This window comes from Zingiber officinale, chromosome 11B (assembly GCF_018446385.1).
Source record: "Zingiber officinale cultivar Zhangliang chromosome 11B, Zo_v1.1, whole genome shotgun sequence".
Taxonomy (NCBI): domain Eukaryota; kingdom Viridiplantae; phylum Streptophyta; class Magnoliopsida; order Zingiberales; family Zingiberaceae; genus Zingiber; species Zingiber officinale.
Genome location: NC_056007.1, coordinates 83,501,931 through 83,566,135, shown reverse-complemented (window position 1 = coordinate 83,566,135; position 64,205 = coordinate 83,501,931). Strand labels below are relative to the sequence as shown.

At 39.6% G+C, this 64,205-nt stretch overlaps 5 protein-coding genes across 17 annotated transcripts; 2 read left to right on the top strand and 3 right to left on the bottom strand.

Annotated features, from left to right (window-relative positions):
- The first annotated feature begins 21,257 nt into the window (after positions 1 to 21,257).
- LOC122034106 (protein ALTERED XYLOGLUCAN 4-like) lies at positions 21,258 to 22,644 on the top strand. The gene is made up of 3 exons (XM_042593234.1): positions 21,258 to 21,414; positions 21,493 to 21,770; positions 21,880 to 22,644. Exons 1-3 carry the CDS (start codon positions 21,258 to 21,260, stop codon positions 22,642 to 22,644), a joined length of 1,200 nt encoding a protein of 399 aa, XP_042449168.1.
- A 997-nt stretch (positions 22,645 to 23,641) lies between these two features.
- Positions 23,642 to 26,094, top strand: LOC122035379. Of its 3 annotated transcripts, none has more exons than XM_042594789.1 (3): positions 23,642 to 23,980; positions 24,141 to 24,696; positions 25,471 to 26,094. In XM_042594789.1, the coding sequence occupies exons 2-3, from the start codon at positions 24,255 to 24,257 to the stop codon at positions 25,545 to 25,547; spliced, it is 519 nt and encodes a 172-aa protein (XP_042450723.1). In that variant the 5' UTR covers positions 23,642 to 23,980; positions 24,141 to 24,254; the 3' UTR covers positions 25,548 to 26,094. The 3 variants fall into 3 exon arrangements, with proteins under 3 accessions (XP_042450723.1, XP_042450724.1, XP_042450722.1); XM_042594790.1 differs by having other exon boundaries at positions 24,062 to 24,696; positions 25,485 to 26,094; XM_042594788.1 differs by having other exon boundaries at positions 24,062 to 24,696.
- Positions 26,095 to 26,133: 39 nt separating this feature from the next.
- On the bottom strand, positions 26,134 to 29,188 carry LOC122035378 (homeobox-leucine zipper protein HOX16-like). Its single transcript, XM_042594786.1, has 4 exons — positions 28,577 to 29,188; positions 28,359 to 28,480; positions 27,700 to 27,939; positions 26,134 to 26,734 (listed from the first exon to the last, which is right to left on the bottom strand). Exons 1-4 carry the CDS (start codon positions 28,686 to 28,688, stop codon positions 26,327 to 26,329), a joined length of 882 nt encoding a protein of 293 aa, XP_042450720.1. The 5' UTR covers positions 28,689 to 29,188; the 3' UTR covers positions 26,134 to 26,326.
- Positions 29,189 to 31,536: 2,348 nt separating this feature from the next.
- LOC122034357 (RNA-binding protein 25-like) lies at positions 31,537 to 39,835 on the bottom strand. Of its 11 annotated transcripts, none has more exons than XM_042593573.1 (10): positions 39,261 to 39,793; positions 38,527 to 38,848; positions 38,293 to 38,371; positions 38,191 to 38,227; positions 37,773 to 38,026; positions 37,495 to 37,647; positions 33,684 to 34,089; positions 32,906 to 33,598; positions 32,219 to 32,817; positions 31,537 to 31,975 (listed from the first exon to the last, which is right to left on the bottom strand). In XM_042593573.1, exons 3-10 carry the CDS (start codon positions 38,299 to 38,301, stop codon positions 31,724 to 31,726), a joined length of 2,403 nt encoding a protein of 800 aa, XP_042449507.1. In that variant the 5' UTR covers positions 38,302 to 38,371; positions 38,527 to 38,848; positions 39,261 to 39,793; the 3' UTR covers positions 31,537 to 31,723. The 11 variants fall into 11 exon arrangements, with proteins under 11 accessions (XP_042449507.1, XP_042449506.1, XP_042449510.1 ...); XM_042593572.1 differs by having other exon boundaries at positions 38,191 to 38,371; positions 38,527 to 38,572; positions 38,771 to 38,848; positions 39,261 to 39,400; XM_042593576.1 differs by lacking the exon at positions 39,261 to 39,793 and having other exon boundaries at positions 38,527 to 38,572; positions 38,771 to 39,246.
- Positions 39,836 to 43,420: 3,585 nt separating this feature from the next.
- On the bottom strand, positions 43,421 to 44,563 carry LOC122034105 (probable 2-oxoglutarate-dependent dioxygenase AOP1). Its single transcript, XM_042593233.1, has 3 exons — positions 44,181 to 44,563; positions 43,780 to 44,101; positions 43,421 to 43,696 (listed from the first exon to the last, which is right to left on the bottom strand). Exons 1-3 carry the CDS (start codon positions 44,561 to 44,563, stop codon positions 43,421 to 43,423), a joined length of 981 nt encoding a protein of 326 aa, XP_042449167.1.
- Positions 44,564 to 64,205: the final 19,642 nt, after the last annotated feature.

Here is a 64,205-nt window from a genome sequence, read left to right as displayed (position 1 = left end):
ACTTCGCCGGAGGTATGCATTCTACGATATTTGGAGCCACTTCTTTGTTGTCGAGCTTTGCCTGACTTGAGCGTCGGAGGGTCGTCGCCGGGAACCCTTTCCCGGCCCGACTTCCTTGCAGGTTCGTCAGAGGTTCGTACGACCGGTCGGAGATCTACGTCAACGACTCGGAGAGTGCCACGTGCCCAGCGTCCGTTGATTCAGCTTTCGGACAGGATCAGTAATGTCACCTTACGCTATAAAAATCATTATCAACAGGAATGCAATAGCAAGACAAGTATGAAATTAAACTAACCTAACTAATGCATATTGAATTGAACAGAGCTAAACATAACAGAATCAAAATAAGAACAAAACCAGAGCAAAACAGACTTAACTCCTCTTGATACCAAGAACGTGTAATAAAATCCAACCATTTGTCATATGGAAGGAGATCTATCCAGGTTCGTGAATATGAATGCCATAAAAACTAATAATACTAAACAAGAACAAAATCTAATCAGATTCAATCAATTACTGAAACAAGAAATTCGAATCCAGATAAACACACACTAGCAAATAGCTCAAGAACCAAGCACAAACATCAGATTCAGATCTCTACCCAAGGAATTAGCAAATATTTAGATAAATTGAAGACAAGGGAAAACATATCTAAACTTCATCTAACCCTACCAATTCGAGTCTATGTAACTGAATAGGCAAAAAAACAGAAACTAAGCTGAAAATTGGAAAAGCAAAAATGTATAAATGAAATCTGGGAGAAGTGATAAAGCAAGGTGAGCTGGAGGAAACCCCAAGCACTCACAGAATTGGACGAAGATGTTCGGACCTTACAAATGATGAAAAACTGATCAAATTAGATGATCTAATCCAATGACACAACTGAAGCTAGAAATCGATGCAGAAATCAAAAGGATTAGAAGCAAACACTTCTAATCGTTCAAATGGGTGCAGAGCTCAAGGAAGAAGAACGTCGGCTAAAAGACAAAGAAACCAGATCAAATTTGCTTGCTTCTCCTCTTCTCTGCTTCTTCTTCTTCGCATGAAGTCGCGGCAAAGTTGGCGATCAATGATGAATCAAAAGGTTGAAGTGGCGTCGCCATCTAGTGATAGGTGGATGATGATCGGAGGAAGGGAAGCGACCTTGACCTCCGTTCACCGCTGACGATGGAAGGTGGATCGGAATCACCAGAGCAGGATCACACCCACCTCCTCTGTTCTGACACGATTACGGTAAAAATTGACGAAGCCACGAAAGTAGTATTGTAGCTTCTCATTTGAACACATCTCAAATCTAAACGGACGGTGGAGATTCTCCAGATCTAGATCAACAATTGGATCATTTCCGATCTGGATCAAAATCTTCATATCTTTATCTATGGTAATGATCTACTCTTTCTTAAGCTTGGATGGATCAAATCATGATAGATGACTCAGATCTCAACATATTTTTGGATAAACGGTTCAGATGGCTTCAGAGCTATATTCAAGCTCAATCTAGGTTGATGAAACTCAAGTCCTTCCCCTTTGATGTCTATAAGATCATATTCGAATATTAGCATCAAGTGTCGCGATAATGAGATAGTTTGTAATTAAGTCCAAGAATAAATGTAATCCATGAAATGTCATGTAAATATGAGTTTAACATATGAGAACATCGTAAAAACATACATTTATGAATCAAAATATTGTAGTAAAATCATGGTTATCAGCGGGTCGGGTGCTCTGCTCTACCAGGAAGACTGATTGGTTAGATCCGGCCTAAAAGACTGGCGGGTCAGATGATCTGTTTGCCAGGAAGACTGGCTGACTTGACCCGGCCTGGAAGACTGACGGGTCAAGTACTCTGCTCTGTCAGGAAGACTGGCTGACTAGACCCGACTTAAAACACTGATGGATCGGATGCTCTACTCTGTCAAGAAGACTGATTAGCTAAAGACTAGATCAATCAGCTCACTCAGGAAAAGATGATGATTTCTCTTGAGTTTAATCCAACTTAACCGTTTTGAGTTTTTTTTTTCCCTTGCCCTCGTGGCAGCTCCACTGCTCGCCGTATCGGCTCCAAATTTGCCTGTCGAAAAGAAGAAGAATAGCCATTCAGCTCCAGGGATGAAGACACTATTTGGTAACTCAACATTAAAGGCATGTTTACTCAAGCCAAAATAACATTAGAAGCATGTTTCTCTCCTCCCGTGGCTTATGCCTATCTCTTTTGTATGCCTACTACAATAACTAGCACATTCATTCAAAACATAAATGATTTTAAACTATATAATTTGAATAGATTACTAAGGAAGGAAGGAAAAGAAGATCATGAATCCTGCAGAAATTTGCACAACTCTCCGGCTGCCAACAAGTGTCAAAGCTAGCAAATCGGCATTTTCGATGCAGAGACATTAATGATGTCTTAAATCCAATGATAAGACAATTTTTGACTCTCATGAAAAAGCTGAAGTGGAATGACTGCATGAGCAAAATCATACACTGATACTGATGAACCAATATGTAATCCATCCAAAAAGATACAAATTCCCTAGAATAGAAAAATCAGTGCTTGTGATTTCCTAAAAGTCAAAGGAAACTTTGTATGAAATGAAACAGCAATGTCTGGACTACTCTAGCTTTGTCATCCTAAAAGAAAGGTACAATTCAAATGTATAGAATATAAAGTGAAAAATGATCATTGGCTTGATACTTAGCCAAGCAAAACTGTTTCGGTTGAGCAGAAGATTTGTCTGTGATAATGAGGAACAAGTGCAGTGGGGATGATAACTGTGGCTCCTAGCTAGCTAGCATCACCAGGTTTAGGTTAGCTTAAGATTCTTTCATCGCGTCAAGTTGGTCAGGGAAAGAAACGGGAAGAACATTAGCAAATAGCAAAACAACATCACTGCATGAACAAATTCAAGAACCCTGTTCTATCTTTTGAGTCACGATTGAAAGAAAAAGGGAAACCAAAGGTTTAGGAGCAATTTCTGTGAAAACTTTGATAAACCAAAGAGAACCAACCTACTTAGAGGAGTTGGAACAATGATTCCCGGGAAATAGAACTAAAGGTGAATGACAAATGAGTGGAAGGAAGAACAGTAATGAAATAACTAACTCCAATTGAAGGGCGACTGATGATGCACAAGGATAGTCCTTCGCTGATGTGGCACCAACTCGTCCTGCTTCTCCTTTTCCATTTTTTTTTCTCTTATTTTTTTCTCTCTTTATACGTGTTTTATAACCCAAAAGAAAATAGTATCGCATCCAATTTGATAATAGGAAGAGTTTAATATTATCACTTTTGTTTCTAAATGAAAAAATATTCTAACACCTAATGTGACATTGGGGGAGATTTAATGGTATCACTTATATCCTAAATATAAAATAATCTCACACATTGTAATACGGAGTAGAGTTACCTGTCAAAATTAAAGAACCCAAAGTTCCATGTGTCTTTATTAGTATTGTAAATGTTCTTTTGAGAAAGGGTTGACTCCGGACGTCCCACACAGGCAGTCTCATAGTTATCTATATAGAAAAACAAATCAAAAAATTAAGTAAATTATCATGTGGAAGGATATTTCTCCCAACTTTGGTGGTATTGTAGATGTTTATGCTTAAAATCATCAAAAGATAAGTCATCGATGAACTATCTTCTATGTTGATGGAGTCATTGAATCTTCAAGGAGAAGGAAGGAGGGAGCCAGATCAACTGGGGCACCTGCCATGCTTGAGAGGGAAAGAGAGAATTAGAATGAAGGCTGAATGTGTCTTGGCTCGTCTACTCTAACGCTGAAGTCAGTCTTCTTCGGTTGGAGAGGTGGAGAAGATGAACATTAAAAATATGTTGGTGGTTTGTGAATGGTTATATGTACGTACCTTGGTCTTTAAGAGCGGACTCCTTTTATAATACTGTTGGAAAGGGAAAAAAACTTTTTTCCTCATTAATTGTACATCATATTATAAGAGGAAAAATGTCGCATCGTATCGTCATCGTGTCATACTGTCATGTCACTTGCGTTCTATATTTATAGAAGATCATGTGAGATCACGTTTTTATAGAAGATCATGTCCCACATATTCTGACAACTCATGCGTTATTCCATGTACTACATCAACCTACTTGTTAGGCCAACCCACATCATACTGTGATAGTTGGACAGGAATGACCTGTTACGCAAAGGGGTGTCGGATTGAGAGGGGCATCAAATTAGTGGGGCTAAGAGGATCGTCGGTTGGGATAGTTAATTAAGCCAACCGAGCAGGGTGCTCGGATCGGTGGACTTGAGCTAGCTGAATGGGGCACTCAGATAGAGGAAGTTGAGCCGACCGAGGAGGGGAGCCGCTCGGATCAATGGAGTTGAGCTTACTTTAACCTATCTTGACTTTGACCTATCTTTTTTGACCCCACTTCAATCAGGCCATTATCTTCTTGGTACACATGGAGGTCTCTAATAACATCCATATCAATAGAGAACAGTGAATTATTGCTGAAGAGTTTTATAAATTCTAGAAATCATATATTAACTTTTGACGAGTTTATTAATTATATGCTAACATTATGTATTAATCAAAACACAATCATAGTTTCATATTTTCCAAAGTACAGTGACTAAAATATATATATACCTCTTCCTTAACCCTTCTCTTGAGCCACATGCATGCATGTCAAACTAGTCATCGCCCTAACCACATGAAAAAGTCGAAGCATGAGACCCATCAAGGTGTCTTGCATCTTAATCTACCTACATTTTTGTTGGAACCCCTCAGCCTCCCTCAACTTTCGCACCCTAATCAAAAACATCTTAATGACTAAAAAGACCTTCAATTAATGTAATACGGGCAACATTCCATCTCTATTCGTTCATAGTCTTTTTTAATCAATGATTTTATGTCTTTTTTAGTTGTTAAGGTGTTTTGGCCCAAATACCTTAATGCATCAATTTGTTTTTAACTAAAATGTCTTAATAGTTAAAGGGGCTCAAAATTATGTTATCATTGTATTTCTACTAGTCTCTTAAACAAACGTATTTCTTATCTTTCTACATGATTTTGTATACTTTGAGTGTATCACGATGTTTCTGATGGCTTAAAAAAACTATTGATAGTGTTTCTAGAATTTATCTATGATTTTGAGTCTTTTTTAACTATAAGGGTGCGTTTGATTGGGGTTATCCTTGATAACCTTGGTTATCCATCCAAGGTTATCAACAAAAATCATATTCCATGTCCGACACGTCAGCAAAAAGGGCATGCAACTAGAAATCGGAAAACCTCGAAAAACTGAGGTTTTTCTTGATTCCGGGGTTATCAATTTTTTTTATCCAAAATACCCTCGAATAAAAGAAAAATGTGAAAAAAAGTAAAATGTAAAGAAAAAAAGAAAAATATAAAAAAATGAAAAAAAATAAAAAATCATTAAAAAAACAAAATAAAAAATGGTAAAAAAACTTTAAAAAAAAAAAAATAGAAAAAACATTAAAAATACACAAAAAAAAAACACAAAAAAACATTAAAAAAATAGAAAGCACATTAAAAAATACAAAAAAATAGAAAAAAAAAACGTAAAAAAATTTAAAAAGTAAAAAATAATAAAAAATGTTAAAAAACATTAAAAAAAAATTAAAAAATAGAAAAATGTAAAAAATCCTAAAAAAATAAAAAAATTTAAAAACATTAAAAAACAAAATAAAAAATATATAAAAATAAAAAAAACGTGAAATATAGTAAAATAGAATAGAGTTTAAATAATAATAATAATAATAATATTATTATTATTATTATTATTATTATTATTATTATTATGTATAGTTGGTTTTGTAACTAAGGGTAATCTAATAAAATATTAAACTAGGTTATTCATTAAAATCTTCAAACAAACATGTTTTTGTTGCATTACCTAGATTGAACCAAATAACATTTGGTTATATTTTATTCCCCATAATCTTGGTTATGTGATTACCTAGTAATCATATAACCAAGGTTATACATCATTGCAAAAGGTATTTCGCAATGATAAAAAAAACTTAAAATCATGTCATATATGTTGGTGCAACCTTAGGTCAAGGTTGACCTGGTTGACCCGACTTGAGTTGACCTGACTCGAGTTGTATTTTGATGTTTGACGAGAACATGATGGGAGATTGTTGGTGCAACCTTAGGTCAAGGTTGACCTGGTTGACCAGACTCGAGTTGACTTGACTCGAGTTGTATTTTGATGTTTGACGAGAACAAGCTTGGGAGATTGTGGGTGCAACCCGTGGTCAAAGTTGACCTGGTTGACCCGAGGTGAGTTGACCTGACTCGGAAAAGTCCAAGCAGGGAGCTTGGCACGGGAAAAGTCCAAGCAGGGAGTTTGGCATGGTGAAAAGTCCAAGCAGGGAGCTTGGCACGAGAAAAGTCCAAGTATGGAGACTTGGCACGGAGAAGTCCAAGTATGGAAGCTTGGCACATGGGAAGTCGGAGAGGGCTCGGTAGCTCGTTCTCCGGACTGTGGTCAGAGAGGGCTCAAGAGCTCGTTCTCTGGACCGGATGGAAGTCGGAGAGGGCTCGGTAGCTCGTTCTCCGGACTGTGGTCAGAGAGGGATCGGGAGCTCGTTCTCTGGACCGGATGGAAGTCGGAGAGGGCTCGGTAGCTCGTTCTCCGAACTGTGGTCAGAGAGGGCTCGGTAACTCGTTCTCTGGACCGGATGTGGAAAGTCCTGGTGAGTGAAGCCAGACAGACGGATAAGTCCTGGTGAGTGAAGCCAGGCAGTGGGAAAGTCCTGGTGAGTGAAGCTAGGCAGTTGGAAAGTCCTGGTTAGTGAAGCCGGGCAGATTAGAAATCCTGGTGAGTGAAGCCAGGTGAAAACCCTAGTGAGTGAAGCTAGGTGAAAGTCCTGGTGAGTGAAGCCGGGCAAGGGAAAATCCAGATGGATCAAGGGTGATCGGACATCTGGTGTTGAGAAGGTCAAGTAGGTCAAGGGAGTGACCGGATACTTGACACGAAGAGAAAAGTCCAAGTGGGTCAAAGGGATTGACCGGACACTTGGTGGGGAGTCTTAGCAGGTCAAGGGAGTGACCGGATGCTAAGCATGATGTACCAACAGGTCAAGGTTGACCGGATGTTGGTTTGGAAGGTTTGGGACTTGGTTTGGGCAAAAACCAAGCTCTGGATCGATCTGGGGACCGATCTGGTGACCGATCAGTAATCAAACAGAATGCTTCTGTGGATTATCTGATCGGTCTGAAGACCGATCAGGAAGCAAACAGAAGAGAAGAAGGAGAAAGGCTGATCAGTCCAAGGGACCGATCAGACTCCTCCTGGACCGATCAGGACATAGCCTGATCGGTCCCCAAGACCGATCAGGGACAGTGTGGACCGATCAGGATGGAGCCTGATCGGTCCAGGACTAGCCGTTGTGAGTGACAACGGCTAGGTTATTTCGGGCTTCTGTGTTCTGTTCTTTTTGCTTGCAGGTTCGCAGGTTGGCTCAGGATATCAGAGGTTATAAGAAGAGATCGAGGGCTGCTGACTACCACTCTTCTTCTTCCTTCTCGAGCTGCTGTTCTTCTTCACTGCTGTGATCTGAGCTTTGCTGAGCTCGCTTCTGCTTGAAGCTTCGTGTGAGCTTCATCGGCTGGGTTCCTGCTGTTGTAGGCATCGTTTGAAGCTGCTGCTTCATCCAGTCGACAAGAAGGCAAGATAGGGTTATTACATTTTTGTATTGTACTTAGTTTCTTGCTGTATTCTTGTACTCCTGTTTATCTTGCTGTTGCAAGACATTGTGGCGAGGTTTCTCCACCCAGAAGGAGTGATTATTAGCCGGGTTTCCGGGGACTCATCCACCGACGGATTGATAGGCTTCGTCCACCTTACGGACACGCCGAGGAGTAGGAGTTTCATCTCCGAACCTCGTTACATCCATCGAGTTTGAGGTTTGTCTTTTTCCTTTACGTTTCTATTTAGTTATTTCCGCTGCGCTAACCCTAATCGTAGGAAGAAACGAAGAATTTGGGGCGTCTATTCACACCCCCCCTCTCTAGCCGCGATCATCGATCCTAACAAGTGGTATCAGAGCGAGGTTGCTCTTCGCCGGATTAACACCCGAGGGAGCACAAGATAGAGAATGGATCTATTTGGAGAAGATGTCACGATTCCACCCTTCCACGATCGCGACGACTTCGCGTTTTGGAAGGTAAGAATGAAGTACTTTCTTATGACTAACCTTGAAAATTGGAGTTGTGTTCAATTAGGTTTCAAGCCTCCGATGGACAAGAAAGGAGAAACCCTAGAGAAGAAGGAGTGGACCAAGGAACAAGTCCACCAATCCCTAGTCAACGATGAGGTATTGAAAATTTTTAAATTTTCTTTACCTAATGATGTTTTGTGTAGGATAGGTGGATATAACAATGCCAAGGAGTTGTGGAACAACTTGGCTAAGTTCCATGAGGGGAACTCCACTTCAAGCCATGAAGAGGAGTCAAGTGAGACAAGGAGTTCACTTCATGGAGGAATGGATTTAGAAGTTGAGGGCCACTCAACATCTAAGAAAGAAGAGGAGGAGAGTTCTTCTTCAAGAATGGAGCAAGAGGAAGAAGCTTCTACCTCCGGAAGGGATGAAGAAGAAAGTCTTCATCCATCCTCAACCCTAGGTAACTCAAGCATTTCAATTTCAAATAAATTACACATAATGTGCTTTGAGTGTAGGGAGTATGGACATTACAAGAGTAAGTGTCAAAGGAGGATTAGGAAGACTCCACCGGCACCAAAAGTCAAGGAAGCCGGAGTCTCGATACGCAAGAGCAAGGAGCACGTGGTGTGCTTCCAATGCGAGCGAAGGGGACATTATCGGAGCCAATGTCCGAGGGGGAGGCAATCTCACAAGGACAAGAGACCGAGCACATCGATAGGGGGAGCTAAGGCAAACCCTAAGGTAATCTCTAAGGCACATTATTGCAATACTAGTAAGATGCATGCTAGTAGTTTGATTGCAATTGACAATAATGATAAGCATGATAATTATAGAAATCGATACACATGCTTAGGTGCCAAACATGTGAGCCTAGATAAGGATAATACTAGGAAAGCCATGTTAGGACCAAAAGTAGCTAGAGGGGGGGTGAATAGCTCGTCGCGTTCGCTCGGTGCGCTTCGTTGCTTGGCGTTGCTTGTTTCTTCTTGGATGTGCAGCGGAAAATACAAAGAAACAACACACAACGCTAACACGGTTGGTTTACTTGGTATCCACCTCACAAGAGGTGACTAGTCCAAGGATCCACACCACACACGCACCCTCCACTATGAAAACACTCCTTTATGGTAACTACCAAAGGCGGAGAAGCCCTACAACACTCTCAATACAAGAAGAAGAAAGGGAAATACAAGTTAAGCAAAAGCTTACAAGATGTGCAGTAAAAACCCTAACCCTAACTTCTTCCTCTTGCAATGGATCCGCCTCTTGACTTGGAAAGCCTCCAAGATCCTTCAAGAACTGGCGATCACGTGCTTGTAGAGAGCTGTGGAGAAGCTGGCGAAGAGCTGAAGTGAATCGGAGAAGTGATGCCGAAGGAATCGAGCGCCTGCGGCCTTTATCGACGCCAACGGTCGGATCCCGATCGATTCAAATGTTCTGAATCGATCGGGGAGGCTTTGGATCGATCCACAGATCGATCCAGAGCGCCTCTGTGCTCTGGAAATAGCGTCTGGATCGATCCAGCGCTTGTCGCGCGAAGCAGCATCGTCCCGATCGATCGGCTGATCGATCGGGACCTCTGGATCGATCCACGGATCGATCCAGAAGCTTTCTGTTCGCTGGGAAGAATCTGGATCGATCCACTGATCGATCCAGAGCCTGGATCGATCCACGGATCGATCCAGCACTTGGTTTTTGCCCAAAACCAAGTCCCAAACCTCCCTAACCAACATCCGGTCAACCTTGACCTGTTGGTACATCATGCCTAGCATCTGGTCACTCCCTTGACCTGCCAGGACTCCCCACCAAGTGTCCGGTCAATCCCTTTGACTCACTTGGACTTTTACTCGTCGTGCCAAGTATCCGGTCACTCCCTTGACCTACTTGGACTTCCCAACACCAGATGTCCGATCATCCTTGATCCATCTGGTTTTCCTTCCTTGCCAAGTATCCAGTCAATCCTTTGACCTACTTGGACTTCCCAACACCAGATGTCCGATCATCCTTGATCCATCTGGATTTCCCTTGCCTGGCTTCACTCACCAGGACTTTCACCTAGCTTCACTCACTAGGGTTTCCATCGCCTAGCTTCACTCACTAGGACTTTCACCTAGCTTCACTCACCAGGATTTTCACCTAGCTTCACTCACTAGGACTTTCATTCTGCCTGGCTTCACTCACGAGGATTTTCACCTAGCTTCACTCACTAGGACTTTCCTTCTGCCTAACTTCACTCACTAGGACTTCCCAGTCAAGTATCCGGTCAACCTTGATCTACTTGACTCTTCTTCAATCAATATCTTATTGTCAAACATCTAAACCCAAACCAAAACTCAGCTTGGTTAACCAGGTCAACCTTGACCTGAGGGATGTTGCACCAACAATCTCCCCCTTTTTGATGTTTGACAATACCACACTAACACTTACAATACCACATGTAAGTTAGGCTAATCCCATAGCCTCATTCTTCATGCCACTAGGTAATGAAAGCATAAGTTAAGCTCTTCATTCTCCCCCTAAGAGGGCAAACTCCCTCTAGGTAATGAAAGCCTAACTTACTTCCTTTCACAAGCCCTTTCATTCTCCCCCTATTGGCATACATCAATCCCTTATTGATAAACCACATCGACCCATATTTGGACACATCAACCTATGCTCCAATTTTGGACACACTTCAACAACTCCATTTGTTGAAGACTCTCCCCCTGAAGAGTTACTCATCGTTCTTCACAACATCACTCGTTGTGATCAACACGATACTGAAGGTCCCATACCCTTCATTATCCTTACCCCTACATTCTCCCCCAATGTAGGTAAATGCCCATCCTTGAGCATTATCCTTTGAAACCTCTGAACAAATGAGGATATCCACTCCCCATTTTCAACCCATGCTCAACCTTGAGCATATTCTTAACAGAAGGTTAACCACCTTCCAAGGTTCATGAAAAATAGTTTTTCATGTCTTTAAAGAGTACCTCCCCCTAAAGACATGGTGGTAACTTCTGTCATTGCACCAACAATGACTTGGAATCCCTAAAACTTTAGGAAACCCAAATTTAGAAGTTTTTGAGGTTCAAATATTCAAAATTTGAAACAAACCTCAACCTAAACTTCAATGAAGTCTTCCTTTACCATTCCATCCTTGTTTTCAACACGAAAACACCCTTTTTATGTATACAAATGTATTTTAAGGGTTTGGAATGGTTACCTAGACTAAAATAGGTTCAAAGTGCTGAAATCAGGCTTTCCCAGCCAAAATCAGCAACTTGGATCGATTGGAGTTGGGTTCCAATCGATTGAACCTTTCTGAATCGATCCACTGATCGATTCAGACTACCTGGATCGATCGGCTGATCGATCCAGCGAGCTACTGCTCGCGAGATTTGCCTTCTGAATCGATCCATGGATCGATTCAGGCACTCCAATCGATCCATGGATCGATCGGAGCTCTGATAGTTGCTGAAATTCCATTTCAGTCAACTTCAGAAACCCCTAGAAAATTCTACAAAAATCCAAAAATTATGAAATTTCGTGTAGACATTGTTTAGGGCATATATTATCATGGAAAAATAGTTTTCTATGAAAATACATCATATTTTCAAAGATTGACACAAACTTGAAAACTTGCAAAAACTTTAGTGTTTTCTTCAAGTTTGTGTCTAACTATTCAATGGTGATTACTATCAAAAGATAGCCTTCACCAAGGTTTTCCAAAAACATTTTAAAAACATTTTCAAAACCAATATCCCATCATGTTCCTTGGGCATAATGCACATGACTTGTACATTAGCTTTCCCAATGATGGGAAAACACATAACTATGTGTTTTGATGAACCTAAAACTCAAAAGAATGCACTAAATCAACATTTTGAGTTTTGTTCATCTTCCTAACATCTCACTTGTATCTAATGTGCACTAAAACACATACATGTCATCTTATAGTCCTTGTGAGATGTAAGATTTTGGTTTTGCCCTATTCTAGGGATCATGCATATCTATCTAGGCATTTCAAAGATATTAGACATCCACCTAGGATGTCACTTGTTAATAAGTGTTGTTAAATGCCATTTATCCTTAACTACAAGAAATTAAACTAATGCATGATAATGTTATGACATACATCAAAAGGAAATAATTTTCAAAAGAAAATATCCTATAACTACATGATGTATGAATGTCATGACATGGTATTTTTGTATTTTTCATAATAAGTCATGAATGCAAAAGTAGACATGATGTCATGGCATATGATGGGCAAACAATCATGGCAAGATTTAGCATAAATAAAATATACCTAGATTAACTATCTAAGTATCCTTAAAACCTTAGCTAAACTTACAACTTAAACCTAGATTGCCCTTAAGTGCGTCAAGAAAACGCCAAAACCTAAATTGGCATTTCTAATTCCCTTGATTAATTTATGCCAATTGAAATTAAGCATATTCCTCAAATGTTGGCATATTTCATTTTTCCACAAGAGTAGCACTTCAACATAAGACTTCAATTTCCTTTAATTTTCTAAGAACATACCAAAATCCCAACTTGGTAGCTCTTATGAATTTCCCAATATGTGCCTTTTAAGATTAAAATCAAATTTTCACCACTAGGCACATTTTACTCTTTCAAGGAGTAAATACTAGTTCCATTTCATTTTCAAAGGTTAACAAAAACCTTGAAAATGCTCCTTGAGTGTCAATTTCCTCAAAGTTGGGTTAACTACCCTTCTAATCGGAGTTGACACTCTCTAACCCCTCTATGGGGTAGAGAAGATGCTCCTAGGAACCCAACACCTATTGGTGCTCCTTGAATGCTCTAGGTACTCACTAGGGATAACTTCCCTAGATACCTTCCTAGTGACCTTGTTGGGCTTCTTAGAAGCCTTGGTCACATTTTCTAGGTCAACCCTAGGGATAGCCTCCCTTGTGACCTTGTTAGTGACTTTCTTAGACTTCTTAGAAGTCTTAGTCACTTTGGTTGTAAAAATACTCTTAGGGATGACTTCCCTAGTATTCTTGACTTGACCACTAGACCTAGGGTTTGTTCCATAACTATATGGAACCCTATGATAACTAGACACATCCTTCTTAGCCTTTGGTTTGTATCCCAAACCTCTATGGCTATTTGATGGCTTTGATTTTCCTAGCCCTAGGTTTTGCTCATTTTGCCCTTTTAGGATATTTTCCATCCTTTTTAGGGTCTTTTCCATTTTGTCAAGTCTTGACCTCAAGACTTGATTTTCTATCATTAAGTCCTTAGATTTTGGTTTTTCATTAAGTCCATGAGCATTTTGGTTTCTAGGCTTGTATCTAAAATCCTTAGAGTTATTGCCTAGATTTTTACCTACATTCCTAACCTTAGGTGTAGTAGTCTTAGCATGTAGGGCCACATACTTTTCCTTAAAGCCCTCATGCTTTCTATTCTTATGGTAAATTGCATTAAAATGATAAAAGTTAGAACTATCATGCTTTTTACCATAATGTAAAGGAGTAGGCTCAATAAAAGATACCTTCTTCTTTACCTTGGAGGCTCCCCCTTGACTAGTGCCTCCTTGAGCCTTGACCATCTTCTTCCCCTTGGGGCATTGACTACGGTAATGCCCCTTTTGTTGGCACAAAAAGCACACAATGTGCTCCTTGCTCTTCTTTGTTCCGGGGATGGTCTCCTTGGGCTTCACCTTGCCCTTTTGTGCCACTTGGCCCTTCTTTTTGGCCAACTTGGGACACTTGCTCTTGTAGTGCCCACTTTCCCTACACTCAAAACATATTATATGATTTTTATTATTAATTGACATATTTATACCTTTTGTGTAGGGATGGCACTTGTTCCGGATGTAGAAGCTTCTCCATTTGATCTTTCTTGACTTGTGGAGGTAGAAGCTTCTTCCTCCTCTTCTTCTCTTGACCCGGATGTAGAAGCTTCTCCTTCTTCTTGATCCGGTGTCACCAAGGGTTGCTCCCCCTCAATCCTAGAGGTGGAGGCTTCATCATCTTGAATGTGAAACAAGGAGTGTGCTCCCTCCTTGTTCCCTTCGTTGCATTCCCTTGAGGATGAAGCTTCTTGAATTTCCTCTTCTTCGGAGGTTGAGCATCTCTCAACCTCGGAGTCCTCCTCTTGGTCTTGCTCCAATGAGTCGCCCTCTTTGGATTCCTCTTGATCTTGTGCAGTGGAGGGGATCTCTTCATGAAGCTTGGCCAATTTGCTCCATAATTCCCTTGCATCTTCAAATTCTCCAATTTTGCAAAGGATGGTGCTTGGCAATAGATTGACCAAAAGCTTGGTCACTTTGTCATTGGCCTCGCACCTTTGGACTTGCTCCGGGCTCCATTTGCTTTTCTTTAGAGCTTTGCCCTTGGAATTTGTTGGAGCTTCGAAGCCTTCCGTAAGAGCAAACCATTGCTCTATCTCCATCATAAGAAAGTTTTCGATTCTTGATTTCCAAGAATCGAAGCTCGTGGAGGTGTATGGTGGAGCCACCCTCGTGTCAAATCCAAGTCCATCCTGGAATTGCATCTTGAAGTTGAGCTTGATAAAGTCTTGAACTTGAAGAATTTGCTCCAACTTCTTCACCCTCTAGCTTTTCTTGATATGCTTGACCCTTCCGGCGATGATTCCGGTGAAGAGCGGCCTCGCTCTGATACCACTTGTTAGGACCAAAAGTAGCTAGAGGGGGGGTGAATAGCTCGTCGCGTTCGCTCGGTGCGCTTCGTTGCTTGGCGTTGCTTGTTTCTTCTTGGATGTGCAGCGGAAAATACAAAGAAACAACACACAACGCTAACACGGTTGGTTTACTTGGTATCCACCTCACAAGAGGTGACTAGTCCAAGGATCCACACCACACACGCACCCTCCACTATGAAAACACTCCTTTATGGTAACTACCAAAGGCGGAGAAGTCCTACAACACTCTCAATACAAGAAGAAGAAAGGGAAATACAAGTTAAGCAAAAGCTTACAAGATGTGCAGTAAAAACCCTAACCCTAACTTCTTCCTCTTGCAATGGATCCGCCTCTTGACTTGGAAAGCCTCCAAGATCCTTCAAGAACTGGCGATCACGTGCTTGTAGAGAGCTGTGGAGAAGCTGGCGAAGAGCTGAAGTGAATCGGAGAAGTGATGCCGAAGGAATCGAGCGCCTGCGGCCTTTATCGACGCCAACGGTCGGATCCCGATCGATTCAAATGTTCTGAATCGATCGGGGAGGCTTTGGATCGATCCACGGATCGATCTAGAGCGCCTCTGTGCTCTGGAAATAGCGTCTGGATCGATCCACGGATCGATCCAGCGCTTGTCGCGCGAAGCAGCATCGTCCCGATCGATCGGCTGATCGATCGGGACCTCTGGATCGATCCACGGATCGATCCAGAAGCTTTCTGTTCGCTGGGAAGAATCTGGATCGATCCACTGATCGATCCAGAGCCTGGATCGATCCACGGATCGATCCAGCACTTGGTTTTTGCCCAAAACCAAGTCCCAAACCTCCCTAACCAACATCCGGTCAACCTTGACCTGTTGGTACATCATGCCTAGCATCTGGTCACTCCCTTGACCTGCCAGGACTCCCCACCAAGTGTCCGGTCAATCCCTTTGACCCACTTGGACTTTTACTCGTCGTGCCAAGTATCCGGTCACTCCCTTGACCTACTTGGACTTCCCAACACCAGATGTCCGATCATCCTTGATCCATCTGGTTTTCCTTCCTTGCCAAGTATTCAGTCAATCCTTTGACCTACTTGGACTTCCCAACACCAGATGTCCGATCATCCTTGATCCATCTGGATTTCCCTTGCCTGGCTTCACTCACCAGGACTTTCACCTAGCTTCACTCACTAGGGTTTCCATCTGCCTAGCTTCACTCACTAGGACTTTCACCTGGCTTCACTCACCAGGATTTCCTTCTGCCTAGCTTCACTCACTAGGACTTTCACCTGGCTTCACTCACCAGGATTTCCTTCTGCCTAGCTTCACTCACTAGGACTTTCCTTCTGCCTAACATTCCAGTTAGGACTTCCCAGTCAAGTATCCGGTCAACCTTGACCTACTTGACTCTTCTTCAATCAATATCTTATTGTCAAACATCTAAACCCAAACCAAAACTCAGCTTGGTTAACCAGGTCAACCTTGACCTGAGGGATGTTGCACCAACAAGCCAACCCTAGAATTAACCCATCTAAGGCTAAGGAAAACCTAGGTAGGAATCCCAAAACAACTAGACACATGCCTAGGAATACCTCAAAGAAAAATGAAAAATTAAAAATTGAGGTATTAGAGAAGGAGAATCAAGTCTTGAGGTCAAGACTTGATACTTTGGAAAAGGCTCTTAAGAACTTGGAGAAGTCATCTCTAGGGTTTAAGGGTCAAAAACCAATGTCCAAGGACAAGAAAGGTTTGGGTCACAAACCTAAGTTCCAAATGGTCAAGCCCACTTATCACAATGTTCCATTCGATTATGGAACAAAATCTAGGGCTAGGAAGACCATCACCAAGGTCACAAGGGGAGTCACCCCTAGAGTTGATCTTGATGAGTCCCAAATGACCAAGGCTTCAAAGCCTAGGAGGGTCATTAGAAGGGTTGCTAGGGAAGTCATCCCTAGTGAATACTTAGTGAACCCAATGAGCTCCAATAGGTATTGGGTTCCTAAGAGCATGATTCCATCACGCTAGATGGATTAGAGTGTGACAACCTTACTTGAATATGTAGTTAACCTAATCATGGCAAAAGGTGGCACTTTGGGAATTTTCAAGGTATAATCAAGCCTTGAAAATGAAATGGAAAGTTATTCCTAAGATAATTAGGATGTGTCAATCAAATTTGAGGAGTTGTCTAGAGTCAATCTAATTGGCACATAGTGATCTAAACATCTTTGGTATATGATTTGAGGTCTATCACACTTAGGAATATAGAATTTATGGCAAAATGATCGAAATTATCAAAAATGGCAACTAAGGCTAGAATTAGGTATTTTCTATACCTTTATGTGTTATTTGCCATATATTGTTTGCCATATGCCATGTCATGACATCATATTTATTTTATGATCATTTAAAATGACATGATAATGCTTAGGTTAGTCAAATGTCATGCTCTATTTAAGTTTCATACTTTATGTCATGACATCATGACATTGACACATGTTTCATTTATGATATCATTATATGCCATGTCATCATCTCTTCTCTTGCATTTATAATCAATGAAATTGATTTAAGGTTAAAAACACAATTTGATATGGAGATCAAATTGATGTTTAGAAAATGCATGAGACCTTAGTCTAAGCTAACCTAAACCCATATCTCACATCAAAATTGACTTGAATGTGTTTGATACACCTTAGATGTGTGTGAGATATTAGGATGATGAGTTAGGATCAAGGTGCATAGTTCTTGTGCCTAGATGAGCCTAATTCGAAATTGGGGATCATAGGGAAAGCTTATGTACAAGTCATGTACATTTAACCCAAAGATTGTGGTCATAAATTAAATGGTTTAAAATCATTTCAAAATTGATTTGAAAAACTTTGATGAAGCTTTTCTAGTGATAGCATTCATCATTGAACAAGTTGATACAAAGATGAGTTAACTTTGAGCTATTTCAAAGACTTTTGAACTTTGTATCAAGATTTGAAAATGGAACTTATTTTCATAGAAAATTATTTTTTCCATGATAGTATATGTTATGAGGAATGTATCCTCAAAATTTCACAATTTTTGGAATTTTCTCTAATTTTCTAGAGGTTTCTGAATTTCGGGAGAAGAAAAATTCAGAAATCAGAAATCAGAGTTGTGGACCGATCAGAGGGGATTCTAATCGGTCCAGGGGTGCCTGGATCGGTCACCGTGACCGATCCAGGGAATCCCTGATCGGTCTGGTGACTGATCAGAGCGTGCCAAGTTGCTGAATTTCGACTGTTTGTCTGAAATTACAGCTATGGAAGTGGTGTTTTGGATTTCTAAAGGGTTGAAACTCTCCAAGACATTGTTGGTGCAATGGTCAAGGGGGAGTTGACCTTTAGGGGGAGCTTTACCTATTAGTCAAGGGGGAGTTGACTTTTAGGGGGAGTTTTTACTCCTAAAGACTTGAGTGATATGGGATTATCACTAAGTTAATTGTTGACCTTAGTATCAAGGGGGAAATTAAGAGTTTCAATGAAAGGTATGAGACTTTCATTAGAAAGAAACTCTTGACCTTGATTCACTCTTTTTGATGTGTGTCAAAAAGGGGGAGAGTGTAGGTTTGAGGAGAATAGAGAATGTTCAGGGAAGAACATTAGAAAACCTAAGTTAGGTTATCGGGTTAACCTAACTTGATTATGGTTTTGATTATGAGTTTTGTCAAACATCAAAAAGGGGGAGATTGTTGGTGCAACCTTAGGTCAAGGTTGACCTGGTTGACCCGACTCGAGTTGACCTGACTCGAGTTGTATTTTGATGTTTGACGAGAACATGATGGGAGATTGTTGGTGCAACCTTAGGTCAAGGTTGACCTGGTTGACCAGACTCGAGTTGACTTGACTCGAGTTGTATTTTGATGTTTGACGAGAACAAGCTTGAGAGATTGTGGGTGCAACCCGTGGTCAAGGTTGACCTGGTTGACCCGAGGTGAGTTGACCTGACTCGGAAAAGTCCAAGCAGGGAGCTTGGCACGGGAAAAGTCCAAGCAGGGAGTTTGGCATGGTGAAAAGTCCAAGCAGGGAGCTTGGCTCGGGAAAAGGCCAAGTATGGAGACTTGGCACGGAGAAGTCCAAGTATGGAAGCTTGGCACATGGGAAGTCGGAGAGGGCTCGGTAGCTCGTTCTCCGGACTGTGGTCAGAGAGGGCTCGGGAGCTCGTTCTCTGGACCGGATGGAAGTCGGAGAGGGCTCGGTAGCTCGCTCTCCTGACTGGGTCGAGAGGGATCGGAGCTCGTTCTCCGGACCGGATGGAAGTCGGAGAGGGCTCGGTAGCTCGCTCTCCGGACCGGGTGGAAAGTCCCGTGAGTGAAGCCAGGGATAAGTCCCGTGAGTGAAGCCAGCGGAAAGTCCCGTGAGTGAAGTCAGCATTGGAAAGTCCCGTTAGTGAAGCCGGCAGATTAGAAATCCCGTGAGTGAAGCCGGTGAAACCCTAGTGAGTGAAGCTAGGTGAAAGTCCCGGTGAGTGAAGCCGGCAGGAAAATCCAGATGGATCAAGGGTGATCGGACATCCGGTGTTGAGAAGGTCAAGTAGGTCAAGGGAGTGACCGGATACTTGACACGAAGAGAAAAGTCCAAGTGGGTCAAAGGGATTGACCGGACACTGGTGGGGAGTCTTAGCAGTCAAGGGAGTGACCGGATGCTAAGCATGATGTACCAACAGTCAAGGTTGACCGGATGTTGGTTTGAAGGTTTGAGACTTGGTTTGGGCAAAACCAAGCTCGGATCGATCCGGGACCGATCCGGTCAGACTCCCTAGTGAACATTTCAAAGCAAGTCTATAATCTATCCGATCGGTCCAAGACCGATCGGATAAACACAAGAGAAGAAGGAGAAAGGCGGATCGGCCAAGGGACCGATCGACTCCTCCTGGACCGATCAGATAGCCCGATCGGTCCCCAAGACCGATCGAGGATGTGGACCGATCGTGATGGAGCCCGATCGGTCAGACTAGCTGCCAGAGTGACAACGCCAGGTTATTTCGGCTTCGTGTTCTTTTTTGCTTGCAGTTCGCAGTTGGCTCGTGATATCGAGGTTATAAGAAGAGATCGAGGGCTGCGACTACCACTCTTCTTCTTCCTTCTCGAGCTGCTGTTCTTCTTCACTGCTGTGATCCGAGCTTTGCTGAGCTCGCTTCTGCTTGAAGCTTCATGTGGTTGGGTTCCCGTGAAGTTGCTGCTTCATCCAGTCGACAAGAAGGCAAGCTAGGGTTATTACATTTTTGTATTGTACTTAGTTTCTTGCTGTATTCTTGTACTCCTGTTTATCTTGCTGTTGCAAGACATTGTGGCGAGATTTCTCCACCCAGAAGGAGTGATTATTAGCCGGGTTTCCGGGGACTCATCCACCGACGGATTGATAGGCTTCGTCCACCTTACGGACACGCCGAGGAGTAGGAGTTTCATCTCCGAACCTCGTTACATCCATCGAGTTTGAGGTTTGTCTTTTTCCTTTACGTTTCTATTTAGTTATTTCCGCTGCGCTAACCCTAATCGTAGGAAGAAACGAAGAATTTGGGGCGTCTATTCACACCCCCTCTCTCTAGCCGCGATCATCGATCCTAACAATATATAGGTACCATTATATCTTTAAAAGTTTTCTAATAGTATTTTAATTTTTTCTATTATTTTGAGCCCTTTTAGTCATTAATATATTTTGGTCAAAATATCTTAATGACTAATTCAAAATCATTACTTTTTTATTAGTCTTCTAATAATGTTCCTATTTAGTATTTCATTATTTTAAGCTCTAATTAAGTTGTTTTGGTAAATAAAATATATCTTGATGGCTTAAATGAATTTAAAATACTATCATATGAAAACCATTGTATTCTTACTAATCTTTTCATAGATTTTTTGGTCAGTTTTGGTCAGTTTTGAGCTTTTTTGGCACCACCACATCTTAAACTTGTAACATATGATTGTTATCACATCCTTAAAGTTTAATTTTTCAGGTCATCAACTTAAGTTTTGGTCAAAATTTTTTGATGATTATTATATGTTATGATTTTGATACTTTATAGTAATGACTGATCTTTCTTTGCTATATGTCTATTGTAATAAGTTTGCAACCCTAATCTAAAAAAAGGCAATAAGGAAATATTTAAATGATCATTGTAATTTGTTAGGACATCAATTTGCTGCTTCCCTTTTTCTTTTAAAGGACGAGAAGTTTCCTGTCCAAATTTATCACCATTAAATACGGGTTTCAATTTTAGATACCAATTAAAACAAAATAAAACAATGAAATTTGCAGGAAGTTATATTTGATTTCCTAAATTTAATCTGTGCGAGACAAAATTGTAAACAAAGAATTCTCCAACCTAAACGATCGATCTTCCTTAACATACAAACCTTAACCCTCTGCCTTGCCCGGTGATATTTCAATGCGTCCTGCGCCATATGAACAGGGCAAAAGAGCCTTCCACGAGGCATGGGATCGATGAAGACCAGGTCGTTCCTCAGCTTAATCGTCTCTTTCTCCGTCCTCCTCTTCCTTTCCTCCCTCTTCTCCTCCAATCCCTTGACGGTCATCTACAACGGAAGCTTCAAACTGTGGCACCCGTCCGCCGGCGACCAAACCGTCATCAGTACGTGCATGGTTTTGTGTTTTTTATATGCACAATTGCAGGATCCGGTAATCTTGAGCTTTATTCCTTGATCTTCAGACGACGATTGCGATTTGTTCGAGGGGAAGTGGGTGAGGGATCATGGCGGTCCGGCTTACACTAACCGGTCGTGCCGGATACTGCCGGAGTCGCAGAACTGCGACAAGTACGGGAAGGATCAGGACTTTGTGAATTGGCGGTGGAAGCCGGCGGAATGTGATCTCCGGCGGTTCGACCCGGTGGCGTTCCTGGAGGCGGTGAGAGGAAAGACGATGGCGTTTGCTAGCGACTCCGTCGGCCGGAACCAGAAGGACTCACTCGTCTGCCTCTTGTCTCAGGCGAGTATCTGTATCATTGTATCAATGCCTGCCCGCGTTAATTAGATTACAGAGATTTATCTCGCCCTTGAAATTATTATCCGACTAATAATTCTGTTCTGATAAACAGGTCGAGTACCCGCTCAATCTAAAAGGTGACAAAGAAGAAAACCAGATCACGAATTGGTACTTCCAATCCTACGATTTCACCCTCATGCTCTTGTGGACGAGATTTTTAGTGCAAGAACAAGAGAGAGTGGTCAATGGAACGGGAACAGGGGATTTTGATCTGCACCTGGACAGGGTTGACACTAACTGGACGGAAAAGCTTCCATTGGTGAACTACCTGATCATCTCCAGTGGGCACTGGTTCTTCAGAAACCTTTACCTGTACGAAAACGGCAAAATCATAGGGTGTGTCTACTGCGGTCAGGCGAACCTGACCAACTACGACTTCACCTACGCCATTCGAAGGGCCTTCAGGACGGCTCTCCAGTCCATCGACAGGTGCGAGGAGTGCGAAGGGCTGGTGACTTTGGTGAGGACCTTTGCACCTGCGCACTTTGAGCACGGGGCATGGAACACTGGAGGATATTGCAACAGGACCGGGCCATTGAACGAGACCGCGGTCAGGTTGAGTGGCACGGACTGGGAGGTCAGGAATGCTCAGGTGGAGGAGCTGGAGAGCTTCAGAATGGAGAAGACGAAATGGTTTGGAGTTCTAGACGTAACAAAATCCATGTTGCTGAGGGCAGATGGGCACCCGGGGTCGCACTGGAACAACGACTGGAACAGAGGGTTTAATGACTGCTTGCACTGGTGCTTGCCGGGTCCTATCGATACCTGGAATGAGATGTTATTGGCATTGTTAAGAAGAGGATTTTCAGATGTTTAAAATGTAGCAGATAGCTCAAATCTTTGTTTTTTTTTAATAGTTTGAAACATGAGACAGATCCCGAGGATTATGAAATGAAAGGATCGAGATATTAATTAGAAAGATTTTTCAAATTGAGATACTCAACTGGGGAAGAAGAGAGCCAAAGAAATATGAACCTGCAAACTTAAATGTTCAAACTTTTCTTAATTGATTAGTTAATCTAGAAGTGTTTCCTTCAGTTAGATCACCACAGAGAAGTTAGACAGTAAATTGAATTAAATGAAAATTTGATTCATTTCGTATCAATTTTCTTTGGCTTTTTCAGAATCAGAACAAAGAAAATAAAGTAGGTAGGCGTCATGAACAATATTTGTGATGAATGCTATGTCATTGATGAGGTGATAACATAAAAAAAAAAACTTAGATACGATTGAGATTCCATTACTTGTAAGCAAACACAATCTTTTACAAATAACATTTATTACCACAAGTTACCGATTTGGATAATTAGAAAGAGAGAAAATAAAGAAACCAGGCTAATGATTAAAATTAGGGATAATACAGATGATGAAATAAAGTAAATCTGCTCACGTAACCGTGTAGACAGACACCTGTCAATTTTTATCGTTTACTCCATTATCATGGTTAAAGAAAGGATCTTGGGTAAGTCAAAGGCGTGTTGATTTTGGATCGGCATGAGCTGCGGGTCACACGTGGCAGTTCCGTGCACCGCAAAGATCTGCAATGATTGACGGGAAGCGGTTGGCCGCCCATGTACTTGCCGTGGCACCCATAGGAACTCGTGTCTCCGGTTGAATGATGCTGGATCCGCCGTCGATCAAGAAAACCGAGGGTTGACGGGCCGTCGTCGCATAGGAGTTCGTGTGCGCCATTCGTACCGGAGATCTGGTCCACCCGAGAGATGGCCTCGCGATCACCGCAGGACGCGTGGCCGGTCTGATGACAGCCCGCGTAATTAATTAGTAGATCGACCGCATGTTTTCAATTTGCGTCCGGAGAGCTATAAACCTATCCCATCTCACCCGCTGGTTCTCGCCCTCTCTCTCTCTCTCTCTCTCTCTCTCCGCACCATCTTCAATCTCGGTTGCCGATATTCTGGAGGCCGCCGGCCGTTTGCGTTCAATGCGTCAGCTGTGAAACCCCTTTGGAATTTTAGATTCTAAAACATCAGGCAGGAGCTTCTTCTTCTTTTTTTTTATTTGGATTTCTCATCCTTGACGCTTCTCTTGCGGATTTGTGGGAGTTCAGCGCGGAAGATATTTAATTTCTTGTTGTTTCTCTCCTAACGATTTGATTTCAAGGCCTTTGGTGAAAGGTTTATTGCGATTCACAGGTATATTTCTTCTGATTGGTATTGTCGGCATTCATTTCTATGAAGCACGATTATTTGCTGAAGTACGATTTACTTTGTCAGTAATAGGAGGAGTTTGATCTGTTTCAGCAAAGTTATGCTCTTGGTTAGTGGGTTTGACGATTTGAAATTGTTTCGGTAGATTCGTGGGACATTCTCCTCTCAACCATTTCTCAGTGCGAGATCGTTTTGAGAACGGGATTAGTAGTACTGTGATTCGGCCAAGTCAGGGCTTTCACGCTAGCAGATAACTACTATGGCTTTCCCACGTTTCTCTTTATGGATTTGGGGCGAGAAAGATGATGAATCTCCCAATTCGGCACTCATCCCTCCTGATTTTCCTTCAGGATTCAAGGAGCCGGATTACTTGAAGTTTCCACCAGGACACAGGGCAATGCCGAATTGGAGAAGAAATAAGAAAAGGTTGCAAAGCCATGAAGAAAGGCGGATAGACAAGGAGTATGACACTGTTCTTGTTCCCTCAGATGGTGGATGCATATCAGGGTCGGAGTCTGATGATTCTGACTGGTCTATTGGTTGGTTGGAACCTCATGGACCCGAATTTGAGAGCGACTCTGAAGCTCAGAACAGTTTTGCAGTCTTGGTGCGGTGTTATGGGCGCGGCCGCAATGAGCAGGCAAAAAACTCTATAACTCATGTCCTGGGTACCCTCAGCCATATGGATGATCATCTTTCAGGTGAAAAAAAATAGTTGCATCTTCTTTGGTATATATGATTCTTTCGTCATGTTGCTTGAAGTAGTTTGCCTGTTTGAGATACCATCCCCTCTTCCATGCAATTTTGTTTCATCCATCTTGACCTAAATTACATTTTACTTTTCTAGTACATTATGTTTGATGGATTCAACTTTCATTTTTACCATGCTATGTTAACCACATCATTCTAGTTTTCCTAAATTTTGTTAGTTCTCAATGCCAAACATGCAACTCTTGGCTTGTTTTTGGTTGGGGCTTGATATAATATGGTAAGAAAATACTAGAGAATTTCATTAATGCGTAGACATCATGATTTTCATCATCCTCATCATCAAGTTGTAGGAATCCCAATTCATTGATATGATAGGTAATTTCATATACTCATATAAGATTTTTCTGTTAGACAAAGAAATGTGAGTATATTCTTTACATATAATTGTGATTGTTGCATATGTACCATATAGATTAGCATGTTCATAAATTGATATGCATGTCTGTACTCTCGGAAATGCTATTGTTTGGTTCACTTGTTCTACGTTTACTAATATCATTTGTATGCTTGACCAACACTGTTTTCTCAGTTATGGTTTGGTTATGTTATTTTCTTGTTGCTTGGAGTACTTAAATTTTACTACTCTTACTAGTTATCGAAATTTGCTTTACAGCAGCAACTTCGTTTCCTTCTTTTAGGATGCATTGATATATACAAGACAATCTCTTGAATATTCTATGCGCTACTTACTGACCTGCTTCTAGTTGTATTGATGCAGATGGCAACAAGCGTATGGAGGAATGGCTTTCTTCTCTTTGAAGCACCTGACTGTAAGTACTAATTGATAGCTTGGCCTGATGAGGTGTGAGAAAAAAAAAATGCAAATGACGACGTTTAATGTGAAAGTAATAGAATCGTGAAGCATTAATGGGGTTGTCTTGGTGCAAAAGCTCTCGCCGGATAACATTTGCTGGGTAGTATCTTGGAAGGAAAGAAGTTCATTCTCCGGAGCTGCGGTTTAAGTCAGAAATTGTAGTGTTACAGGATAACATTGTTCGGTGTATCATGTCGAAAGCAAAGCAATTGGAGAAGTTAATATGGCTTTGTGACCTTCCCAAGGTTCAAATCCTCCTTGCAGTGAATCGTTGTTATGGATCATTTCATTCTTTTTGCTGTGAATATCACCTTATTTTCCGTATCCGGTTTGGAATTCCCACCATTCCGAATGTGCATGTGGTTGTGAATAATATAGACACCAATGTAAATATGGCTCCATCCTGAGGAGGTTTTGTTGTAAACATTGTGCTTTAGGGAAGGCCAAGTTCCGAAACTATTGTAAATTTGTAATCGATGACAGGATTCTTATTCCTATATATGCAGTTTGCAGATTTTGTTGTAAACAATTTTATTTTCCCCGACAAATACAATCAACAGAGAAAGTAAACAGTTTGATTCCCAAGCAATCCAACATACATAGGACTTACTACACACGTCCAACAACATCATCCACTCACAGACATAATGAATACTAATGATGAAGATGAAGCAACAGCAGGTGGAAACCAAGCTATATATATCATGCTTTCGACTGCTAAACGTCAACTTGATCGTTGGAGCTTCTCAAGGGAGGAGAATTCTTTCCACACAATCCAACCAATTCTCCAGCTGGGCTTCCTCCTGCTTCTGGTACTCTGTCACGGCACCGCCGGGATAGTAGTTGCAGCCCTCGTCGCTCACGTCGTCCTGATCAGAATGTAGACCTGTCTCACGCAGTCCCATGCAGTGGTAGTTCTCAGGGAGGATTAAAGGCTGCCGGCTGTCCGCCACCAAGTGATGAGCATCTACTTCATCCATCGCATTATTTCCGCCGCTGCCTGTGCTCAATAGATCGTCCACCTTCTGCTGGATGCTCAGGTTCAGGGCGATTATGTTACCACTAGATGCTGCCTGATCATCCGGAGTGAGACTAGTGACTCCAGATACTGCACCCTGTTCATTTGCTTGCAGCTTTTCTAACAATAAGTTGACCTGTAAGACGAAACTACTGGGTGGATAAAGTCAAAGGCCAGATTATCTCAATTGGTAGTTCAAGCTAAACCATCATCCTCAACTACCTGATGTTTCGTTCCTCTAGCCAACAGGATTCAATTTAATAAAGAGCTTAACTTTTTTTTTTTGCAAAGAGACCATAACTGGTGATCGCCAGACAAAAGTATAAAAAGTAAAAAAAGGCAATTATTGAACAAAAACATAGAATATTTTCTTATAATTATTTTCCATGAAACGCAAAATTGAAATGGAACAATAGAGAGCGTAAAATGCTGATGATTCTCCTATCTTCGTATTTCATCCAAGACCTATTGATTCAGATGACAATCAAACATATCAAATTGTTCCTACAAATCATTTTAACTTCAAAAATTTTATGCATTCTAGTATTACGATAGCTTTCTTAGTATGATTTTAACCCTATTGGCTTTCAGTTCTCAATTCAACTGTTGAATTAATCCAAACAAGTAAATTTCTAATTAATATGTGGTCAAAACAACCAAACAGTTGACCTAATGTATGTAAGAGGTTATTCTCAATTGAAAATACAAAACGCAGTGGCTAATTAAGTTGACAAAATAAGGGAAATTTCAGTGTCTCTATGAAAACCCCGTGTTCTTATTATGAAAGGGACTAGAGACTGTGATCATATGGACGAGGCTACAGACTCTGCATCATATAAACGTTAATTCTACGTTCTACAGGGACTAGTGACACGGTTGCACGACTAAATAGCTCCTAGATATATGATAAATAGTGAAGCTAACACAATTTAATGAATCATGCTCGGGTGAGCAGTTGACCTGGTATTTCATTTTTTTTTTAAATACGGGAAGTATTGACAATTTGACAGTTTACCAAGTTAGCAAATTGGAATAGCTTGATCAATAAAATATTTAGATACGGAAATGAAACTGATGTAGGAAGAGAGGGAGGTGGTTCACCTGTGAACGCAAGCGGTTGTTGTCCTCCAGAAGGGCATCGTGGTCAAGGAGGAGTGCGTCATAGGAAGCCTTGAGACGGTCGAAGTCACGCTCCACCTGTTGGTTCTTCCACCGGGCACGGCGGTTCTGGAACCACACAGCCACCTGCCTCGGTGGCAACCCCAATTTCTTAGCCAGCTCGCTCTTGCGTTCCGGCTCTAGCTTGTCCTCCTCCTCGAAGCTCCGCTCCAACATTTGTATCTATTTCACTCCCAAACTACATCAACTTGATTTATATATATGTTTATCAAATAAAAAATTGCAAATTCTTATGTATAATTGAAGTAAAACTACTTTATCCCCATCGTTTATCACTACTATGTACAGAAGTCAAACGCCCAAACGAACTTCCCCAATCTCATTAAAAAAAAAACATAATTTTTTCAGCAAAATTCAGATTGGTTCATGAAGTATGACTGTTATCTCAATTTAAGAATTCGTTTTGTCTCATGGGCAATGATTTCGTCTCAATTATTTTTGTTTCTTTCTTCGAACAGACGGGCTGATCAATTGTTCTAATAACCAATACGTGTATCCACCCTTTTTACGAATCCCGCTTATCGATGGAGTAATTTAGAGAAAGCAGATTTTCTTTTCTTTCTTGGGAATTTACTGTTTACCTGCTCCGAGGTGAGGCGGCGCTTCTTCTCCGGCGGAAGCACCTCATAGTACTCCTCGTAAATCTCATCCGGCGACGTGAAGAACGGGCGGCGCTTGCTTGCTCTGCCCTCCTCCGCTATCCCTACCACAGCCGACCAACAAAAAAAGAAACACTCGTCAGTTGTATCGGAACCCAAATCTAAAGCCAATTCATCAAAGGAGAGGTAGAAGTTATTACCCTCAGAGCCCGAGTTCGCGCTGCCCAAGAGTATCAAGCGGCCGCCCGGAGAAGATGAGGAAGCGGAAAAGAAAGAGGAATCGAAGATCAGACATCCGGAATCCATCCCCATCACTCGAATCTTACGATCGACGTCCAGATCTAGATCCCAGAGAAGGTATCCCTTCCCGTTCACTCGCTGCTAGCTAAAAGTATGTACTATTCTCCCTCGTTTCTTGATCCGGCGATCGATCGAAGGGGTTAGGTTTATCAGTCTATAAGAAGAATAAAGCGACGACGGAGACGGTCTTGTGGCGGAAGAAACTGGTACTCCACAGAAGACGACTCGAAGATTTCATCGGGGTGAGAGAAAATCCCATCATGCAGCTACGATTTGAAACAGACTAGGGCAAGGAGAGGAAGAACGAGAAGAAAAAGATTCTCCGCCACCACTTCCTTCCGGCGGAGGCTCGCCGGAGAACGCCTCAGATCGGGGAGAAGAAAGAGAATCGGACGCAGATGCTCGGAGGAGTGAGGAAATCCGCCGGCCGGGCCGGAGATTCCAATGAAATGGGTATTTCAGTAAAGCCACACCTTCATCTCGTAAAGTTGGGGGCATCGAAGGCCCAAGGGGTCGGATTTTATAAAGAAAGTCGCAGTGCTCTGACGGGATTGCCCCTTGGCTTGTTTCGGGTGAGAGAGAGAGACAGTACGGCGTTATCCGGACTACGGAGGTTAAAGCCTGATAAAGGCCAGATGTCATCACGCCGCCGATAGTTGGTAATCCCATAACGGTGGATGACGGTGCCGTTGGAAAGAGGTTGATAATGACATTAACAAAAAATTAAAATCATTTAATAAAAACTACTAAATATTAAAGGCCATTTTAAAAATAATCCAATCAATTAATTAAGTGAAAATTAAAATGAGGGTGTTTATCAAAATATCTTATTAAATATTAAAAAGCATTTAAGAAATAAAGGACTTTATTTATTAAATAAAGTTAATTTATAATTCCACTTGCCATGTGGCAAGACGTGGACAACTTTTGGGCATCACATCCTTGATAATTGACCATGGCTTATTAATTTAAATTATCACATATTTTTGCTTCTTAGATGAGTAGTTGTAGTATAATGTAAATAAATGATTTATCACTATTTGAAAAATATAAAATAAGATTGATTTTTTTTTCTCTTTAAATTCTGATATAAATATAACCGTTTAAAATGAAAATATTATTATTCCATGAAGTTATGGGTATTTTAGATATATAAAAAGAGATGTGTGATCTAGCTCTTTGAGTAAACTTTAGCCTTGGATCTAGGCACAATACTATTGAATAAAGATAGAGAAAAGAAAATTAAGAAAGTTACAGATGTGAATAGACCGATACAAAAATAAAAACAATTATATAATTAGTTGTAAGTTGAACTATGATTAAATAAGACAGTATAGCCAATATCTTACAGTTGTTGACATCCTCTGCCCCTTCTCCTCCAACTAAAGTTGCTTAGATGTTTGCATCAAACACAATGATGAAATAACCAAAATGTCTAAATGTTTTTAGATATTTGGAATCTGATCGAATCGATTCATATCTAGTCCAAGGTTATATAAACAAACTTTCTGATATGATGCTATATATAGTTCCAGGAGAGGATTGTGAAATTCCTCCTGTTTACTACTGCTGCTGCTGAGCGCATTCATGGAGAGATCATGAATGAGCTAGGAAGGATCCGTGCTTCCTGTCGTCCAATTTGGAGAAGGTAGTAGCTAGATTGCTAGAGCATTTGACTTTTAGATGCCCGTATCACGTTTTTGGGTTGTTTTTGTCCTTTTGTAAGGAAAAATAAAAAAGTCAGATGGTTTCTGAGTTGGATTAAACCAAATGAAAGAAAAGTCTACTGGTTCGCCATTGGCCATGAAGGTCTTAATCCGTGCCTCCAACTTTCTGCAGCATTCAATATAGGTGGTTTACCTTTACCATGAGGGGATCTTTAAGGGTGGAGAGAAGAGATACGATTTCGAGGATTTCTTCCTCGTTTATTCCAGGACAAAGAGTTTACATGATTAAGTTGCAACAATAGAAGTTGCTTTGTTGATATATAGCGACTTGTAATAACAAGACAGCAAGTGCAATTCTAGCGATTAATTTCTTATTCATTTTGCTGTCGAGTGCCCACGAAGTGATTGATGATGACGACGTTTTTGAATAGTTGGATTCAGGTGGATTACCTTCAAGAAGTGGACGGCGAATATATCTAATCGGAGAAGATTGCTCAGCATTTAAAATGATTTTTTTTACTAGTTAGGCATCCGACTTTTATTAATGTGACTCATCCAGACAGCCAACTTACATTAGATCACATCGTTGGAGGACTGCACCATAGCCCCAAGGGCTTAACATTTAATATGTTAGACTTAGAATACCAGTGATTAACTTTGTATTCGTAAGTTGGGGAGTTTGTTATTTTACATTTTGTTCCAATTTCATAACAAACTAACACTTTATTTTTTGTAACTGAATCAATCGAGATTTCATTTGATCATAGAATCAAATTCAACCATGAAGAGCATTATTACCGCCTATGCATTCTTAGGGTGCATATTGTGGTTTGTCTTCTTCAATGAAATATGCTTCGCAATACAGAATTGAACCTTAAAAACAAACAGAAGACAGATCTGTTAACCAAAAAATAGATAGAAATACCAAACTCAATGAAGAAACAGTTCTGATCATAATCGTAGTCTAGAACTGAAAGAAACACAAATAACGTATAAGGCCTTACTATTCAGAAAAAAGGGCACACCAACGGCATACAAAAGCTAAGTTGGTTATTTAAAAGACACGCTAATACATGATGGATAGTTTGGCTGATTTTATTGTAACATAACATAACTGTATAATGAAGTACAAGACAATCAAAACATATTATATCTCACTTGCCACAACTATAGCTAAAAATTAACAATAAATAGAAAGAAAAAAAAAGGAAACCTCATTTTAAATCAACCCATAATCATCATGCTTGACTGGCTACAATTAATTCATACCAAATAACAAGGTCTCTCAAAATATTGTCCTAATACAGTCACTGACCTTTGGCACAAAAGGAAATTTGAAGGATGATATGACGAGAGAAATTCTTTTTAAAAAAATGGAGCCTAGGACTTTGATTTCATTGATAAGCCTGTTTCAACTTTCTTAATTTCAAAAATCAGCATCCTCCACGTTTTGAGGACAAACATTTCTGCCTCATCATCTAATATAGACTGAAGCATTTCTAGCATTGTGGATGCTTGCACGTGATCTTTAATACAGGAAACAATGTAGTCCACCAAAGTGGCCTCCTCTTCTCCAAGGAACTCAGTTATCTTCTTTGAGATCCAAGGTCTCATCCTCTCATGCAAGTGATGCTGCAAAGGGCAAGGTATACATTTATCAATAGCAGAGAGCATAGTAGAAGAAAAAAGGGTAACTTTATGCCAGCAAAAATGTAACCCTTTTTATGAATCTTCAGGGAACTATATCTCATTTAGCAGAATAGCATTGAAACAAATTCAACAGCTTAGTACACTACCCTATGGCATTCAATACTAAAAAAAACATTTGAATCCATAACACTATCATATATTAAAATTCATAAAAGAAAGCATTACCTTGTCATAAACATCCCAATTAATTTCATAGACAAACAGTTCTTCTTTGGTTTTTGGAATCATATCAATCAACTGCTTGGCATCCAATAATTTCTTATTTCCAGTTTTTGGTTTATCTTCTCTGCCTTTTTCCCGATCAATATTCCTATCATGCATCTTCTCCCTACTTTCATCTTTCGAACGGCTACTCTCATCATCATTCCAATCTCGATCTCTCAAATTCTGTTTGCCACTAGAACGTCTGCTCCTTTCCCTATCTATATCAGCCTTCACATCTTTTGGGTTGGCACCAGATATGCGCTTGGCAAATTCAGCAGCAGCTGCCAAATTTGATTGTGATCCAGATGCATTTGCCTGGACAGCCTGTAATTCTTCAGTTGAATAATCAATTGGCACAAGAGGTCTCATTTTTTTCTCATCCAAATCCTCATCATCCTCTTCATGGAAAACTGAAGGGACAGTAGTACGTTTTCCTGAGCCAATTAACCCAAATCCAAGCTTCCGAGCTGGAGCATTATTGTTCTGCTTTTTGTCTGAAACTGCAATTGGTGCCATCATATTCAGATCATCGCCACTGCTGTTTCCAGAAATGCCATCAACTGTGGTAGTAAAAATAAAACATTTGTTATAAATAGCATGCTTATGCTTAAAATGAATCCATAGTAAACAAAGGAAGTAAAAGTTTACCATCATTAAGACCATTTCTAGAAACATCATTAGCATGACTGGACTCAATATGCTTTCGTTCAAAATTCTCATCTTGCATAGCAGTTTCATCCTCCGGAGTAACCTGATCAAGTGACTTTGACTCGAGTTTTAGTTGCTTTGTCACAAGTTTAGGTTGTTCCTCTGTTGCACTCCTCTCGGCTTCAGCAATTTCTTCCTTTTCTTTCAATCTGTCTTCAAAATCCTCTTCCTTTTCATGCTGCCTTTTTCTTCTCTTTTCCTCAAGTAAACTAGTTCTACGCCTTCTTTTTCTCGAGTCATCACCATCATCACCACTACTTTCATCTTCCTGCCGCACTATCTCTTTCCACCGTTCCCGCTCTCTTTCTTTCTCCCGTTCCTTTTCATATTGTCGCTGGTATTCTTTCTCTCGTTCTCTAGCTTCCCATTCTTTAAGCCGGTCCTTGTACAACCGCTCTACTTCCCTTAATTCCCTTTCCCTTTCCCTTTCCCTCCTAACTTTCTCTCTTTCTCGTTCCCGTTCAACTCTCTCAAGCTCCCTTTCTTTTTCCCGTTTCAGGTCACGTTCCCTATCTCGTTCTCGGCTCCTACTATCATGCCGCTTTGATCTATCAGGAGTCTCAGGCTTGTCACTTTCAGTTGCTGGTTTGTTTTCACTCATATTGTCATCGTCGTTTTTTTCTTCAGCAGCATCTGCATGAAAGTTCTTCAGTCAACATTAGCCGGAACAATAAGATAGAAAGCATCAAAAGTTATGTAGTTTGGGAACTTATCATACCACCTTTCATTATATCGATATCAGAATCCCCATCCTTCGATTTGGAAGGTGTGTCAGAAGTAGATTTAACAGATCCATCAACCAGCATAGGTGGAGGCAACGGTTTGTTCTTTAATCTCTCTTCTAACATTCCTGTAAGCTTTTCTAGAGCAACTGCATCAAACTCACGATCTTCATCTGTGACTAGACCAAAACTCTTGTTTCCCACTTGGTTTTCTTTATCTTCAGAATCTTTTTTGGTTCCTTCTTCCATTGGATTTGCAGACTGTCCTTGCTTTTCAGTACTTTCTTTACTATCCCTTTCATTTGCAGGATCTCCAGTTTCTGCTACTTCCTGCTTCTCTGTTTCAGCTTTCTTTTCAACATAACGCTCAAGATATTCCCTAGTACCTTGGTTAATGTTCAACTGAACAGGTATGAGAAAGCATTAAATGAAACCACGAATTGCACTATTTGAGCAGGGAAAAAAATATACAGAGACTGAGAAGCACAAACACAAATGCTTCATTCAATATTGATTAGAATTTGAGAGCATCTAAATAAGAAAAAGATACCCTGGTCGTTTTAAATTCCTAAAGTCAGCTTAAAGAATTAGAAATTAGAAATTAGAAATTTCATACTCAAAGATCAATAAATTTAAAACATAATTTCAAAATGTATCATGTATCTAGAACATTTAAGAGAGAAAAAAAAACAGAAAACAATATTCCGGTTCAGAGATTAATATGAAACCGTGACATTGTTCATGCCAGTTTGCTTCTCTGTAGTTGTTTAGTTGGAAGGGCTTAGAGGGAAAGTATTAAGTATAGAATGCAGAAGAATATAAGATTTGTAGAAAAAGCATCTTCCTCCTAGTTGGAAGGAAAATATGTCCACCAAACTGACTTCCCTTTGATCCATAAGATCAAGCAACTGTGGTCAATAGCAACTCCTTAAGAAACAGATCATAGGTTATAGAAATGCAAAGTATCAGATAAGCAACATTTTCTTAATTTCAGAACTGAACTCCCAGAAATCTATGCCTAAAAGCAACTGAAATCTATGCCTAAAAGCAACTGATAATCAATGAAATCAAAACAAAAGGAAAGTACCACAGGTGTACAACTCTTTCAAGTTCAACAATCATTATTTTTCTTGGAAATTCACATAGCAAAAGCATCGTTTAAAATCGCATTATGTTTCATTCGAGCGAAAGATTTCGTTCCGCCGGCAGACAAGCACCAGCACAGGCACACTGTTAGAGTCCCAAAACCAGAATCTTAGCTGGCACAGGCACTGGCACTGGCACATTGCCCCCCTTTGTTTGTTTGTTTACTCTTCTTAGCTGCCTCCAACTTACCTTGTAGGGTGACTAAAAGATCTTCATGATGGAACATGGTCATCTCATTCCAATACATTACAACGTTCCCCTATGTTTTCAACCAAGAAACTCCCAAGACTATATCTACACCTCCCAATTCTAATACATATGCCTCTGTTTTCAACTCAAAGTTCCCAAGCGAATGTATAACTCAGGACACTTCCCTTTAGTAAACACTTTATGCGCATCACCAAGTTTAATTCCCAATTTCCACATCTCTTGCACCTTCAATATGAGAGCTAAAGTTAGTTGAGAAATAAAATTATGGCCGGCTCCACTATCTATAAGCACCACAATATCAATCCCTATTAATTTGCCTTCTAACTTCATGGTTCTATTGTCATTTGTACTCTCTGAATTCGTACCCAATAATCCCATAAATTTACACTCCAACTCTTCATCTTCTAAATTCTCTACCTCAAGACCCACTATCTCACCACCATATGAATTTAGATAGTGTTTGGATTATGGGTTTAGGAATGACAATTTGGGAATGATTTATAGATTTATGAGAATCAACCAAACCCATATAACTAGATGAGTTTCATTTCCATTTCCATTCCCATTCCACCTTATTATTAAACTCATAGTCATTCCCGTCATTTAACCAAATGTCGCCTGAATCTTTCATTTTCTTCTAACACAAATAACTTCAATTGTTTCTCAGCACATTGGTGAAGTGAGTGGAATTTTTCATCACATTTGAAGCATAATCCCTTTGCCCTTCGTTCCATTAATTCTGGGTAAGAAATAGTATGAAACCCTCTCTTATCTCCTTCTCCTTTTCGTGCTGTAGAGGCTAGGAATAAAGAAGGATTTCTATTTGATGCAGAACCTGCGTTACTAGCTTCCTTAGAGTCATGAATCTTATTGAAACCCCATCCTGATGTTGTTATGCCCATTTGAAAAGACTAACCCAATTTCTTTTGAATTGAATTAGGCCCTACATATGGTCAAAAACTGCCCAGCCCTCGTCAAAATTGCTCCATAACTTCTCCTTCCCTATAGTTTTTTGTGAAATCTCCCCTTCCTCTAACAATTCCTCTTCAACATCCTTTGCCATGCACATTAATTGCCCTCTAGACAATGGATTTAGCGTTTGAACTCTTCTTCGGATATGAGGTTGTAATTCACTTATGAAATAGCCAATATACTACTCTTATCAAGACATGGAACTTGTGAAGAAACCAACTCAACGGGGTTCAATAAATTCTTCCACATTCCCAATTTGTTTTAATGTTGCCAATTCTTCAAAAGGATTTTCATGTCTGCACCTTCCATAACGAGCAATGAGAACGCATTTAAGTTTTTCCTAAGTTAGATTAACTTCGATCTCCTTAAGATTAAACCAACGAATGGTGGGGCCTTCCATACTTAGATGTGTCAATTTGACCTTAACTTCATCATAAGTATTCTAGACTTTAAAATAAATTTCAGCCCTAATAATCCACGCCACTGGATTCCAACCATCAAACATTAGTAATTCTACTTTATTAGCAGACATCATGTATTCCTCCAATTGATCACTTTAATGTTCTCGAGGCTCAGATTGAGATGATCGATCAGCAGAAATGGATGCTCCCTTCAATGGTGTTGCTTCAACCCTTGTTCCTAATTGCTTGCTAATCTCTAGTAAAAGAGAACCATGTTGTTATACTTCAAACATCAATACTTGCATAATACCTCTGATTTCTTCCATACTTCCTTCTTGCGTCGCCATCCTCTCTTCCAAAACATTGACCTCATTTGAAATTTTGGCATTACTTCTAAGCATACAACCCCTCTTACATCCAGTAGGTTAGACCAATGTTAGAGTCTCAAAACCAGAATAAAGGAACACATAGAATTATTAGGGTTAACACAAACAGTACAACAAGAACACTCAAATCTGATAGAGAAACTCTTCCACCGGCCAAAGACAATAATAATTCTTAGATCCCTTCCCCACTAACTTCCCACCAACTTATAGAGATATAACTAAAAATGAATTGAGAAGCCTGGATTTGATCCAAGTGCCTCAACGCTATTTAAAAAAATTTTTGCCCAAGGCGCCTCCAATGCATTGGAGGCACCTGGGGCGCCCACGAATCTGTAGGAAACGGTCTGCAACATATCAATTCTATATATATTTTTTGATTATATTTTTTATTTTTAATTAATATATTTTATATTTAAAAAATATCAAACTATATCGGCATAGCACAATACGTTACCGAAACTGTATCGTTTCAGTCCGGGACTGAAACCTTGGCATGGGTCGAGATTTTAAACCATGAGCAAAAGTGATGGGGAAATAAGAATAATAGTTGCAACACAAGTTAAATCCTAATAAATGTATTAAATATTTTGGGGAGTAAATATACATATAACATAATTTGAATGAGGCTAAAAGAACTTGGGACATTCCAACGTACTTATGACAAAAGAAAACTTATATCCAGCAGATCGTACCATCAATTCTTGCCCATCTATATTCAACTTGCTCAGTAAGCGTAAAGAACGAAGAACTCCTTCTGCAGATTCAAATTCACAAAATCCAAAGGCCTTAAGTGTACCATCAGAAGGATCTTGTGCCCTTTTCCAACTCTTTACAGGTCCACAAAGCTTGAAAAAAAAAAGACAGCAAATTTTTAAAAGAGGCATAACAAACTGACTTTCAAAATTCAAATATAAATAAATACTCCTGTAGTCTATAAGTTGAAAAAAAAATATATGTTCAGTAAACTTACTGTGAGAATTGAAAGGAGAAATTCATTTTCTACTGTGGTTGCAATCTTGCCAACATAAACAGTAGTTTGTGGCTTCTCCATTGGTGTAGAAACTGGAACAATAGGCCTGACAATTGGAGTGGCTACCGGTGGCAGCCCCCAGATCCCTGGAATTGGAGGCCTAGGCATCGGTGGAATCACACCAGTCGGGGGAAATGGACGTGGAGGAAATATAGGGCGAATCATCGGGTAAGGAGCTGGATAGCGGGGCATTCCTGTAGAATAACAAACAATATCTATGCCAACATGTCAAATAGTACCCTTAACTTGTGAACAAAGTTAATCAAAACTCATAGCATGCTATCTTATAATCCAAGTAAAATTATCAATAGCAATTAAAGTTTTTTTCCACACAATGAAAACATAAAAGGGATCTCACCACAAAGATAGCAAATACCAGCAGCTGTGTGGAAAACCTGGGGGAACATTCGAATAAAACAGAAATTGTTTCATGAAAACTGAGATGTGAAATTGAGGTTACCTTATCCATATCCTCCCATATAAACTTCAGAAGTTACACCATGAATTAAATTGGCTGAGCTCAGGATCAAGTCAATGTGCTATTCAATTTGAAAGCACTAAAATTTATCACTACAACTTATCCTACTTAAGAACAATGAAAACTGGATTGTTTGAGAAAAAAGAATAGCACTTGAGCACCCAAAAAATCTCAAGAATGGCAACAACACTAAAAACATGAAGAAGATCATAGTACCTTAGTAAAAATGATGCAACCAGCACCCAGATGATAACATGATCCACTGATGTCAGATTTAGAAATCCATGACAAGCGCAAGGGAGATTCATCCAACAAAGTGATTGTATGTAACATAAAAAAAGCACAATCACTGACCAAAATTTGTTGTTTCTGTATCTGACCTAATTACCAACTTGGCAGCAATACTTAATACACAAACTGGTGGTATGAATCCAACATAATTAGACAAATTTAAGCATACCAACGTAACTGGAAGTCATCTTCTAAGAACTGGAAGAGGAAGCCTGACGATCATTTCACCTTTAATCATTGGATTGGGCTGTAGGAGAAAATATCAGATCATTGCTATTAAATGAATCCATTTCTAACCTACCTATAGGTTCTCTTCTTTTCCATCTCCAATATACTTGTCTAAATTAATGACCTTACTACACGCAATAATCAATTAACATTAGCATATCACCTAACAATTTATATCATTCACACAACAGAAAATGATATTGGAGATCAAGCGAAATTTAAGGCCAGAAATCACCCCCCTCCAACAATGCGCCAGAATAATTTGAAGTGCTAAAATTTTAAGTTGTACGAAATAAGAGGAACACTACCAACGGGCAAGTATAGGCAATTCAAACGTAACATAAGCAAAGCTAGGTCATAACTGAATACAGCAATCCATCTTACAAAAATAAAAATAAAAAGATGTGCATCGAGACGATAAGAAAACCTACCCGGAGGAGGCATCGCCATCGGACCCTGAGGAGGTACAGACATATAACCATTTCCAACTTGAGCATACGGCATCGGGGCTGAAGGCTGACCAGGAGCAACTTGGTAGGGAATACCAGGCCGCAGAGGCAGAACCGCACCCGGAGGCGCTCCAGGAGGCATGGCCGAGGCAGAGGTGGAGACGCCAGGCGGATGGATGCTGGGGGGCTGTCCCATCGACGCGAGGAAAGCAGGGTTCTGCGCCATGGGGCTATTAGCCCCAGAATACTGAGGAACAGGAGGAGCCCCAAGGGGCCGGAAGGAAGGCACGAAGGATGGGACAGCCGGAGGAGGCGGAGCTAACGGCGCCTGATTAGGGATTGAGTTCGGAGTGTTGGAGGCGTCAGCAGGAGCAGGAATCGAAGCGGCTGGGGGAAGAGAGACAGGAGCCGAATCGAACGAGGCAGAGGACTGTTGGTTGCCGGCGTCGGAGTTTGAGTCTAGGGTTTGGGAAGAAGAAGGGGAGACCACCGCCATGAGGATCAGTGTCGAGAAGCCAGTAGAACGCGAGCGATTTGGGGGAGGAGGGACGTAGGATACTTAACCCGAGCCCTGAATATTTTTGAACCGGGAATAGGAGACGGTTCAGTGAAGCTATTTTTAATCAGTGATGTTACATATTTCAACGTCCAAAATTGTCATATTCCATCCTCCCTAATCGTCCACCGGATTTTGAATCTTCAACGCCAGTAGGGACTTTGATCTTCACTTCAATGACCTCATAAATAAAATCTTAGACTGTACAATTTTTTAAAATCATGATGTCCAACTCTTACCATCCCATCTTACTAATTTCAAAGATGATCAATCTAAAGTTTTTCATTATCATGGATATAAATCGGGAAATATAGATAGATGTTAACGGATGGCACATGTTACAAATTTTTCAAAGTCCCTACCTATAATATTTTGAATGAGATTTGAATATTTCCGGGGACATAATATCGTGATAGGACATTCAGATTGTCATTCAGATATCCGAGATTCAAACCTTAACTATAATTTATTTGTATGAATTTTTTGACGCAATCAAAGGATACTGGACTTCTGAATTGACCACCGTGTACGTTTCCTAATTTATTCTGATGATCAGTAAAAAAATTCTATAGACCGAACTGATCACTTTAAAAATAATCAAATTTTTTTTAATGAGATTTGAATTGCCACCTTGAACGAACCAAAGGGGAAAAAAATAAATCAGCTAATATTCAAACTCCAACAAGCTAATTAAAATTTTGTTTCTCCAAACACACATTTTGTCTTTATTTTAAAAAGCAGAAGTAAAAAAACAAAACCCATCTCAAGGTCTCTATTTTACACTAATAACCACAAAATAAAAGTGTCATGGTCATTTTAATGTGCTGGAAAATGAGGGTGGTATCATCACAAGCCACACATTTGTCTATAACAGCCACCAAGCAACGCTAAGCTCTGGCCTTCATCATCTCCTTTCTCATCTCTTCTTGCTCCTTGCTTCAGGTCTCTCTCTCTCTCTGCTTCATTTACATATTTCTGAGTATTTTTTTCTGTGCTTGATTAATTATTAAGTATTTGATTATGTTTGAATCTTAAATTTGGCACAAGGTAGAGGGAGAAGATGGTGATGATGAGCCAGCAATTCGAGAGGCTTGTGGGCAGCCTCAAATCAAAAATCAAGTCACTGAAGGGGAATAAGAAGCCAATCTACGGCAAAATGGACAAGACAGACAGCATGAGGGTGGAGATCAGAAGCAAGAGAGCTCAGAAGCTGATAGCCAAGAACCTCAAGATGGCAGATTCCATGGTGAACAACAACAACAAAACCTTCATCTTTTGACAACGTACTATTAGTATAATTATTAATCCATAGCTAGCGTCCCATGTATATTGTTATTACTTCCATCCACCACGAGGACTGATTTCATGAGAGGACCAATTGCTATGGTGGCTCTGTGTTTTTACAAGTTTTTGTTTCTGTAAAATTTCACATGAAATAGTTTTCAAAAGTGATGTTGGGTTGAGGCCGTTCTAGCTAGCATCGGTTGCGGAGTTTCTACTGTAAGATTGCCGGTCTTGGAAGCTAAATCTCTCATAGTTAAACAACTACTTCAGTAGCTGAAAGAACATGTGAAGCTATGCTGCCTTAAAGTTGCTACTAGTAATGGAGGCAGCCATGACTTAATGCCATATTACTTTAACTCAACTCATAATTATATTTTGTTGGAATCATAGTCAAACAAGAATAGGTATATCATATCTGCTTGATTATAGTTTTTGCAGCATCAAGACATGCTAATCCCTGAAAAAAATGCGAGATTTCATAAGGATAATATGTTAAGGTATAATATTGAACAAGGTAGAATTGAGTTTTCATTTTGCTATTTGTGCGTGTGTGCTTGAATGGTCCATTGAGTTTTGGTCAACTTGTCTTACTTTTTTTTTCGATGTTATAATTCAATTTGATTTCCTGGGCAATTAATTCCAGTATAGAGACTTCTGGTTGGAAACACTTAACCAACTTAGGGCTAGTTTTTCAATATCTTTGAATAATAATTACTAATTTAGAAGACTTTAGAATTTTCGTAGCTAGGAAGATAGCGTACTTAATTGGTATCGTCTAGTCAACAAAACTGTAGCGTTACATTTTTCTCTTCGTGCGGGAGTAATAAGGGGATGTCCCGTGGCTAAAGATAATTGTTCTTATATAGATGGTGACTCTGTGTCACTCGAGACTTCATGCCTCCCTGACTTCGTGTCTAAGGGCGGAGCCACGTTGTTGGCTACTCGGGCTGTAGCCCGGGGGCCAACAACAGTGGAAAGCTGATTTTCTTGAGTAAAGGAAAAAAATTAAAAAAAATAGAAGGCTGGCCCACGTGATGTTGGCGTCGACGTCCACACTAGTGGTCCACAATCCAAGTAGATCACCCGAGCTGGCTCCACCAGTGTCCATGTCACTCCCGACACTATGCCGCCTTAACTTCGAATTGTCTCCACCTTCGTACTTGTACCGTTCTCGACTCCATAGGTGAAATAGGTAGCCGTTGCTCATGGAAGATACAGACAACATAACCGTTTTATATGGAGAACGTAAAAAAACATAACTATTTACTATGAGTAGATGGTGTAACATAGACGAGAATTGAGGAACACATAGAGAATATGAAGGGGCAAACAAGTACGTGCACACGCATCCCCAATCCTAAATCATTCTTCTTCTTTCTTTGTCCTCTTTTTGAAACTTATTTAAACATCAGAGTGATTGTGTTAAGAAATCCTGACCATCATTTTAACCCTTTTCGTCTAGTCTTCTGCCATCCAAGCTCTAACAGATCTTTCTACAAAGTCTTATTGACATCCACTCACAGATGACATATGCGTTGGCGTTCATATACAGGATCATCTCTTACTAGATTCCTCCTCTGTGAGAAGAGGAACGTTCCTACCAGACCAATGCCCGTTCATTTATCTCTTTCTCTAGAATCTCAAAGAGATCTTAAGACTCGCTGAACCTTTCACTGGAATCGTGTTGACCAAGCCACAGAATTATAATTCCTCAACCAGGAGTTTTTTTCCTTCTAAATTCATTAATTGAAGTTGACTTTTTAATTTCTTTATGCTCTAATTAAGATAGACACGTCGCGGCATTGTAAATATTTTTTTTTTGGTTTTTTCCTTTAAGAAATGCACAGACAATACTGTTTCAATTAGGCGATGTGAAACTATGATAAATATGTATATCAAATGAGGAAGAAAAAAATTAAAAAAGACTTAATTAGTAACAATAAAATAAGAGAACATTTATTTAAATATAAATGATAATATAATAGAAGATAAAGTTCAATGGTGTAAAAAGATTCATACAGTTGACCCTATCTAATAGGAAAAGATTTAGTTATTGTTGTTGTAGAAGCACAGATGACGATATTATAAAACTGGTAAATTATCCTAACAACTGCAAATCATATTTCCTCGACAAAAGATAACTTGCTTTAGCCCATCAATTTCATATTTACGTAATGGCTTCTCTCCATTTTTCTCCCTCACGAGTATTTGCTCAAAGTGACTTTAATTAGGATTGAAATGAAAGAGATGGCATCCACAAGATATAAGCGTTTATTTCAAATCATTATATAGCAGATGACATTCAAGCATCATTAAGTTGCCCCTCAACTCCGGCGTAAGCTTGCAATGGATCTTCATGAAGATCTGACCCACCTTCAGCCAAGAAGCGGAAGAGTATGTAATCAGGATATTTGTAAGGCCTAAAACGTAAAGGATGCTCTTCATCCATCATCTCTCTCGGTGCCTGAAACAGGATCTCATCCTTTGGCCGACTATTGAAAATTGCACAGTATCTTTTTTGGTGGCCAGTAACTCTCACACGATGAAGAGTAGCAGGCAGCCTCCCGTTGCTCCAAGCCTATACAATTCACTTGTGTATTATAAAAAACAAGTCTGATCAGGATTGAATTGTTGTTGTTCTGTGGTATGAAATGTACATACCTGAAATGCTTCCCCAAGCATGACAGTGAAGGAGTTTGGCTGGGGCACCGGCCGAATCCATTCTCCATCCCTTGTCTGCACCTCCAGGCCATCTACTTCATACTGGCAGATTACAGTGAGAATGTTGGCATCAGCATGTGCCTTCATATTGACCTTTGATTCTTGATCGAATGGAATTCCATACTCTGTAAACCGAACGCCATGAATAAGTGATTCCACCAGAGAATCATAATGCTTTTCCATGCCCATACTTTGCAAGATCATCCTCACAACCATCCGCTCCAACTCCTGGACTTGCTTAGCAGCTGTCCAGACAGCGTTGCTACGTAAATAAACAAAACTATTAGGATTTTGGCAATTTTTACTGAAATAATAACAGTAATGGTGAGACAGGCTGGTACCTGAAGGTGGGATTCCCGTCAGGCCACATGAGGGAGGTGAACTGCTGGACGCTGTGGAGGGTGGGGGAGTCCTCGATACGCAAGCTATCGATGGGCGAATGGGGGCTCTGGCAGAAGTAACCGTGGTATGGCAATCCCACGTACTCGTTCCTAATCTTGATCTCCCTTGGAAGTTTGAACAGCTCAGGCAACACACCGCGGAAAAGTTGGTCCTTGGCGCCCTCGCTCACCGCGTCGTAGATGGCCTCAAAGCAGCCGAAGGACTCCAGGGCTGACATCACCTGCTCACGAGCAGCGTCCCAGCTCCCGCCGCCGGGGCTGCTCAGCGACAGCCCGCGGAAGTCAACACTCGGAATCCGGAGGTGGTTTCCATCAGAGGCCATTGTACTTCCTTGCATCAGGCTTCGGCGATTGTTGCCATTTTATAGTGCATTGAAAGGATGTGGGTCAGAGTAGGTACAATCTATTGACCACAGAATTCGTACCATATATGGTATATAAATATAATTATAAAATAAAAAATAAGAAAAATATATAAAATAGAGAAATTATAAAATAAGTATTTTCTAATAATAATTATTTTTTAATAATTAGGAAACAAATAAGTATTTTCTAATAATAATTATTCTTTAATAATTTTCTCTAATAATTAGTAAACAAATAAGTATTTCTTAATAATAATTTTTTTTTAATAATTAGGAAACAAATAAATATTTATTAATAATAATTATTCCTAATACGTTTGGTGTCCCAGAAATGACATCAATCTTACTGCAAGTAGCAAACAATGAGGTCGAGAAAGTGACTTGGTAAGTGCATCAACCAACTGATTCTCATTAGAAATATGAATAACTCGTAGTTCAGAGGCCTATAATACCGTTGAGGAGAAGTTGATGTTGATGGAACCAGAGAATATGATCAAGATTCGCCTGAGGGAGCGTGACGTCTGTAGGCGTTATCTACACAGAGGGGTAGGGATGTGAGCCATCAACAAAACTTAGTAAGTCATATCCGAATAGAAGAGATGTGAATTGCAAGCGCCAGACAGAGTAATTGGAGATGGTGAGTTCCAACGGTGCTTGAACATTGACAGTAAGAACCACAAGGGCGGAAGGTGAATCATGAGTATTTGTGAGAGATAGCCAGCGAGTGATGTCGTTGTCGACAGCCATTGTAGAAGGCGGCTGGTGGATATTGTGGAGAAAAGAAAAAAAAATTATTGTTAAGCTTAACGCTCTGATACCATGTTGACGATAGAATTCGTACCATTTATTAATGACAATATGTGATATATAAATACCATTACAAAGTAAAAAATAGGAAAAATACATAAAATAGGAAAACATATAAAATACTAGAAAATAAATAAGTATTTCTTAATAATAATAATTATTCTCTAATAATTAGAAAATAAATAATTATTTTCTAATAATTAGGAAACAAATAAGTATTTTCTAATAATAATTATTCTCTAATAATTAGTAAACAAATAAGTATTCCCTAATAATAATAATTTCCTAATACAATCGCTTATGACAACCTGTAATGTTTATAAAGAGTGTCTAGTAGTCTCGGAGCTAAGCGGAAGGATATTTTATTGTGACATCCGCAATTCAATCCGTAATTAAGGTGTATTTATAAGATCTTTTATCTAAATGAAATATATAATCATGGAATGCGGACTTTTGGATCATCTATTGCAAGTGCTTCTTGATTTATCCTAACAATTAATTAAAAAAATTTATAGAGATGAAGAAATCCTTCAAATTCAGTAATATTTGATTTGTTAATTAATTATTTATTTATTTTTAATAAAGAGCGTCCAATATCTATCCCGCATAGCTAGATGGGAGATTATAAGGGAAGGATGTTTGGGATAAGTATTATTGTCTTTTTCTTCATAAAGAGTGTCCAACATGCAACAATTGACCGAGGACCTTAATTAATTTTTTAAATATATTTTTATTTTTTTTTAAAAAAATATAGATCAGATGCGCCCAGCCCAAGAGTTGTGTCCAACACGTAGGCTGACCCAAACCATAACAAGCACAGTCTAAACTAGGAGAGTGTTAGAGTGTATATTAAAAGCCTAGTTTTTTGTAAACATTTATTTTGAAATAAAGAATCACATTGGTAAAAAAAAATTACATTTATATGTTAAGTGTAGTTGTTCAATTAATTTATATTGAAAATAACATGGTATGTGGTGTCCCACACAAAAGATCATGTTATCAGTTCCTTATAAATTATAAATAGTAGCTCACGACCAAGATGGATAAGAACAAACCATTTGAATGGTCGTAGTATAATTAGGTATTAGTTTATCTTGACTATATAATTATACTAGTACACTTAGAGTGTATTGAGTAGTACCATTTGAGGTATTTTCTTTTTATACTAACTAAATAAAAGAACAAGACCTCTATTATTATGGAAGTGTGTACTCTTAATCCTGATATAATAACAAGCACATATATTTAGTATTTATTTCATTAATTTATCAATGGGTGAGATTTAGTTCGATAAATCAATAGACCCGATAAGTTGGGAAATAATATTACTTATAGTATGTGTTGTTGATTATAGAAGGAAACTGTGTCCTAGTGATCTAGTTTGATAATGCCCCCAAGAGGAGCTCATAAGGATTGTCATGTAAACCTTGTAGGTGGACTTAGTCCAACATGACGATAAGGTTGAGTGGTACTACTCTTGGAGCTAGATATTAATTAAGTGAGTTGTCAGTAACTCATTTAATTAATGGACATTCGATATCTTAAACACAGGGAGACTAACACACTCATGATAAGAAGGAGCCCAAAATATAATTTGGGATTGGTGTGGTAGTTCAATAATAATTCTTTAGTGGTATGAATTATTATTCATGAAATTAAGTTGGGTGTTCGGGGCGAACACGGGAAGCTTAATTTCATCGGGAGACCAAAATCAATTCCTTCTCTCGGTTCTTATCGTAGCCTCTTATTTATAAAGCCTTATACCCACCAAATACTCACTTCCTACCCACCTTAAGGTGGCCGGCCAAGCTAGCTTGGAGTCCAAGCTAGGGCCGGCCAAAACAAGGCTAATGGGTGCAAGTTAGTGGTCGGCCCTGGCTTGGAGCTCAAGCTAGGTGGGGCGGCCAAAATAAAATAAAAGTGATTTATTTTTTAAAATCTTTCCTTACGTGGAAGCTATGATTTTAAAAGAGAGTTTAAAATTTAAATATTTTCTTTTATAGTTTTCTACAAAAGATTAAGAGAGAGATTAGTTATCTTTCCTTATTTGTAGTTAAAAGGAAAATTTTAATTTTGGAGAAAACTTTCCTTTTTATAAATCATCCACATGTTTTAAAAGAGAGATTTTAATTTATAAAAGTTTTCTTTTATAACCAACCATGAAGGGAATTTAAAAGAGAAATTTTTATTTTAAAAATTTTTGGAAATAAATAAGGAAGTTTTAATTTTTTGTTTAAAACTTGCCTTATTTGGAAGCTTTGAGGTGGCCGACCATAAGAGAGATTAAAAAGGAATTTTAATTAAATTTTCCTTTTTATTCAATAGCAAGGAAAATAAGAAAGTTTTAATTATAATTAATTTTTCTTATTTGCTATGACCAAGGATTATAAAAGAGAGGGAGGGGGTGCCTTCATGAGACAAACAACTCTCTTCTATTCCTCTCTTTTCTTCCTTGATGTGGCTGACCCCTAGTCTTCCTTTTCTCTTCTTCTTTAGTGGCCGGCGACACCCTCTCTTGGAGCTCTTGTGGTGGCCGGATCTTGCTTGGAGAAGAAGGAGAGAAAGGAGGCTTTGATCTAGCATCCCTTTGAGCTTGAAGGTTGGTGGCCGAAACTTGCAAGGAGGAAGGTGGTGGTGGTTCTCATCTCGGTAGATCGTCACCCACACGACGTCCGAGATAAGAAGAGGAATACGATAGGAGATTAAGAGGTTGTTGTTTACAAAGAAATGTATAACTAGTAATTCCATTCTGCATCATACTAGTTTTCTTTGTATGAATTTTGAAATACCAAACACAAAAGGCTTATGATTCAAGGTTTCGAATTTACGTTTCAATTTGTGTTTCTTTTCTTTTTCGATCTTGTGATTTGATTGTTCTTAGTGGTTAATGTTGGGTTTTTCGGGCAGCGAAAACCGCTTTTTCGCGTCGCGGAAACCCCGAAACCCTGCCACTAGATCCGTGCGAAGAATAAAAGTTTGTAAAACTACGAGTACGAGTTTACCAACCTATAGATCTGTTGGTTGCTACTCGAAAAACCTAATGGTTCCACTGTACAAAAAATTTTGTACAAAGGTCTGAACCTTTTCCTAGCTACCATGTGTTCTTTTAAATTAAACTTGGATCGCCTGCGGAACTTAACACGTTTGATCCAAAGTTTAATCTATTTGTTCTTTTAGGTTTAGACTCGGATCTCCTGTGGAACTTAACACGTTCGATCCAAATCACCTAAGTTATTAATTTCATTAAATATTAGTTTCCAAAATTGGCTTCCAGGACTACATGGCGAGGCACATGACCTTCTTGGATATGGGAACAACCACCACCGCGTAGACAAAGCCTTTTAAGGAAAGTTAATATTTAATTTCCTTAAATAACTTTAGGTCAACCGAAAAGAACAATCAAATCACAAGGAAAAGGAAAAAAAAGAACACAACATCGAAAACAAATTCGAAATACTAGAATCGCATGCCTATTGTATTTGGTATTATTTCCAAAAATAACTAGTATGATGCGGAAAGGAAAATTACTAGTTATACCTTTTAGAAAGACCTCTTGATCTTCTACCGTATTCCTCTTCTAACCTCGGACGTTGTGTGGGCAACGATCTTCCAAGATGAGGACCACCTAGCACCTTCTTCTTCTTCCTTCAAGTTTCGGCCAAGCACCAAAATCCAAGGATGAAGAACTTTTTCCACCAACTAAGCTCCAAGGGATGCAAGCTTTCTCTCCTCCTTCTTCTTCTTCTCCAAGTAGTATCCGGCCACCACAAAAGCTCCAAGCAAGGAAGAGTTTCGGCCACCACAAAGAGGAAGAGAGGGAGAGAGGATGGCCGGCCACAACACCAAGGAAAAAGAGGGAGAGAATAATAGAGGTTGTGTATCATGAAGGCACCACAACCCCCTCTTTTATATTCCTTAACTTTGGTAAATAAGGAAATTTAATTACAATAAAATTTCCTTATCTTTCCTTGACAACAATTAATTAAGAAAATTTAAATAAAATTTCCTAATCAATTATATCATGGCCGACCACCTCAATAAGAGCAAACAAGGTAATTTCAATCAACAATTAAAATTCCTTATTTGTCTTCGAAAATTTTTAAAAAATAAAATTTCTCTTTAAAATTCCTTCATGGTTGATAAAAAGAAATTTCTATAATTTTAATTTTTCTTCATGTGAATAATTTATAAAGAAGAAAAATAAAATATCTTTCCAATCTACAAATAAGGAAAGAGATCTAATCTCTTTCTTTAATCTTTTGTAGATCCTTTTAAAAGAGATATTTTAATTTTTAATCTCTCCAATAAATTATATCTTTCTCATAAGAAAAATTTAAATTTAAAATTCTTTTTAATTTAATGGGGTCCGGCCACCTAAGCTTGGGTTCAAGCTAGGGCCGGCCACCCATGAACCAAGGCTTGGCCGACCCTAGCTTGATCCACAAGCTAGCTTGTCCGACCCCTATATCATGGGTATGAAGGTGGGTATAGGTGGGTATAGTACTATATAAATAAGAGGCTACGATAGGGACCGAGAGGAGGAATTGGTTTTGATCTCCCGATAAAATTAAGCATCCCGTGTTCGCCCCGAACACACAACTTAATTTTATCAATAATAATTCATTCTACTAAAGAACTATTATTGAACTACCGCACCAATCCCAAATTACATTTTTGGGCTCCTTCTTATTATGAGTGTGTTAGTCTCCCTGTGTTTAAGATATCGAATGTCCACTAATTAAGTGAGTTACTGACAACTCATTTAATTAATATCTTAATCCAAGAATAGTACCACTCAACTTTATCATTATGTCGGATTGAGTCCACCTGCAGGGTTTAACATGACAATCCTTATGAGCTCATCTTGGGGGCATTATCAACCTAGATTTCTAGGACACAGTTTCCTTCTATAATCAACAACACACACTATAAGTGATATCATTTCCCAACTTATCGGGCTTATTGATTTATCGAACTAAATCTCACCCATTGATAAATTAAAGAAATAAATATCAAATATATATGCTTGTTATTATATTAGGATTAAGAGCACACACTGCCATAATAACTGAGGTCTTTGTTCCTTTATAAAGTCAGTATAAAAGAAACAACCTCTAATGGTCCTACTCAATACACTCTAAGTGTACTAGTGTAATTATATAGTTAAGATAAACTAATTCCTAATTATACTACGACCTTCCAATGGTTTGTTCCTTTCCATTTTGGTCGTGAGCTACTGTTTATAATTTATAAGGTACTGATAACATTATCTTCTGTATGTAACACCACATACTATGTTATCTACAATATAAATTAATTGAACAACTACAACTAAATGTAGACAATTTGACCAAATGTGATTCTTTATTCAAAATAAATGTTTACAAAAGCTTAGGCTTTCAGTATACACTCTCTAACAAGATCTACACTAGAACTATATGTTAAAGAGTTTTACCCTCGTAGCGTGCCCTTCGCGAGTCCCGCTTGTCCAAGGAGATGCCGGATCTCAAGTTATCAAAGTAGACAACTCTCTATGTGTTGGACCCTGTGGTAGTTTTGATGTGATCAACCAAGTTGGTTAGGTCCTGCTGTGTTTGATCCCTGTGTCTGAGTGTGCAGGAGCTTAGGAATACAGGAAGTCGAGCGGAAGACGCAGCTAGCGAGAAGGACGGCACGGGAAGGGAGCCGACGGGCTCGGTGCGTCCGAAGGACGAGAGAGCTGCGGAAGAGTACTCCGGTGGATGTGAAGAGCGTGCGCGGCGTTCGAGGGAGGTTAAGCCGGGACGGAAGGCTGCTCGAGGAGAAGGCCGGGAATTGAGTTCGGGTGAGCCCTATTCCGGTTGGCCGCAATCACCTAAAAGAACGGAGCGTCGGAAGCTGGAAAAACCAAGCTGGAAACTGTGCTGCCAGCTTGGAGGCGCCTCCAGCAGGCTAGGAGGCACCTCCATCATGAAGGCGCCTTCAACAGGTCAGTTTTGACCGTTTACGTTGCGGATAAAGTTTTATCTGCTGACCGAGCTGGAGGCGCCTTGAACCTTGTTGGAGGCGCCTTGGACCCTCGGGATAGACTTTCCAAGAGCTATATAAAGGCCCCTGGAGCTAGGAATTCAACAACAACTCAAGCAATCAATCTGTAAGTAATTCCTAAGCAACTAGTGAGCTTCCAAAGTGTAAAAGGCTTCTCCGCCTTCAGAGAATGAGATTTTTCTTACTGCGCTTTTTCTACTGTTCTGGATTAACAACCTCCTTGGTTGTAACCAGGTTAAATCCCTGAGTCTATTCTGTTCTTGTTTCTTTTTCTGTTTCCTTAATTTAGTTGCTATTATTTTTGCTGCATTTATTTCTGAGTTGAAATCCGAGGAGGGTATTTCTATTTTTTGTTTTCAACAATTCACCCCCCTCTTGCCGGTCTCCGCTGCACCTACACTATGCGTATCCACATGAACTAATTAGGTGGAGAAGACCAAACAATAGGTGTGCTAGCACCTAGGTGGTTCGGCCAAGGAGAAGAGGGAGAGGAGAAGGAGAGCTTGAGGAAGAAGATGTGTTGAATGAGCCTTGAATGAAAAATGAATTTTTCATTCACAACAAAAGTGGCCGGCCACCTCAAGAAGTGTAACCCCCTTTTGCATTAGGTGGCCATTAAAGAGGGAATTTGTAACCTCCATGAGGTGGCACACACATGTGCCAACTATGATGATGTGGCATATCATCATTAGTCCTCCTAATGCCACCTCACAAATGATGTGGCATAAAGTCAAGTCAAATTTGACTCTTCCTCTTCCTCTCAAGTGAAGTCAAACTTGACTTAATCTCTCTCATGGTTGATCTAATCCAACCATTTAATTCAAGCCAATGAATCTAATTCATTTAATTAAATTGATTCAATGAGTCATAATCTAAATTAGACTCATTGAACACATGAATCAACTTGAGTCCAACTCAATTAGCCCAATTAGGATTACTCTTAATCCAATTTGATTCATCAAATGAATCTAATCCTCTTGGTTCATCATATGAACCTAATCTCCATCTAATTGTCCTTTGTGTGTGACCCTATAGGTTCTTGTAAACGTTGGCAATGCCCCTAAACCCATTTAGGAGCATAAGTAATGAGCGGTATTTGGCAACACATCATTACTACCCAAGTTACAAGAATGTTGAGATCCAACATCATCTTGTGACTACTAATTGTGACTCCTCACAATATATGACAAGTGTCCTTCTATCCTAGACATCTAGATTGATCAATGTGAGGCATAAACCGTGTCATCCTCTAACCAATTTAAATCTTGATCTCCAAGTAGACTCACTAAATCAAATGAGCTCAATATCTCATATTGACTCATTTGAGCATGGTCATGCACTTCGTGGTCTCACTCTATCAAGAATATCGATGTCGCTCCCTTCATATAGGAGGGATAGATCCCATCTACATCACTCACATCCCTCTGCATAATTCGTTACATACCCAGTAATCGCCTTTATAGTCCACCCAGTTACGGGTGACGTTTGACAAAACCAAAGTACATAACTCCTTATGTAGGGAACCATGGTGACTTCAGGTCTAAGGACTAGTAGTCATATTAATAGTCACATGAGAAAGTATATGACACTCATATAACGATCCATGATACTTTCTCATGGTGGGTCATTCAGTATATATTCTCCAATGCATACTCATGTGTCAACTTGATATCTCTATATCCATGACTTGTGAGATCAAGTCATCGAGTTGACCTACATGCTAGTCTTATTGCATTAACATTGTCCCTGAATGTTAATGCTCGACTAGGAATGATTAAGAGTAGTGTTCCCTATATCATCTCACTATCGGTTTAACTAACCGATTGATATAGGTAAGAACCCGCTACTCAAGGACGCTATTATACTTAGTTTTTTTGGTACCAATACAAGTAAGTATAATAACAAAAAAACCAATGTCTTTATTTATATAAGAATATGATACAACAAATCCATAATACAATCATCAAATGATTGGCTCTAGGGCTCTAACTAACAATCTCCCACTAGCACTAGTGTCAATCAGTGTAGGCTCTAAGCCCCAATGACCTAGTGTGACCATCATGCTTCCTCTGTGCCAAAGCTTTGGTCAAGGGATCTGCGATGTTAGCCTCTGTAGGTACTTTGCAAATCTTCACATCTCCTCTCTCGATAATCTCTTGAATGAGATGAAAGCGCCGTAGTATGTGTTTGGTCCGCTGGTGTGAGCGAGGTTCCTTCGCCTGTGCTATAGCTCCATTGTTGTCACAATAGAGCTCAATAGGGTCAGCAATGCTAGGAACCACCCCAAGTTCAGTGATGAACTTGTGAATCCAAACTGCCTCCTTTGCTGCCTCTGATGCAGCAATATACTCGGCCTCTGTCGTAGAATCAGCTACTGTGTTCTGCTTCGAAATTTTCCAGTTCACAGCACCACCATTTATGCAAAACACGAACCCCGACTACGATCGATAATCATCCTGGTCGGTCTGGAAGCTGGCATCACTGTAACCCTTTACAGCTAGCTCATCATTGCCTCCATATATCAAGAAATATTCTTTAGTCCTTCTTAAGTACTTAAGAATATTCTTGACCGCTATCCAGTGACTTTCACTTGGATCTGACTGGTATCTGCTCGTCATGCTCAAAACATACGAGACATCAGGTCGAGTACATAGCATGATGTACATGATAGATCCTATGGCTGAGGCATAAGGGATCTGATCCATGCGGTCTCTCTCCTCTCTAGAAGAGGGACCCTGAGTCTTTGAAAGACTCACGCCATGTGACATCGGCAGAAATCCCTTCTTGGAGTTCTGCATGGTAAACCGAAGGAGTACCTTGTCAATATATGTACTCTGACTTAGGTCAAACAATCTCTTAGATCTATCTCTATAGATCTGTATCCCTAGAATGCGGGATGTCTCACCTAAGTCCTTCATTGAGAAGCAACTCCCTAGCCAGGTCTTGACAGACTGAAGCAAAGGGATCTTCTTCCCAATGAGTAGTATGTCATCCACATACAATATGAGGAAGACAACTATATCCCCTACAACCTTCTTGTAGATACAAGGCTCATCTTCGTTCTTAATGAAACCAAACTGTTTGATTGCATCATCGAATCAAATATTCTAGCTCCGAGAAGCCTGCTTTAGTCCATAAATGGACCTATGCAGCTTTCATACTCTACTAGTATGCTGTGGATCTACAAAACCCTCAGGTTGTGTCATGTATACATCCTCGAACAGGTTTCCATTCAGAAATATGGTTTTGATATCCATCTGCCATATCTCATAGTCATGGTATGCTGCAATAGCAAGCATGATCCGAATGGACTTAAACATCGCTACCGGAGAAAAGGTTTCATCATAGTCAATACCATGAATCTGCTTGAAACCTTTAGCTACCAAGCGACCCTTATAGATAAGTCCATCCATGTCAATCTTTCTCTTAAAGACCCACTTACATCCAATAGGTTTTACCCCTTCAGGTGGATCAACCAAAGTCCAAACTTGGTTGGTGTACATGGATTCCATCTCGGATCTCATGGCCTCTAGCCATTTCTCGGAATCTGGTCTCATCACAGCTTCCTGATAGGTGGTAGGCTCATCCTCTATGAGCACAACATCATCATGGTCAGACAAGAGAAATGAGTATCTCTCAGACCGACGACGTACCCTATCAGACCCGCGAAGAGGTATGTCTACTTGAACTGGTTGTTGTTCCTCAACTCCTTATGGAACAACATCATCCACAACGCTTTGTGGTTCCAGTTCAACTTCCATCGAGGCTTCAGTGCTATGGTCCGCATCTTGAACTTCTTCAAGATCGAACGTGCTCCCACTAGTCTTTCTAGAAACAAAGTCCCTTTCTAGAAACACCCCAGTCTTTGCCACAACTACCTTGTGCTGACTGAGAATGTAGAAGTAATATCCCTTAGTTTCCTTGAGATATCTAATAAAGTAGCACTTGTCAGATTTGAGTCCTAATTTATCTGAGACTTGACGTCTAACGTAAGCCTCACAACCCCAAATCCTCATAAAAGACACCTGGGCATCTCTCCCAGTCCATATCCTATATGGTGTCTTTATCACAGCCTTGGATGGAACTCGGTTGAGTATAAAAGCTGTCGTGTCTAGAGCATATCCCCAAAGGTATGTCGGAAGATCTGTGTGACTCATCATAGATCGGACCATATCTAATAGGGTACGATTCCTCCTTTCGGATACAACATTCCACTGTGGTGTTCCAGGAGGAGTGAGTTGGGATAGAATCCCACACTCAGCTAGATAGTCACGAAACTCATGGCTAAAGTATTCTCCACCTCGATCTGATCGAAGTATCTTAATACTCTTGCCAAGCTGGTTCTGTACTTCATTCTTGAATTCTTTGAACTTTTCAAATGATTCAGACTTATGTGTCATCAAGTACACATAACCATATCTACTGAAGTCATCAGTAAATGTGATGAAGTACCTATAATCGCCTCTAGTAGCGACATTGAAAGGGCCACATACATCACTATGTATAAGTCCTAACAAATCAGTCGCTCTTTCGCTGTGCCCACTAAAGGGAGTCTTGGTCATCTTGCCTAGTAGGCATGACTCGCACGTCTCATAAGATTCAAAATCAAATGAGTCCAGCAAACCATCCTTATGGAGCTGGGATAAGCGCTTGTCATTTATATGACCTAAGCGACAGTGCCAGAGATAGGTTTGATTCAAGTCATTTGACTTGAACCTCTTGGTATTTATGTTATAGATAGAGCTTTCAATGTCTAGAATGTAGAGTCTGTTCATCAGAGGTGCACTACAATAGAACATATCTTTTAAATAAATAGAACAACATTTGTCCTTTATTATAAAAGAGAAACCTTTCTTGTCCAAACAAGAAACTGAAATTATGTTCTTAGTTAAGGCTGGCACATAACAACATTCATCTAATTCTAGTACAAGCCCAGAGGGTAGAGATAGATAGTAAGTTCCTACAGCAATAGCAGCAACCCGTGATTCATTGCCTACTCGTAGGTCTATCTCGCCCTTCGTCAATGCTCTGCTTTTTCTCAGCGCTTGTACATTAGTACAAATGTGAGAAGCACATCCGGTATTTAATACCCACGATGAAGAAATAGAGAGGTTGACTTCTATAACATTTATACCTGAAGTAGAAATCTTATTTCTCTTCTTCTTAAGATCTTTCAGGTATCCTATGCAGTTCCTCTTCCAGTGCCCTGCTTGTCCTTGATACAGTTGACGAAGATGTTCAACCATATCATAAGCGCCCATTAACTCGTGTTGCTTCTGAAGCTCAGAGTTCATGGTCGCGAGCATAAGATATGACACATCTAATGCGTCATCTTGATGCTTCTTGTAAGCATCTCGGTCAGCTCGCGTGGCAGTGGCAGGAGGAGCTTCCGGAATGGGCTGCTCCAGAACGTACAATTTACGTTCTTGGGTGAGAACTATTCTCAGGTTCCTGTACTAGTCCAGGAAATTTGCTCCGTTGAGCTTGTCCTTCTTAAGGACAAAACACAGGGAGAAAGAGTTCGTATTCGACGTCATGGTAATCTACAACAGAAATTAAAGCAAAAAGTAAATATCATATTCCTTTTTATCATTTAATTAGGCCTTTAACTAAATGATGCTCCCACTGAATTATATAATTTTTGTAAAATCAAGTGAGTGATGTGGTCAAACCACACTTACTAGATTCTAACCAACTAGCTATAATTCGTGTGGGACAAGATCCACATCATACTACGCCTTGAGTTAGCTTTGGCTAATACGCCCAATATTTAGTATGATCGGTAGGTAACGATTTACTAATTACATCTATATGCAACTCTTGTTTATAGGATCATTATCCGTAGTTATATTAAAACTTGAGTTAGCTTTGGCTAATACGCCCAAGAATTAATATAAATGTGATTTATGTCCTATCTTTCCAACCGTTGGAAGAATGCCTACAGTTAAACTCGATTTAACTAGTTGTACTCAATCAAATTGAGTCTTTGCTCACCCATGCGTTGATAGGCGGGACCAAGATTGTCCCTCCGTACCCTACCAAGATAATATGTGTTGCTCTGCTTTGGCAGATTCAACAACACATGTGATCAAGGTAGTGATAGGTATCACGGCACGGTAGGCATTAGAGTTGACGCGATTTAGATCTAATCTAATCGACGATGTGTATCATATACTTGATTTAGATCTAATCTAATCGTAGAGGAGGTGCATCATGTGTGCAACTTAGATCTAATCTAATCGTTGAGATGTATCATATACGCGATTGATCGAATCGAATCGTTAAGGCGCTAATTAACTACTTTACTAGCATGCATCAAATACACACACACAAGCAATTAATTATACTATTTGTGATTAGTCATGGCCCTACTACGATCTTCTCAAGCCAATGAGAAGATCGGATGGTCAACCTAAGGTCAACTGTTTCTCAAGCTCCTCCCTTTGACCACCTTGTGTTGCTCGCGCCCTCCTCGTAACTCCGTCTCGAGTGGACCTTCCACCGCTCCAATTTTGTACATTACAATTTTGAAACTTGAGTTACATTCGAGTCTAAACTAATTTACAACAAGAATAAATGGAGAAAGGCACGACGCGCAGATCGCGTATCAAATATACAACACACACAATACAAATGACGGCGCGCAGGCCGTAATATGAATTACAACACAAATATACCAATCCAATTGGATTTTTTGGGCCATGACTATCACAAAAATAATATATAATTCTAAATTATATATTTTCATAATTTTTTGTAAATTTTCCATAATTTTTACAATTTTTATGAGTAAAATTTCCCGGCGGTCCCGTTTAGCGGTTTTCGGGCGCAATCGCGGAACGAATCCCCTTGCGGGGCCAGGGGCAGCGCCCCTACCGGCGATCTAACCATCGCGAGTGTCCCTAAGCGATCCTACAGTGCCTTAGCCTGCTGTCCCAAAAATATTTGGGGCGAAACCTTGCCGTTTCGGAAAAATCTTCTCGGTAGTCGAAGCCTACAAGTGTCGAAACACTTGTGCTTCGCTTCTACGAGAAAAATACCTATAAAAACTCTAAAAATCATAAAATTACAGAATATTATAGAATCTATATTTTTCATAAAAATACAAACTAAACTCGTACAAGTCTTCGCATGTGGCTCCGATACCACTGTTGGATTTTTCGGGCCGCGAAAATCACTTTTTCGCGTCGCGGAAACCCCGAAACCCCGCCACCGGATTCGTGCGAAGAATAAAAGTTTGTAAAACTACGAGTACGAGTTTACCAACTTATAGATCTACACTAGAACTATATGTTAAAGAGTTTTACCCTCGTAGCGTGCCCTTCGTGAGTCCCGCTTGTCCAAGGAGATGCCGAATCTCAAGTTGTCAAAGTAGACAACTCTCTATGCGTATCCACACGAACTAATTAGGTGGAGAAGACCAAACAATAGGTGTGCTAGCACCTAGGTGGTTCGGCCAAGGAGAAGAGGGAGAGGAGAAGGAGAGCTTGAGGAAGAAGATGTGTTGAATGAGCCTTGAATGAAAAATGAATTTTTCATTCACAACAAAAGTGGCCGGCCACCTCAAGAAGTGTAACCCCCTTTTGCATTAAGTGGCCATTAAAGAGGGAATTTGCAACCTCCATGAGGTGGCACACACATGTGCCAACTATGATGATGTGGCACATCATCATTAGTCCTCCTAATGCCACCTCACAAATGATGTGGCATAAAGTCAAGTCAAATTTGACTCTTCCTCTTCCTCTCAAGTCAAGTCAAACTTGACTTAATCTCTCTCATGGTTGATCTAATCCAACCATTTAATTCAAGCCAATGAATCTAATTCATTTAATTAAATTGATTCAATGAGTCATAATCTAAATTAGACTCATTGAACACATGAATCAACTTGAGTCCAACTCAATTAGCCCAATTAGGATTACTCTTAATCCAATTTGATTCATCACATGAATCTAATCCTCTTGGTTCATCATATGAACCTAATCTCCATATAATTACCCTTTGTGTGTGACTCTATAGGTTCTTGTAACGTTGGCAATGCCCCTAAACCCATTTAGGAGCATAAGTAATGAGCGGTATCTAACAACACATCATTACTACCCAAGTTACAAGAATGTTGAGATCCAACATCACCTTGTGACTACTAATTGTGACTCCTCACAATATATGACAAGTGTCCTTCTATCCTAGACATCTAGATTGATCAATGTGAGACATAGACCGTGTCATCCTATGACCAATCTAAATCTTGAACTCCAAGTAGACTCACTAAATCAAATGAGCTCAATATCTCATATTGACTCATTTGGGCATGGCCATGCACTTCATGGTCTCACTCTATCAAGAATATCGATGTCGCTCCCGTCATATATGAGGGATAGATCCCATCTACATCACTCACATCCCACTGCATAATTCGTTACATACCCAGTAATCGCCTTTATAGTCCACCCAGTTACGGGTGACGTTTGACGAAGCCAAAGTACGTAACTCCTTATGTAGGGATCCATGGTGACTTTAGGTCCAAGGACTAGTAGTCATACTAATAGCCACATGACAAAGTATATGACACTCATATAACGATCCACGATACTTTCTCATGGTGGGTCATTCAGTATACATTCTCCAATGTATACCCATGTGTCAACTTGATATCTCTATATCCATGACTTGTGAGATCAAGTCATTGAGTTGACCTACATGCTAGTCTCTTTGCATTAACATTGTCCCTGAATGTTAATACTTGACTAGGAATGATTAAGAGTAGTGTTCCCTATATCATCTCACTATCGGTTCAACTAACCGATTGATATAGGTAAGAACCCTCTACTCAAGGACGCTATTATACTTAGTTATTTTGCACCAATACAAGTAAGTATAATAACCAAAACAAATACCTTTATTTATATAAGAATATGATACAATAAGTCCATAATACAATCATCAAATGATTGACTCTAGGGCTCTAACTAACAAAATCATTTCTGAAATCGGAGGATCAAGTATTAAGCAAAAAAAAATAAGAATCGACATCTGACGTTGAAGAGGGCTTTACGCAACTATTCCAATGCCAAGATTCCTGTTTATCAACAATTTACGTTAGTTAGAAACTCTCAAGATTGGTTTAATTCCCAATTTTTGTCACAAAAGAGGAATATACAAATTCTTCTACCATAAGAATCGACATCTGATGTTTACAAAGGCAATAGCTATGAATCATAATGCCAATCAACTTTTAGCAAGCCAAATTAAACAAAGAATACTATGGAAGAACTAATCTTCTAAGAACATAACATGTGTAAACATGCACCAAAGGGGAGAACAGGTCCGCTTGGAGGCAGGGATGCACACATACTATAAGACCCTTCAGTATATTATTTTCCTAAGTCTCAATTCCTTGGTGTAACTTCTAGCAACTAGCAGGTTGAAGATAGGTGTAACTTCTGGCAACTAGCAGGTTATCATTGTAACTAAAACATATATGTAACTAATGTCAATTTAAATGAAACGAAACGAAATCAACAAATTACAAATGTTGTAAGTCCATCATAAGAGCTATTTTTGTAAAGTTACTTTTCTTATGGTAGAAGAATGTTGAAGTTTCTCAAGTCAAGAAGTAGCGAAATTGTCAGGACACTAACGTCTTTTATAGCAAAAAATAAACCACTAAGAACATGACCTTTGTTTTTAGGATGGGAGCTTGCTAGAGAGGTGAAACTACTCAATCATCTGGCCAATCAAAATGCAATCTGGAAAAAAAAAATCTTGATTTGCAAAAAATAAACACACTCACCTGCTTCAATAATGTCACGAGGTCACCACCAACACAATACTCTAGAACCAGCCAAGTTGAATAGTAGATATTAGAAATTTAGAACAAATAAAGTAAAGAAGCTATTTGAATAGCAGATAAGCAAATATTAGCAATTTGGAACAAATAAAAGATACTCATTTTGTTTAAATGTCTAGCGCAAAAAGTGACAAAATCAGTACAGATAGACTAATTAGTTACTATTGAATTCACAAAATAAAATCAGTACAGATAGACTAATCCATGGATTCCGACAAAGTGGCATCAAAATCTAATTCATCTTCGGATTCCACCATATTTGACTTAAGCAATGGATTTTCAATAATCATCACCGACATATCATCCCTGACCAACTCGACTTCATAATTGGAATCAACTATAGCTAGATTTACAGCATGATCTGACGGCTCGCTTTGATTTAACTCCTAGGCATTTGAATTTATATCATCTTTCATATTAAAAAAGTCTCGTGGAACGGTCTTCATAACATATTTTCTATTAGCATCAAAAGGATCTTCAATATAGAAGCATTGGTGGACCTGAGAAGCCAACACAAAAGGATCATCTACATAACATCTCTTATTGAAGTAAACACAAGTCAACCCATACTTGTCGTCCTCAACTTCATACCAATCACATCGAAATAACACAAATTTAGAACTACCATAGTAGTCCAGTTCAATTATTTCAATAATTGATCCATAGTATGCTATTGGTTTTGTTCTTGGATTTTCATCTTTAGTGCTAGCAAAGCTTTGGGTCACTTACACCACCGAAACACCACTATTTTGTGTCTTGCGTTTTGCATCACGTTGCTTTGTATGAAACCGGTAACCATTAATGACATAGCTAGAAAAACATCTTGCAATTGTATTTGGTCCTCTAGATAGCTCCTTAAGGTGGTCAGGTACATCATCCATCAAAGCACGATTTTTGAACCACTCAACGAAATCTTGTCCTTGACTCTTTGCTTTGCTCCACTTCTTTCTTTTTTTAACATTTGTAATTACGTTTTCATGCTCCCTACAATTGAAATTGCATTGTTAAAATGAATGTTAAATACTTTTAACATAATTAAAGCCAACAACCAATAGATTTACTTACCTAATGAATTCTTGAACTTCATCATGATTAAACAAGATGTAATGTTGGACTTGACTCCTTAACTTGTATTCCAGAGAAATTACTTTTGCACTTCCAATAGAATGACCAATGCCAACTTCACAAGGATCACATCTATCACTATTCCTTGTCATTCTATTAAGCCTTGTTTCTACACCACCATGCAAATATCGTGAGCATAATGTTAAGCATTCCTCAACCAAGTATCCCTCAGCAATAGAACCTTCTGGTCGACTCTTGTTACGAACATAACTCTTCAATTTATCTAAATATCTTTCTGGAAAGTACATCCATCGAAATTGTACTAGCCCTCCTAATTTTATCTCATCCACTAGATGTATAGGCAAATGAACCATTATATCAAAAAAACTAGGAGGAAAAATTGTCTCCAACTGGCAAAGTGTTTCAGTAATCTCTGATTGCAAGATATTAAGATCCCCCACGTCAATTACTTTTTGGCATAAGCAACGAAAAAATGAACAAAGACGAATTAAAGGGTGGGAAACCTGGTTGGACATTGTGCTTCTTGTTGGTGCGGGAAGCATCCGACGATCGAACTCGTGTTTTGATTGTTGGTTGCTACTCGGAAAACCTAGAGGTTCCACTGTACAAAAATTTTGTACAAAGGTCTGAACCTTTTCCTAGCTACCATGTGTTCTTTTAAATTAAATTTTGGATCGCCTGCGGAACTTAACACGTTTGATCCAAAACTTAATCTATTTGTTCTTTTAGGTTTTAACTTGGATCTCCTGCAGAACTTAACACGTTCGACCCAAATCACCTTAAGTTATTAATTCCATTAAATATTAATTTCCATAATCGGTTCCCAGTACTGACGTGGCGAGGCACATGGCCTTCTTGGATATGGGAGCAACCACCACCGACTAGACAAAACCTTTTATAGAAATCTAATATTTAATTTCCTAAAATAACTTTAGGTTAACCGAAGAGAACAATCAAATCACAAGGAAAAGAAAAAACAAAAGAACACAACATCGAAAAACATATTCAAAATTCTAGAACGTAAGCCTCTTGTATTTGGTATTATTTCCAAAAATAACTAGTATGATGCGGAAAGGAAAAATACTAGTTATACCTTTTAGAAAGACCTCTTGATCTTCTATCGTATTCCTCTTCTAACCTCGGACGTTGTGTGGGCAATGATCTTCCGAGATGAGAACCACCAAGTACCTTCTTCTTCCTTGCAAGTTTCGGCCATCAAAACATCTTCTAGGATGAAGAGGTTCGGCCACCACCACCATGCTCCAAGGGATGCTAGAAACAAAGCTTTCTTTCTCTCCTTCTTCTTCTTCTTCTCTAAACTTGATCCGGCCACCATATGAGTCTCCACAAGAAAGATGAGGTTCGGCCATCAAAGAGAAGAAAGGAGGAGAGGATGGCCGGCCACCCCAAGGAAGAAAAAGAGAGAGGAAAAATAATAGAGTTATTCACCATGAAGGCACCTCTACCCTCTCTTTTATAATCCTTGGCCTTGGCAAATAAGGAAATTTAAATAAAAATTTCCTTAATTCTTTTGCCATTGATAAGGAAAATTTATTTAATTAAAAATAATTTTATCTCATCAACAATGTGGCCGGCCACTTTAAACCAAGCAAAGGAAATTTAATTCAATCAAGAATTAAAACTTTCCTAATTTGTTTCCGGAAATTTTATAAAAAATTTCTCTAATAATTTTTCCCTTCATGATGATTAATAAAAAAGAAATTTTATAAATTAAAATATTTCTTTTAAACATGTGGATAAAAAGAAAGTTATCTTTTAAAAAATTAAAATCTCTTCCAATCTACAAATAAGGAAAGATATCTAATCTTT

Coding starts and splice junctions, on each gene's coding strand:
- LOC122034106 (XM_042593234.1), top strand. CDS start 21,258: ATGGGATCGATGAAGACCAGGTCGTTCCTCAGCTTAATCGTCTCTTTC. Junction 21,415..21,492: donor CGGCGACCAAACCGTCATCA/GTACGTGCATGG, acceptor CTTGATCTTCAG/ACGACGATTGCGATTTGTTC. Junction 21,771..21,879: donor TCGTCTGCCTCTTGTCTCAG/GCGAGTATCTGT, acceptor TCTGATAAACAG/GTCGAGTACCCGCTCAATCT.
- LOC122035379 (XM_042594789.1), top strand. CDS start 24,255: ATGGCTTTCCCACGTTTCTCTTTATGGATTTGGGGCGAGAAAGATGAT. Junction 24,697..25,470: donor TATGGATGATCATCTTTCAG/GTGAAAAAAAAT, acceptor ACCTGCTTCTAG/TTGTATTGATGCAGATGGCA.
- LOC122035378 (XM_042594786.1), bottom strand. CDS start 28,688: ATGGGGATGGATTCCGGATGTCTGATCTTCGATTCCTCTTTCTTTTCC. Junction 28,481..28,576: donor CGCGAACTCGGGCTCTGAGG/GTAATAACTTCT, acceptor CGGCTGTGGTAG/GGATAGCGGAGGAGGGCAGA. Junction 27,940..28,358: donor GCCGCCTCACCTCGGAGCAG/GTAAACAGTAAA, acceptor GGAGTGAAATAG/ATACAAATGTTGGAGCGGAG.
- LOC122034357 (XM_042593569.1), bottom strand. CDS start 39,774: ATGGCGGTGGTCTCCCCTTCTTCTTCCCAAACCCTAGACTCAAACTCC. Junction 38,027..39,260: donor GATGGCGATGCCTCCTCCGG/GTAGGTTTTCTT, acceptor GTTATTCTACAG/GAATGCCCCGCTATCCAGCT. Junction 37,648..37,772: donor TTCTCCTTTCAATTCTCACA/GTAAGTTTACTG, acceptor TTTTTTTTCAAG/CTTTGTGGACCTGTAAAGAG.
- LOC122034105 (XM_042593233.1), bottom strand. CDS start 44,563: ATGGCCTCTGATGGAAACCACCTCCGGATTCCGAGTGTTGACTTCCGC. Junction 44,102..44,180: donor GACGGGAATCCCACCTTCAG/GTACCAGCCTGT, acceptor TTATTTACGTAG/CAACGCTGTCTGGACAGCTG. Junction 43,697..43,779: donor TGCTTGGGGAAGCATTTCAG/GTATGTACATTT, acceptor TGAATTGTATAG/GCTTGGAGCAACGGGAGGCT.